Source organism: Chrysemys picta, chromosome 7 (assembly GCF_011386835.1).
Source record: "Chrysemys picta bellii isolate R12L10 chromosome 7, ASM1138683v2, whole genome shotgun sequence".
Classification (NCBI taxonomy): domain Eukaryota; kingdom Metazoa; phylum Chordata; order Testudines; family Emydidae; genus Chrysemys; species Chrysemys picta.
In genome coordinates this window covers 126636284-126691805 of record NC_088797.1, presented here as the reverse complement: position 1 = coordinate 126691805, position 55522 = coordinate 126636284, and the positions used below count along the sequence as shown (strand labels likewise).

Below are 55522 nucleotides of genomic sequence, written 5' to 3'. Positions count from 1 at the left end.
AACTGAAGAGACAACAATCGGCCATCCCCTGCTGGGAGAACCAGAGAGTGGTACCTTTAAGGGGGGAAGGGTCTGCCAGTGATGTGGGAGTGGGCAAAGTGCTGTATGGAGGAGTTGGCAGGTGTAGGTCTCGCAGGGCTGGACTCTGCAGGGGTGGGCCCTGGGACTTGCGGGAGAGGGAGGTTGTTTTCATAGACTCAAGAGGTCATCAGCTCCAGCCCCCTGTTCTGATGTAGGACCAAGTAAACCTAGATCTCCCCTGAGCGGTGCAGGGCTGACCTGGCTGGAGGAGGGAACTAGAAGGGTGGCCGTGGTGAGCCTGCTGTCATCTGGAGGGCACCAGGGCTGAGGTGAGGTGTGAGAAGTGAGCAGAGCTGTAGGTGGCGCTCTTCCCCAGGGGCCCAGCATGACTTCGGAGGAGTCGGGAAACTGCCTGTGAGCACTTATGGGCCCCTGGTGCTATGGGAAAGAGCAGGTTTATTGGCCCCACTGTGCCGACCAAATTGCACCTTGACTAACTACAGTCACTTCTCCCGGCAATGCCCCATACGCCATGTCCTGGCCTGCCCTGCTTACCCCACTTGCTGCTCCCTGGCTGCATTGCTCTGTGTTCGGAGGGACTTGCTGGGTGGTTCCTGGCACTGTCTGCAAAGGCGGTTAAGGCCCAAGATCATCTTCCGAAGTGCACAGCTCGAGGGAGCGGACACCAGCCCCTCACAGCCAGGGCAACGGGGATCAGCCAAAGATTCCCCGGAATGACGGGAGCTCCTCTGACACAACCAGGCAGGGGAGCCTCTGCAAAGCCTGCTCTTCCTGGCACAAACCCAACCCCCTGCCTGCTTTGGGTCAGCGCCGCTGGGAGCCATCTCCAAATAGCTCCGCAGCGTTCAGGGGGAGCTCGGAGCTTCTGCTCCTGGGGGAGGAGAAAGCATTATTTCCCTCACTCTCTGGCCTCCCATGCTGCCGGAGGGACTGCGTAGCTCAGTGCTAGTCGTCCGAGAGGACCTGAGTGCGGTGTGGCCGATTCTCGCAAACCAAGCAACCTCCCTGTGGAAATCATTTTACTAGAAAAAATCCAAATAAATAGTGCGCAGTTCTGCCAGGAGAACCCCAACCACCCCCCCCCCCACAGCCACTGCCTACTGGGTCTTGCACTCCCCGTCCCCATCGTTAGCCGCCTTGATCTTCTTCAGCTCCTTCTGCAGCTCTTCTTCCGCAGCCAGGATCTCCTGGGGCTTCCGGTACTGCAGGGAAGAGACACGGCCGCTCAGGGCTCCCATTCAGACCAGCACTGCATGGCCAGCAGCTTCCCTGCTGGCAGCATGGATCCAGGCAGAAAGCAGCGTGAAATGTGCCTCCTTTGCCGCCTGCCTGTATCCGACTGGTGCCCGCTGGGGCAGCACCCAGGCTAGGGACCATTGGCCACGATTTGGGATGGGTTTTAGAGTACAGGCAGAAGGTGTCAGGTTCACCTCGAGAGCCCTGCAGCTCCCCCTTCTCCCCCAAGCGGGTACCGCCCGGGCCATGGGGAAGGAACTTCCTTGAGCAGGAGAGCCCTGGGAAGTTTCAGTGCATGCTGAATTCTTGGCCGAGGCGTGTAATAGATTTTGTGTTGGGGAAGGAGGGCAGGGAGCTGGAGACCCCATCTCCCTGGGAGCTCCCTCGCCAAGTCCAGCCTAAGGAGCTGGATACAGGGATCAGCGGGGAAATGCCCTAGTCTGTGGCAGGCGGGTCAGACCAGAGCTACAGGATGGTCCGGCTGGCCTAGTTCTGGAGCAGCAGAGGGCCCTGAACGCTGCCTTGACCAGGATCCTTTCCCAGCAGACGTTGTGGTCGCTGGCCTTTTCCGTTTGGGACAGACAAGGAGCTGCAGCTCTGAGGTGACCATTTCGCCTCCGATGGCTGCAGGCAGCCACTCCCTCCCCCCCAGCTGGCGAGTACCTTGAGCCCACAGCTGTGTCTCACTGCAGAGCTGGCACATCCTCCCTGTGTGTGAGACTCATCCCAAGACTCCTGGGAGTAACACTGAGGGGCCCCCCAGGAAAAGGGAGCTGGGGCGGGGGGCCTGCCGAAGGAGAGGGGGTGAGTTTGCTGCCCCAGGAAGGGGCGTGTTCCAGGCCTCGGGGGCGGCACTGCAGAAGGCCCTTCTGTAACACCTTGCACTATTCACACTGAGCTAGGCAGAGAGCACATCCGTGCGCCCAAGGGCCGCCTGGCAGCGGGCGGACTGTCAGCACAAACACTGGCTCTCAAAGATACTGCACGAGTACCCAGCAGGCAGGTCACCTCTGGCACTACATCCCCTCTGGGACCTCGGGCAAATCTCCTCTCTCGGCCTCCCACACCCTAGCTGTGAAACGGAGGCTGGACAGCTCCCGCGCGGGCTGGAATCTCACCGTGATGATGAGGGTGGCATTGGCATAAGTGAAGCTCAGGGCAGCCGTGTCCAGGGGAAGCTGGAATCTGTCCATGTCAGGAATGGGGAACTTCTTGTAATACCTGCACAAGAACACAAGAGAGGGGAGAGACTGAAATTCTGTCCTGCACACCAGCGAGGTGACTCTGCTAGGCTAACGCCGCCCTTCGGCAGGCCAGTCTGCTCCCACCCCCCCTCAGCCAGAGCCCTGCCTGCACCTCCCTCGGGCCAAAGCTTTCCCAAGTGGCCACCGAGTTGTGGTGAGGAGCTGAGCGCTCCAGCCCCGCTGCAGGTGCTCCGCACTTCTGCAAATCCGACCCCAGGTGTCTGCTGTGGGGACCCCAGTAATGGAGGGATGCGAAAGGAGCGGCCGCTCGTAAAGGCAGCCCTGCCGTCAGGAGGGGCCCAGGCCAGACTCGCTCTAACTGCTTTTGCAAGTCCATGGTTTCGTAGCAGAGGCGAGCTGCTGCCACGGCTGCATCCTTTGAGCCAAGCGTGTCTCAGAAACTGGCTTCTCCAAATCTAGCCCGAGCTTCCGAGCAGACTGAGAACGAGGGGCGGACGTGGGCAGGGCCTTGGCCTTCCCACTGTCTTAGCACAAGGGCTCTGAGCTGGAGTGCTGCCGGCCTGGCAAGGGGCACATAGGACAGCCTCGCGCTTCCTCCGAGGTCTGCTGGGGACAGTGGCGCTCCCAAGGGAAGAGGCACCTGTTGTTCCTCAAGTGCAGCGTTACTAGCTGGTACGTGCCTCTGCTGCGCTCCCCAGGCCCAGGACCTGTAATCAGAAATCCAAACGAAAGCTCCTTGGGTCCCAGCTAGCCCATCACCTGGGGCTCAGTGCAGGCTTGTGCCTTCCAACACAGTCAAGTATTTGGTCACATCTGGCTTTAAATGTCCCCACGGCTGCAGCTCTCATCCCCTGGGGAACTATTCAAGGGTCAGCCCTGCTGGCTCAGCCGGGTCTCCTTGCTATGGAACCTCAAACTCGCCCCTTTATTCACCCGATCCCATCCCGCCTCGTTCTCCGAAATCTTCCGCTCTTCTTGAAATAGTTGTAGCCGCATCTCCACTGCTTGGCCGTCTCTGCCGGGAGCCATAAACGGTCAGTTGTTTGGGGGACTGGACAGCTTGATTCAATCATTTCTATTGTTCTTCTCGGAACTGCCCTGACTTTGTCAAGCTCTCCGGTGACGTGGCGCCGCTCTTGGGACACCGGATTCCAGGGGGATCACGCTGGCCCCCTACAAACAGGGACTGTCGGCAGCCTGCTTCTTGACGCCTCTCCGTGTAGTCCCACCTCACGCCGCCATCGCTGCTACCCTGCATTCCAGCTGAGGGCGTCTGGGCCAGCGTGGACTGTGGAGAAAGGGGCAGCACTCTCGGCTGGGCAGCCAGAACCAAGAACCGCTTCCCAGAGTAGTCTGGGGAGCTTTGTGCTGCATGCAGGAGCAGACTGATCCAGGCAGGGAAGGAGGTAGGTGCACGTGGCCCATTAACACACTAATAAGCCCTTGTAGCCTCATTTTCCTGCCTGAGGTAAGGCACAGAGAGCCCCATGGGTGATGGGATGGATCACCCAACGGTCGCCTGCTCTGTTCATTCCCTCTGGGGCACCTGGCATTGGCCACTGTGGGAAGACAGGAGACTGGGCTAGGCGGATCTTTGGTCTGGCCCAGTATGGCCGGGACTTTCACCACAAGCCCCCGCCCCTTGCGGCTTGCTGGCTGACGCTGAGCCATCCTCTCCCTCTGGGGGCTGATGAACCATCTCCATGGAGGGTATCCCCCCTCCAGCCCTTGTTGAGGTTTCAGGCTTTCATCCTCCATCAAGGCCTGCAGCCCCATTGGCCTGTGAAACTGACACGTTTCTGGCCCCAAGGTGCCCCGAACTGGCCGGAAAAGGGTTTATTTCCTACTGTCAGAGCATGAGCGATTCACCTCCATTAAGCTGCCTTTGCATGAAGCCCAGCGTCTCTCTACCTCTGCCCCAAGTGCAGCTAGTTTATTTTCCAAGTCCTGGTGAAAACAGATACAAAGGGCAAATGGCTCTCCCGCTCAGGAGGAATGCAAGCGGTTTGTTACCGCAGGGCTCAAACTATTCTGTGTTGTCGCTGCTGTCGGTATTTGGGAAAGGTGGCAGACATGGATAATAATGGAAGTGTCAAAGGTTAAACAGCAGAGATTAGATGAACACAAAGACATGGTAAGGAAGTGTTACCGCTTAGACAAAAACCGCAGTACACAGAAAAACCCACTGTTTGAAAGGGCTCGGGAGCCATCAATGGAAACACCAGCCTTCTGCTGCCCCAGGACTAAGGAGCAGGGGAGAAGAATGGCTTTGACTGGCCTCAAACTCAAATCTGTGACAAGATCAAAGGAAACCAGATCTGCCTGGCCATCCCCCTCCTCCTGGTAACATTACCGCTACCTCTGGCTTCAAGAATTGAATCAGGTTCGGCGGGCGGGGAGGAGGCGGCTTTGTGGTTTTGTTTTCAGAATTTACTTTAATGGATTTATTTTACAGCAAGAGGTTTTAGGCAAATCCCACTTGAGCAGCCTTCCCCGTGGCCAGAGGGAACGGGAGCGACTGGGCGGAAGCTACCAGCACCCCTTGCCTTGGGTGTGTGGCTCTTGCTCAGAGACCAGCAAATGGACTTGTTAGCCCTGCTCGGGCCACTGGCATTCTCTGCCCTTGGCTCTCCCCTTGTGGCAGAGGGCGGAACTGCACTCTCGGGCCGCTCCTTGACTAGATGCTGGCAGAGGTTATGTGTTGCTTAGGTGAATTCATTGCTCGTCTTGTCTGAAATGGGTTTACTTGGAGAGAGAATTCTATTTACGAAACCCTTGACTGCAATGTAGTAACTGAGGACTTAGAGCCAGAGTCCAGACATTCAGTTGCGACTGCTTTCCAACCAGAACCTCTCCCCTTTGAACTGCTGTGTTCCCCTGGGTAACGAGTTAACTGAAATGCGAAGTGCTGTGGGAACTCTGGGATGGTTAATTTCTCTCCTGTGATGGTGCATTAACCACCTGTGGATTCATTTCCTTTACCAGTGTCTGCTTATTACTAGTCAAGCAGGGTCTAGATCCAGGATCCAGAAGAATTCAACTATCAAAGGCATTGTGCCCAACGCACCTGTCATCTGTAGGGGGTGTGATCCTTCTCAATGAAGTCAGTGATGGAGCTCCCACTGGCTATGGTGGATAGAATCAGGCACCAGGACCTAGTGATCTATCCGAATTGTCCACAAGGGACGTTGGCCTGCTCCATAACTTGCTTCAGCTGCTGCTACTTCCAGAACTACTTCTCCTAGCTCCTCCCTGCACAAGCTTGCCGTAGTCAGCAGGAAACAAATGAAAACTAATTTAAAAACCAGAGCACAAAACAGACAGCTGTAAAGCTCCTAGCTAATCCCACTCAGGTTGGCTTGTGCTCACAGCTGCAGCGTGGCCAGTGGAGTTGACGGTCCTTTAAGGAGAGCAATTTTCAGATCCTTATAACGTTATTTCCATAGCAAGGTTCCTCAGACGTCGCCAAGGTACTTGTCATTGAAGTAACAGGGCAGTTTTAAACGTAAGCCCTTTCTGAGTGACCTGAAGCATCTGCAGGCTAACAACTTTCAGCTCCCTCCTTAACGCGCTGCCACAATAACCCGCACACTAAACACAAACAACAGTCCAGGCCCTGCCCCACGGATGTACTTGATCTGTACGGGCTTGGGGTGTGATTCTGATCTCTCACTAGCTTTACAGCTATGTAACCATACTGGCTTCAATAGAGTCTCTTCTGACTCTCACTGCTGCGGGAGGAGAAGTGGCCTTTTCAGAACATGTGCTGCCTGGAGCATAGCACATTATCTTTGCTAGTACACTGTCCTCCACAGGCTTGTGATCCTGACAGAGGATCTCCGAGTGCCATTGAAAACAGTGAGTACTAAAAGTGTTCAGCCTCTTGCGAAGTCAGGCCCTGAGATTGTCCAATGGAACCTCAGAGTTACAAACACCTTGGGAATGGAGGTTGTTCATAACTCTGAAACGTTCGTAACTCTGAACAAAAAGTTCTGGTGGTTCTTTCACAAGTTTACAACTGAACATTGACTTCATACAGCTTTGAAACTTTACAAAGCAGGAAAAACATTCTGCTTTCCCTTTATTTTTTTTAGTATTTTGTTTAGCACAGTACTGCACTGTATTTGCCTTTACTTTGGTTTTTTTTTTTGTCTCTGCTGCTGCCTGATCCAGTTCCAGACGAGCTGTGTGGTTGACTGGTCAGTTCGTAACTCTGGTGTCCTATTGTACAGCGCCGAGCACGCTGCCAGTGAAGGGAAGAACACCCATTGATTTGAAGGGGAGCCGTCTCAAACCCGAAATAAGAAGTCGTTGGATACGGCCGATTTCAGCTCCAAGGCTACTAGTTAAGTGACTGATGGGAGAGCTTCTAGGTGCTAGCAGCAGTCATCTAACGCTGCCCATTCAGTGAGTATTCTTCCCTTCAGCTTAATGAAATGGCCTGTCACTTCAGTACTCCTGTGCACAACCACTCACTCCCGAGCATTTGTGAATGTCCCTGTCCGCCCGCCCCCTCCCCACCTTCCAGCTGGTGAACGAGCTTCAAGGTGAAAATGGCAAATGTACACGCATGTGCAAAACTCTATGCACCAGCACAGGTTGGCCTGCAGCCGAAACGTTGCCATTCTCGTCACTCAACCAGCTCTCCAGAGGCAAAAGGCAGGGTGCCGCCTCGACATAGAAACCCTTCTACAAGCAAACACATTGAGGGCGCGGGAGGCAGCCGCCTGAACCCTGCTCCGAGCAGGTGGAACAAACCTGAGCTGTGTGACGTTGAGCCCTGGGACGTGGTTCTGTCTGAGTAACTGGCCACTCCTCCCCCTCGAGTCCCAGTTGTGTGGATTCAGCCTGCACCTCCCCAGGCTGAGAACCCCAAATGTTCAGCACTTCCTTGGGAGCACAGGCACCTCTACCCCCATCCTTCCGACCTTGTGGTTATTAGATGCTGAGGGGTGGCCATGTCCTGTTCCTAGTGCAGCCCCCCGTACCCCCCTCTCTGTGGCTGCAGGGGGAACTTGGCAGAGGAGGGTTACGGCTGCCACTTGTTCCCTTTGCTTTAGTGCAGGCCTTGTTAATTGTCACAGGAACAGTTATTTGGCAACAGCGCCACCTACAGCCAGTTCCGAGGAGCTGGCCTAGAGGGCTTGGGTGCTAAGCAGGGCAATTCCAGAGTGGGGTTCTCCCCAGTAACCTCATTGCTCTCTGGCTCCAGCGACACTGTTCGAAGATGGAGAAGAGCAGAACAAGGGGTAAGCAACCCCTGGAATGTCCCCACTTTGCAAGTAGGCCCTTTCGCACATGGAAGGCAAGGGAATTTTCATTCACATCCCTCCTTCCCCTGTCTGAACTCTCCTCCTCTGTCCCCATGACTGCAGGCCCGTGTCTGAACCCGGACTGTAAACGCTTTGGGGCAGAGCCAGTCTCCTTCGGTGCACAAAGCACCATGTCATTCTACAGCAGGGAATTCTATTTAACAAGCCAAGGGCTCCGCAGGTCTCAAGGGGTATGTCTACATGGAGGAGACTAGAAACAGCAGTGGGAACGCTGTGCTCCAGGGGATACCTGGGCTAGTCACCCCTGCTCAGAGCCCCAGCTGCAGCATCCACCCTGCAGGTGTCCGTGTGCGAGCTCAAGCCAAGGTCGTGTGAGTCTATGGACCCGGGCTGGGGGCTCACTCCCCACTGCTGTGTGGACAGACCTAAGCTTCCTTTTATTCTGACAGCTGCTCCCTACCCATGGCAGAGCCGGGCTGGCTTTGCCACTGGCTGCATTCTCTACTTCTAGATCAGAAAGTTGACTTGTTTTGGGGTAACTGAGGCACCTTTCTGCAGCTGGCTACATCCCCACCCCCAATCTGGGTAGTTACAATGGTCCTTTCTGTGGCTTCAGGTACCCTGACTTGCTGAATTTGATTAGCGTCTCCGTGTCAAGTTACGGGGATGTCTCCAGGAGGGTACCCCCCAGATCAGGGTAGGGCCGGTTTTACATCGGTGATCTAGGAGAGGGAGCAAGCCCCAGGTTACTGACGGCTGGAGAAGCTACTGAACTGAGGAGAACTGCAAGCAGCAGGGAGCTGGCTGGGAGGGGTCCTGGCTCTTCCCCAGCGCTAGTTCTATCGCCTGGTCACCAGAGGGTTTGTCAGAGGATGGAGGGTAGAGGAAGCCCTTCCTTGGGCAGCGCTCACCGTCAGTGTGAGGCAGTGGGATTGGTCAGTGGTCCTTGCAGTGCCCCCAGAGGGCCTTCCCACACGAAGAGAGCCGTGCTGGGGGAGGACGGACTCCATCCATTATAGACACACTCTGCAGTTTGCTCCACCATATTGGGGCACATGAGGCATTACACTTTCAAAGGTATAATGCCCCCTCCTCCCCATGCAGCCTGGCCTCAGAACAGCTAGCAGTGAACTGTCTGACTAGGTTATATCTGAGGTGCATTCATGGGGGACCCCAGTCTAGGGAAGAGGAAAGGAGGAACCACTGCCTATGGTATGTCAGGGGCCCCAGGCCTGAACCAGAGGGTGCTGCAGGACAGGATTGAGGTGCAGCAGAACTGTTTGGGGAGCCCAAGAGTTGACTAGTGGTGGGGATGAGGGGTCTGCAAAGCCATGTGTATAAATCACCCAAGAAATGGCTCAGGCCACCTAACTCTCCCCCAGAGGCTGGAGAGAACATCTCCCCGGTCTGATCACCTATTCCCCCCTCGAGCTCTATCCCGCTCCAATCAAAACAAGCAAGGAGAGTTCGGTGAAGGCAGTGCTGTGCTTACTGACTTCTTGTTGCTGGTACGGACAACACAACAGCGCTGCTCCTTCTCCACGGAGACGCTGTAGACCTCTTTGGGGTAGGGCAGGTTCCGGATCCGCCACTGGAAACTGTTCTGTGTGTCTCTCCTCATGAAGATGGGCTACAGCAAATACAGACATGGCCGATGGGAGAGCTGGGGTGGGCTCCCGCGGTTACATGCTAAGGTTACTGACTGGGGCCAGGAGTGTCAGACAGGCAATATGGAGCCTGGGACGAGGCACTCTCTCCCTGTTCCCATGGCAGCACCTGCACCTACCGTGAGGGTAGGTTTCCTCTCAATCACTCTCCCACTGCGTAGATGGGCCAGGGAGACTTATGCTGCCATTGGTACAAGGAAATCTGGCCTCAGGCTCTCCAGGAACTGCCCACTGCCTTTCCTCAGGGGCTACAAATCCACAACTGCTGGAGTCTAGTTCTGGCTTTGCCACTAACTTGTGCTGCCCTGGGCATGTCTGAGGGCCTCGATTTCCTCAGCTGTAGAATGGAGACAAAGACTGACTCCCCCCACCCGCCTCCCGGGAGGATTGACCAACCAGCATAAAGCACTGCATGTGGGACATATAAATAGCAGGCACTGGAGCGGTCACCCTCTCAGTGCTTTACACTCACTGGAATTTCCAGGTGCCCTTTCAAGCTGCTTCATGGAGGACAGACAACTGAGGCAGCCAGCAAGGCAATAAAGGAGATTCCTCCACGTAGGAAACCTACAAGTCCCTTGGAGACAGCAAGGCCTTCCCTTTTCTCCCCAGTCCCCCACTTTCTGGATGCCGAAGACCTGAGTCCTAACACAGCTGAGGGGTGGCCCTAGAGTTTAGTGTTCTACCTTGGCAGCAAGTCCAAGGAGATAAGCCATAACCTCAGCCTCCCAGCCACTTGCAGCTTGTGAGGCTGTAGGTCTAGTTACTGCTGTGAGCAGGACCACCTTACGTACATTGGAGCTGCTTTCCTTTATGAGCTCGGATTCCAGCGCTCCCGCAGTGTGTATGGTCGGCTCTCCCACCTCAACCTGCCACTTGCCAGAGCTCCCCAGAGCAGTCTTCTCTCGCCACTTTCTAGCTGTGGAGGAAAGAAGAAAGGTCACCCCTTTTCTTTAAGCTGCTCTTTGGTGAAAAATCCCAGCAAACACCTCAGGCAGAGCCGTGGCTGCGTCAGACTAGGGGTTTGATGGGGTCTCATTCCCATGACCACCAGAGCCCTTTCCCCCAAAGGGCAGATAACGGCCTGCTGCTCCCCATGCAGCTGAACTCAGCAAGTGGTGTCAGCGACTCAGCCGCGGGAGCTCTTCTTTCTGAGATGGTACTGAATCAAGACTCTACCGTCGCTGCAGAGGGAGGGAGACAAAACCAAAAGCTTGACCACCTGAGGCAACTGAAGCCCTTGTGGCACTTTTCACCAGGGTCCGTGTTCCTGCCCTGCACCCTCGGCCAATGCAGATGGCAATGCCATCCTGCCACGCTGAATTCCTTAGGGCAGCAGTGCTGCCGTTTGGGTGAGACGTTCCCCAGGGTGGCACGGAGCTCAGCGCTGCCTGCGCCCAGTCGCAGCCAGGCTGGCCCTGCTGAAGTCACTGGGCGTTGCAGGCGGGTCGCTACTGGCAGAACTGACTCTGCAGCATGCCGGGGGGAAGGCTGCGTTCTGGCCAACCGCCCGTCTGGCGACATATTCCTACAGCGCCAGGCTGGGGGGGAGTCGTTACTAAGGGCAACTCCGGGGCCAGCCCAGGGAACCTCTCACTTACCCAGCAGCTGGCTGGTCTTCAGGTCGTACTCCTCAGCCATCTCCAGCCCATCCTCAAACAGGTAATGGACCTTCCTCTTCCCTACGCACAACAGGGGCAAGGTGAGGCCAGAACCGGAGCCCAGCCCCTCCCCCTTCACCTCCCCTGGACCCCAGCCCCTCCCCCGTCATCCCCAGCCCCTCCCCTTTCACCTCCCCTGGGCCCCAGCCCCTCCCCCTTCACCTCCCCTGGCCCCAGCCCCTCCCCCATCATCCCCAGCCCCTCCCCCCTCACCTCCCCTGGGCCCCAGCCCCTCCCCCATCATCCCCAGCCCCTCCCCCCTCACCTCCCCTGGGCCCCAGCCCCAGCCCCTCCCCCATCGGCCCCAGCCCCTCCCCCCTCACCTCCCCCGGGCCCCCCTCACTCCCAGCCCCTCCCCCCTCACCTCCCCTGGGCCCCAGCCCCTCCCATCATCCCCAGCCCCTCCCCCCTCACCTCCCCTGGGCCCCAGCCCCTCCCCCATCGGCCCCAGCCCCTCCCCCCTCACCTCCCTCGGGCCCCCCTCACTCCCAGCCCCTCCCCCCTCACCTCCCCTGGGCCCCAGCCCCTCCCCCATCATCCCCAGCCCCTCCCCCCTCACCTCCCCTGGGCCCCAGCCCCTCCCCCCTCACTCCCAGCCCCTCCCCCCTCACCTCCCCCGGGCCCCCCTCACTCCCAGCCCCTCCCCCCTCACCTCCCCCGGGCCCCCCTCACTCCCAGCCCCTCCCCCCTCACCTCCCCTGGGCCCCAGCCCCTCCCCCATCATCCCCAGCCCCTCCCCCCTCACCTCCCCCTCCCCCCGGGCCCAGCCCCTCCCCCTTCACCTCCCCCTCCCCCCGGGCCCAGCCCCTCCCCCTGGGCCCAGCCCCTCCCCCTATGTGCCTGGCCCTGGCCCCCATGACCTCCCACCACGCCCTGAGCCCAGCGCCCCGAGTGCAGGGAGGGGCTGGCCGAGGGGCTGGGGGGGGGCCTGGGCCCTGCCCCCCACCGCCCCGCGTGTCCGTGGCTCCAGGTCCCGCCCGGCCCGAGCCCCCCGCTACCGTCTTGCAGCAGCGCGCTCTTGCGGGCCCCGCGCAGCCGCTCCAGCCAGCTCGGCCCCGCCATGGCGGCTAGGCCGCGTCCCCATGGCAACCGGCTCGCTTCCGCCGGACGCGGAAGCGCTGGGCGCGCGAGGCCCCGCCCCCTCCCCAGGCTGCTCCGCCGGGCCCGCCCGAGTAGTAAGTGGCGGGGGAGGGGCTGGTCCCTTCGCTGGGGGGTCCCCGAGTCCCGCCTCCCCCATGGCTGGGCCCTTCTCTCCCCGCCCCCCCAGTGTGGGGTACGGGGCCCCTCCCCTCCCCCATGGCTGGGGCCCTTCTCCCCCCGCCGCCCCAGTGTGGGGTACGGGGCCCCTCCCCTCCCCCATGGCTGGGGCCCTTCTCCTCCCGCCCCCCCAGGGTGGGGTACGGGGCCCCTCCCCTCCCCCATGGCTGGGGCCCTTCTCCCCCCGCCGCCCCAGTGTGGGGTACGGGGCCCCTCCCCTCCCCCATGGCTGGGCCCTCTCCCCCTTCCACTCCCCCGGTGTGGGGTACGGGGCCCCTCCCCTCCCTTCCCCCACGGCTGGGCCCTCTTCTCCCGCCCCCCCAGTGTGGGGTACGGGGCCTCTCCCCTCCCCCATGGTCCTTTCTCCCTTCCCCCATCCCTGGTGTGAGATCCCCTGAAGGGGTCTGGTCCACAGTAAGTGCTGAGCGCGGGTCTCAGGGTTGGTACCCGGAGATAGAGGCATCCAAATCACTGGTTCCCCGGGTGGATTTGATTTAAATCACTAGTCAGGAAGACTTGATTTAATCATGATTTTCTACATAAAAGTGCATTCTTGTTGGTTGTTATAACCTTAATACATATTCTTCATAACTCAGAGATAGATGTAGGTTTCATTTCTAGAAGGTACACAGTATACATTTTTAAACAGTGATTTATTTTGAAAACTTTTCAGATTAGTTTTGCAGCTATATCAGAAACTGAATGATTGTTTGGTTATTTCATTTACCAAAGGTAACTGAAGCAGATAGTTCACCTCCCAATGGCTTCATAAATATCTCCACTTCAACAGGTTAATCATTAATATTTGGAGGATTTTCTTGCCATGCTGTGTTAGGAGGAGAACATCACCAGACAGACATTTAAATTGTTTTATTTAACTAAAACAACAACGTTAAGTATTTTGGATTTTTTTCTTCAACAGCAAACATACAATATTGTAACAAAACAAGCATATGTCCCTTGCTTCTCACATTTATCTCCAGACTTCTCCTTGTCCAGATCTATTCCGCCCCCAACAATCTTCTATTCATTGAACTTTTTGAAACTTTGCACTTTTAGAGAGAGATAAGGGATTGACTCTGTGTACCCAAATATGCAGAGGGACAGTAGGGTTGAGGTCTGTTATTTCTCACCTCTACACATTATTTATTTATTTATTTTAAAACATTTTTGCTGTTAACAAGCATGTTACCTCTGGAGACACAAATCCACAGTTTGAGAACTGCAAAACTAAGCATCTCTGATGGTATCTCCTAAACTGAGCACTGAGTCCCATTGGGTAGAGAGAAAGATTAACCTAAATAATCTATACAGAAGCCCCTGGAACCCCATAAGATTGGGTCCCTAATCCATGAACTATTGGAACTCATTTACAAAACTTTTCTTAAACATGACATGAATATATTGTCTCAGACTATAGAATTAGAATTTTTAATCCCTATTCCATGATGATGCATCCGAAGAAGTGGGCTGTCGTCCACGAAAGCTTATGCTCTAATAAATTTGTTAGTCTCTAAGGTGCCACAAGTACTCCTGTTCTTTTTGCGGATACAGACTAACACGGCTGCTACTCTGAAATCTGATTCCATGATGAGATATCTTTGAGCTATAATGTATCTTAATTCAAACTATCTTTAGATAGTTTTTCCCTCAAAAAACATTTTATCAAAAAAATGTGATTTTTTTATTTTTTTAAATAATTGATTTTTATCCACCCTGCTGGTTGCTTTTGAAATGCCTGCAGTGAGCTCTGGCATTCCCCCCTCCCAACACAGCACCTTGCTCTTCGCCCTGAATTGCCTGGCTGGGGTGTGGTATGGTCCAATCTGGGATCAGTGCGGCAACTCCACGTCTAGTATTCTTGGCCCGTAATGATCTCCGGAGTGTCGGGTCTGTTTGCAACGTGGTGGAAATCTCTGAAGAGTTCAAGAGGATTTTACTTCAGCCCCCAGAATGCCATTTTTTAAAGGAAGCGTCTGACAAAACTTCATAGGAACAGAAATGTTTTCATGAAGTAGAATTTTCAAAATGTACAGGTTCTTTTTCTTTCTTAAGTTAAATCTTCCCCTCTAGTGTTGAAAACCAAATGCAGGGTTGTGTTGGCCTTGTATGGACACTTAGCTTGTGTTCCTGTTAGACCCAGACTGGCTGTGGGTTTATTATATCTTGCAAGCCACGCAGGGTCGGGCTGCCTCAGTACTTGGAGGGGCGATCTCTAAGCAAAACCCAGGTGCTGCAGGAATTGGACCCTCTCAGAGTCCATAGAGAATCAAAGCTCCAGCATAGTGCTAGTGGACTGTGGTGCCGGAGCGTTCTGGCTTTTGGATGGGATGAAAACGAAGGCCCTGATCACTCCTGGATGGTCATTAAAGATCACAGTCGCGTAGAAATGTAGGGCTGGAAGGGACCTGGAAAGGCCATGTAGTCCAGCCCCTGCCCTGAGGCAAGATCCAATGTTATTTTTGGGGTGTTAACTCTGGTGGTGTGACCAAATACGAATTCAGTTAGTTACTTTATACCTCGCTAATTTTCACTTGCAGCTGAAGCTGGAGACCGGGTTCTCCTCCTTTTGCTGTCCTAGGTAGTGATGGTGTCTGAGTGTTAAACGGCCGCCACATCCCACCCCAGAGGTCGCTGCATTTCAGTGCTGGAGGAATCTGTTCCTCTGTCTAAGCTGGGAAGTGGCTGCAAGGTGATTACTATATGCGGAGCTGGTAGCAATGCCTGCAGTTAGTTATCTGACATGTTCCACTAGAAGAACCTCTTTTCAGTTGCTTATAACTTTGCCAAACTGTAGCTGAAATTTTCCTTTACGGCTGTCTGTCTCAGGCTGAGTATTTCTGGAAAGTTTCAGTAAAAACTGAAGAACTCAGTCAGGGAAACACGTGTTTGCCCACATGGTGGCATTCTAAACAATTCTTGTCTTTATCTTTGGTATTCAGTGAGTGGAACGTTAACTGCTCGCCCAGGGAGGCGACACCCTGTAATGATCATCCATGGAGCCCAGGGGAATTGTCAAAGCCTTTCCAAAGAGGAAGAAGATGAGGGATGACTCAGAGAGGAAGGTCCCTCCAAAGGTGCTGAAAGAGGAGGAAACCGGGAGCATTGAAGGTACTACCCACACCCACTCCACACAGTCTGTCAGACTCATGTCCCTGTTTATTAACTGCAGATGTAGGGTGAGATCTTTCCTGAAATACTATCAGATCATTTGGTGCCAAGCAACCCTGATGTCCGGGGGAGGGGGCTGTGGCTAGGCAACTCTATGTGTCAAGCCAGGGCACCCCATGGTCTCTGTCATCCTGGGGCCAGACACTGCTGACAGTCCCAGTAAGGCCATGCAAGGTATGTAACCTGTTCCGTTTGGGAAGCTGTTCCCATGTCTCTCCCTTGTGCCTCCTCTTTGTAGAATGGCTGAAGCCGGTCACAGCCTACGTGCTGCCAGCGGGCATCGGGCGGGCCCGAGCAGAGATCTTTCACACGCAGATTGTCCAGAAGGGGGGCCGCGTCTGCAGCCAGCTCTCCTCGGAGGTGACGCACGTCATAGTGGCAGAAGACATGGACTGCGACCGGGCCTTTCGCCTCCTCAGACTGGCCAGGCTTCCCCCCGGGATCCAGCTGGTGAAGGCAGCCTGGCTGAGCTTGTGCATTAGAGAGGAGAAGCTGCTGGATACCACTGGGTACAGCATCTTCATCCCAGACAGGTATTCAGCCCCCCCTCCCCCCCCAGCAGCAGCTCTGTCCCTGCCCGAACTGGACTGAGATCGTGACCTTCCACCCAGAGACCTTTCATCCATGATGCCTCGTAACCCCCTTGCTGGTGGGGTCAATATCATTCTCATGTCACAGATGGGGAAACTGAGGCACAGAGTGCCAAGGTGACCCAATGAGTCCATAGCACAGCTGGGAATAGAACCCAAGAATCCTGGTTCTCAGTCACCTGCTCTAACTGCTGGACACATTCCCGATTCATTAGCGATAACAAGGGCATGTTTCTAATCCAACGATTAACAATTAAATACCATTTCCTGCCTATTGCAGATGGAAAGCAGAGAGCAGGTTGGCAGTTAAGCCCAGGAACGGACCGGGAATGGACTAGTGGGGGGCTGCAGGTCAGGCCTGAGGTGTATCCACAGAGCTGTGTAGGAGGAGCCCAGGGCTGGACTAGCAAGGGGATAGACGTGGCAGTCAGTGAGGTGTGAGGGAGCCAGGCATAGCCCGAGCAATGAATCTATAGCGTGGCTGAGCAAAGCGAACACTAGCTCTTTGCCCCATCCCCAAACCAGAGAGAGGATTTCCCAGCCTGGGTTTGGGCTGAGAAGTCTTTGTGTTCCTTGCGTTTGAATCTGCTCAGCTCCATGTTGGCCCCTGGCAGGTACCTGGAGGAGGGAGATCTGCCGAAGGGGGAACAGCAGCTCCTGGGCAGTGAGACTGTCCAACCCCAGCCAAGGAAGGAAGCCCTGGAGCTGAAGGCTGAAGCACAGACAGCAGCCATATTGCCTCAGGGCCCAGCCACCTCAGTACAGCAACACGTGGAGGAGCGAAGCCTTCAAACCCAGGTCAGTGTCATCCCAAACACACGCTGCGGGGTTGCTCTGTTGGCTCGTGCTAGCCGAGCAAGGCTAACAAGTGTCGGTTTCTACCCCAGCCAAAAGGCGGCGACAGTGTTTGGGGTTTTCAGCGATGTGGGCGTTGTTATTGCTTCTCTCTGCCTCTCCTGGATGTTAGAGGGGGGAAAACACCTTCTAGGTGTCTGTCCCTGCAGGACCATTCCCAGCCGAGCAAGTCCCAGGGCTTTGGCCAAGCTAAGCCGGAAAACTCCAGTGTTTCCCCTGCATCCTTGGGGAGACTTCACCAGCCTAAGACACCTCCCTACTAGGAAGCTTTCTCTGATACTTCACCCCAACCAGTTCCCCACAGTAGGGATAACAGCCCTGCCCTCATGGAGTGTTGAGGATAAATCCATTAAAAATTGCGAGGTGTCAGGTACTACAGTAATGGGGTTGGACAATACCTCGCAGAGGCAGCCTCTCCAGACCTTGCGTTATCTTTTCCCCCTTTTCTGAGTTCACTCCCGTTTGCTGACATCTTTTTGGTAAGATGCTCTCCTGCCAGGAATGTCCCAGGGCCACCTAGAGAGTGAGCTGCTCCTCTGCACTGTGGTTTTTCTGCCCCCAGTTGCCATGGCCGTGCGATGGCACAGAACACCAACCAGGACCTAACTTGCTGTCCACTGGTTCCCTCTTTGTTAAGGTTTCTCCCTCCTTGTCCCCTAGATATATTAGCTGGTATATTACAGGCACGATCTCCTGTGACCACGTTTCCAATCTCTCCAGGCCCCTTCCTAGCATTCCCCTCTCTTTGCTGATATTTGCATCACTTGCTAACGTCGTAATCATCACTATTAACGAACCCCACTATTAGGGGCAATTGTAATCGCCGTAGGGATTCCATTGCAGACCTCCTGCTTTGTGAGGAGTTTTATTATAGTGGTCGCTTGGCAGCATCTGCTGTGGTTGCGATTTGATTGCAGACTTGTAACTTTTTCATAGAGTTACCTTCTGTGATTAAATTTTCCAGGCCTGGTCTGTGGAGGAGAGCAGTCTTTTTAAGCATTTGAGCAACATTTCTTGAGTCATCTTTAGGATTAGGTGAGGGGGAAAAAACCCTTTAAAGAAAGTTTCAACCATTCTTTTAAGACACAAGTATAGCAGGAAAGGGTGAGGTTGGAATCTTAGCCTGGAAATAGCCTCATTTACCCATAGGCTCTTTTGTAGATTTGGAAAAAATGTTTTTGATTTAACACAACGATGAGCATTTGAAAATCACAGACTGACTAAGGCTACAAGTGTGCACTTGAGGGGATGTGTGCTGTGCATTCAGGTGTGGCTAGTTAAGTTTGCACAGGTTGCTCTAAAGAGCTTACAAGCCTTGTTGCCGACTCTGAGCTCCAGGCTTCATTCATTTTTTTTTCTAGGAAATAAAATGCAGAAATCGGTGTTAGTGCAATATTAGGGTTGCACAGTTTACGTTTTCTCACTCCCTGGCTTTTCTGTCACTTAATGTTCCAACAATGTCAACTCTACCCCGCTGCATGGCATGAAATAGCCAGGAAGTGCGACGCAGCTGGTGGATGATTTCTGAACGCTAACTTTTACATTGCCCGACTTTTTAACTGCGCAGCTTTAACGCTTCAGTAACACCGGTTTTTGCACGAATATCCACCATGTGCATCTGTGCAGTACCACTGCCCTCCACTGACTGGCGGGTCAGCTCCGATTAGGTGACAATGTCACCCTCTAGTGGCTGCAGCCTGTAGAGCATAAAAGCCGTTCCATAGCTGCTGGTTACACTAGTATCTCACATCCGTGGAACCCCTTGCATCCTAGTCACCTCAAAAGCCCAGATCTTTCCCCTGTGCCTTAGGTGTGAACTAGGTGTGATTGGGGGTGGGATTGGTGTATACACAGCCACGGATCATTAGCGAACACAGCCACTTCCCACTACTGTAACAGCACTTCAGCGCACACTGGAGATTACCCACCTCCCCTAGTGCTGTGATGACTTCCTGCCCCAGGGAATGCTGGGGCCAGTCCCAAGGAAGTGTTTGAGAGACAGGCATTATTTCATTGCTGCTTTTCTGTCTCTCCCTGAAGAGGGTCTCTGATGATGAAGGAAGCGAAGGGGAAGAGACCAGCGTCACCCAGGGAGACCTGGAAGCACTAATTTCAGGACGTTGCCCTGACACCTCTTCGGGGCTGTCCAGTGGCAGCTGTACCACAGTGCCCCCTGCTGCTGGCAAGTGGGTTTGTGCTCAGTCCTCTGACAGCAAGAAAGAGAATCACAACCGGCACATCACAGAGAAGCTGGAAGTGCTGGGAAAAGCCTACACCGTCCAAGGGGACAAGTGGAGGGCTCTGGGCTACTCCAAAGCCATCAATGCACTCAAGAGCTACCACAAACCAGTCACCTCTTACCAGGTAACCAGAAACCCACTATCCTGTGAGCAGGGTGAAATCGCAGGAGAGGTGGGAATAGGGACCAGTCCTAACTCTCAGAACTGGGCCTTAATTACAAGGCTGCCTGGTCCTCTCTCCAGACGTGCAGTTCCCCGGAGTTGGCCCCTGCCGTGGGAGGCTGTGGACATGACCAGTTCAGTCAGCCTGAATATGATTCATTGAGGATGAGTGGTATTTTCAAGTCTTCAAGCGGGAGTAAGATGATAGCAAGGGGAATGGAGCCTTGAGCTTCTGCAGGCTGGCGGGCCCAGCTTTGGAGTAATTTCCTTCCCGCATTACTGCCTCGTTCAGTTAGCAGCAGCGCAGGGAGGGGCCTTTCTCCTGCTGAAGCCTCAGCTACTGGCCAGTGGCAGAGCTGGATGCATGTCTGAGGTGCTGACACGCTACATTCGCGGCTGCCGATGTGTCCGATCAATGTTCTACGGTTACACTGTGTCCCACGACCTGTCCGCCTGCCATAAACTGGCCGAGAGGTACCGTGTGCAGAGCCCATGCCCTGCTGTTCCGGTGCTGTCATCCACTGCTTGAGTGCGAACCTGGCTCAGCGGTGTGAACCAGCCCCCTGGGCTTTCCCGTCTCTGAGCCCTGGGGCAGCTCAGTAGCTTGCCCGTTAGCCGGCCGCTCCTTTGTGTTTGCCTTTAGGAAGCCTGTAAGATTCCTGGGATCGGGAAGCGGATGGCGGAGAAGATCCTGGAGATCTTGGAGAGCGGCCACCTGCGTAAGCTGGACCACATCAGCGAGAGCGTGGCAGTGCTGGAGGTCTTCTCCAACATCTGGGGAGCAGGAGTCAAGACGGCCCAGATGTGGTACCAACAGGTCATTGTCTCCTCCTTTCCAATGGAGTGTGTGTGCTCTCAGACACCGTGAGCAGAGAAGGCCTGTCGGGCCATAGCGGACTCCCTCCTGCTATTCCTCTGCCGACAGTGCTCACTGGCAGCGTTTCAGCATTCCCCTCTTGGCTCTGTCACCCCAAGATCAGCCCCTCGTAACGCCCTAAGCACACGGCTGCTTCTTAAATCCTGTGCAAGCGGCACTGGGTGCAAAATGCAGCCGCCTGCGTGCTAAGCAGCGTCTCTGGCTGTGAGCACGTGACTTCAGGCTCTGTGAACTGCACTGGCTGGGTGTTTCCGGTGGGTTGAAGGTGTTGGGTTTGACCCTCAAGGGCTGCGTGTGTGTGAGACCCCTCTCCCTAGGCTGTACTGCCACAGCTGAGATCACAGGAGGTGCCCAAGCAGGAGCCGGGGCTGATGGCAGGACGTTCTCTGGGAAGGGCTTGTGGCCTTGGAATTCACCACTCCAGTCTGGTTTGCCAGAGCCCATATTTGTTGGCCTTTAGGGCATGTACCAAAGTCGGTGTGTGGGGAGGGGTGGGAGCGATAAAGTTTTATGGGACAGCTGTGGGGAGCCGTCAGTTCTGTGGCTTGGCTGCCCTGTGAATGTTTTGTCGAGTCGGGGGGGGGGGGGGTCTAGAACCTAGGCTAGGCCTGTGACAGGCCGCCTGGGGTGTTTCATGTTGGAATTGAATAGGCTTGTTCTGGGTGCTAGACTGGCACCCACATCACAGGCTGGCCTGCGGCGACGCTTTGCTGACGCGTGGTGAGGCAGCATTCGTCGTCGTGACGTCCAAGCTGCACGCCTAACGGTCCTGTGGGCACTGGAGTCCCCACGGGCAGGGGGAGCCGTACAAGTAGGGTCGCTTCCCTGGGTAAGGTCTGGGCCCAGCGGCTTTGGTCGCCTGAGCCGTGACACCCCCTAGACCCGTGGTGGGGGCATTGGAGGAGCGAAGTCATAGAATCCTAGAATATCAGAGTTGGAAGGGACCTCAGGAGGTCATCTAGTCCAACCCCCTGCTCAAAGCAGGACCAATCCCCAAAGTCCTTGCAGTGATCCCCCTGTCTCCATGTGCTCTGGGACAGGGCTTCCGGACCCTGGACGATATCCGCACCCAGGCTCGTCTGACCCGCCAGCAGGCCGTAGGGTTGAAGCACTACGAAGACTTCCTGGAGCGAATGCCGCGAGAGGAGGCTGCCGAAATAGAACAGACTGTAAGTAGCCCAGCCCCAGGGAATCACAGGCAGGGGGCTGACACCCAAAGGTTCCCACGCTCTTGGGTCTGCAGAGCTGGGCTCTCTCTGGGGGTTCCCAGCCTGTCCCCAAGCAGAGCTGGGACTCTGGGTCCCAAGCCGGGTGAAAGTGCAGGGGCAGCAATGAAAATAAAAAGACAAACAAAAAACGGGACCCAGACTCATTTTGAGTCTTCGAGAAGTTCATTTCCTGTGTCCAGCAAAGGCGTAGGACGTTTCCTGCAGCAGATGCCCTGCCCTGCTCGGAGGAGCTGCCAAGGACCGAGTTGTTAACTGAGTGCTTTGCCAGGGACTTCCATCTGAGGATCTCAAAGTGCCTGCTCCCCCCCTCCCCCTCCCTCCCGCACCCCTTCCTGGCTTAATGCAGATGCAGACCTGGGGCACGGAGCAGTTCAGTGTCATGTCCCAAGTTTTTCGATTTGCAGCGGTGCTGAGCACAGTCCAACCACTGCCAGGCCAGCTGGAGTCTGGTTTTCCTCCCTGACAATCTGCGCCGAGGAGCAATGGGAGCTGGGAACGTTCCCTGCCATGGCGGTTTAGACGGCCGCAGCCCTGGGCTATGGGTGCTGGGTTTGTGATTCAAAGGGATCTCTGTGGTTGAAATCCCTGGCGCTGGCAATCCAGGATGGCAGGAGGGTGAGAGCTAGTGGAGTGGCTCTTTACCAACAGAGCAGGGCTGGGTGTGTGTGTACAGGTCTGTCCCTGGCACTAATCCCTCCTGTAACTTACAAAGGGGGCAGTTTGCATGTTACCCTCCAGCGCCTGTTCTCTGTCGCTGATCTCCCACAGAACCAGCTGCCGTCACCCAGGTCCTCCTGAGCCACGCAAACCATTGTGCCCACTCCTTGGCACTTCTTCTGCAAAGGATTCTGGGAGTGCTTCATGGGGGGCAGCCATTGCTGGTCATCAGGCCGGGGTCAGCATCATTGGATGAAAAATCCCCATATGAGGGAAATGGGCTGTATCTGCCCCTCCCGCACCCCCCAAACGTTCCTCTGCATCAAGGCCTTACCTCGCCCTGGACGCTGGCTCAGCCCGGTGCGCCCTGAATTCCCAATCTGCCCCCGCGCTAGCAGAGAGCTGGGGGAGGGCTTGCTCTGTCATTGCTCCCTCCTGCTCTGTGATCACCATGGAAGCAGCGGCCAGTGCAACGCTGTCACTCGGCCACGGGGCCTGGCCGCGAAGAATATGCCCCCGCCGGCGTTGCCATCCCCACTGCGGGATTAGAGCTCTTTCAGGAGCCAGCCGCCTCGTTCCCAAGCCCGCTAGGGTGTAGCGTTGGCCCTTAGGGAGGAGGGGTGGGGCTGTTGTTGGTTTGAGGGGATTACGCGTCCCCCCCCCCCCCCCCCCCCGGGATCTGGGCCCCAGGAGACAGACAGGAGAATGACGGGATTAGCCACCGTCCGTGCTGCCTCTCACACCAAGATCTGAGGCGCTTTCAGACTCCAGCGGGGCTTGTAGTTCTCTAGAAATCTTCATTTGAGACAAGAAAGGGAGCAGGGGAGGGGTCGATCTGCATGAGAAAAGCTGCCTGGCTTCTCAGAGCACCTCTGGGGCGAAGGTTAATGGGTTTCTCTTTCCCTAATGAAGGATGATCCTGGAGACTGACTCGGGACAGTTGAGATTGACACCCCCCTTCGAGCCCCAGCCTGCTTCCCTGCCCCCGCCATTGTGTCCTGGACAGGCTGGGCTTGTCTGAGCCCGGGCAGAGGGAAGAGCTGGTGTTGGAATGATTTGTGGCTGTCAGTGTGATTGGCACCGGAATAGCCCTTCGCACCGCTCCAGCATTTCAGGAATGAAGCCATCAGAACTGGCTGGCTCGCATTGCCCATGCAGAATAGCTGCCGGGTTCCACCCCAGAGGTGGCTGCATTTCAGCGCACAGGCAAAGTAATCCCAACTTCTGTGGTTTGTAAGGCTCTTGGGGAGGGATAGCTCAGTGGTTTGAGCATTAAACCCAGGGTTGTGAGTTCAATCCTTGAGGGGGCCACCTAGGGATCTGGGGCAAAAATCAGTACTTGGTCCTGCTAGTGAAGGCAGGGGGCTGGACTCAATGACCCTTCGGGGTCCCTTCCAGTTCTAGGAGATTGATTGGTATCCCTTGGGATGGGAGGCCCCCTAGCTACCCGTGCGTGGCTGTAGATACGTGGCACTTTAATGGCAAACGTGTCTAATATCATTAGACTGCCCGTTTTTGCCAAGCCAGAGTTGAGTGTCTGTGCTGCATTGCGTAGGCAGAGCGGTGCTGAGCGGAAGGTGCTGGTGCCTTTTACAGGTTAGGTGCAGGCACCGGGCTTTGGCCAGCAGGTGGTGCTGTTTGTGTGGGGGCGCCGTGGAGACTGGGCCAGGGCATTAGGAGGCGAGTGCTGGTCTCCGGTTCCTGATCCCGACTCTTCCCCAAGGTGCGAGAAGCAGCCCGGTCCCTGAACCCTGGGCTGGTGTGCATGGCGTGCGGCTCGTACCGACGGGGGAAGGCCACCTGCGGCGATGTGGACGTCCTGGTTACCCACCCTGACGGGCAGTCTCACCGCGGCGTCTTCGACAAGCTGCTTGACAGCCTGCGGCGGAGCGGTACGTGGCTTGCAGCCGGGCGGCTGGCTGGCACTTTCCGCGATGGGAGGCGAAGGGGTTTGTGTCAGTGCGAGCAGCCGGCGCGGGGCCTTGCCCTGCCTGTGGATCAGACACTAAAGGGCTGAATCCAGGATGGTCTGTTGCCTTGGGGGTCAGGAGGACTTTCTCTGTGGGTGGGTGCCCCATAGTACCTGCCACAGGGGTCTTCCTCGGCAGCATCTGGTCCTGGACCCTGTCTGAGCCAGGATGCTGGGCTCGATGGACCCGAGCCGGTCCCAGGGGCGTTCTCACTTGGGGGGCCTGCGACAGAGCTCGGGAAGCTGGCTGGGTCGGTGCTGCAGCGGGGGCGGCTCCCAACAGGACCCTTGTTCGAAGGTGGCCAAGCGTTGGTGCTGCCGGCGCAGCGGGTGCGGCTTGGCGAGTGCTCCCGCTGCACCCAGAGCCAGTGCCCAGGAGCCCCCTTTAGGAGGAGCCCAGGGACCCGTACAGTGGATTATGGGATGCTTCCGCGGGAGCCAGGGAAGAGGGTGGGGTCACAGCCCGTCCCCTCCTCTCACGCTGCTCCTCTGGCAGGTTTCCTCACCGACGACCTGGTGAGCCAAGAAGACAGCGGCAACCAGAAGAAGTACCTGGGCGTGTGCCGGTTGCCCGGGCCAGGCCGGCGCCACCGGCGCCTCGACATCATCGTGGTGCCCCACGGCGAGTTCGCCTGCGCCCTCCTGTACTTCACCGGCTCAGCCCACTTCAACCGCTCCATGCGAGCGCTGGCCAAGACCAAGGGCATGAGCCTGTCAGAGCACGCGCTCCACACCGCCGTGGTGCGCGCCCCCGGCGGCCGCAAGGTGGGGCCCGGCCTCGTCCTGCCCACCCCCACCGAGAGGGACGTCTTCGTGCTGCTAGGGCTGCCCTACCGGGAGCCCACCGAGCGGGACTGGTGATGGGGCTGGGCCCAACCCTCTCCTTCCTGCCCTCCAGAGTGTCCTGGGGGGAGCTGCCTGATGAGTCCTGCAGGCACCAGTGCCCTAGTAGGGTGGGGGTTCCCTGTCAGACACTGAAGGGGGGCACTCCTTCCTCTCGTATCATCCGGGCTCGCTCTGAGCTGGCCCTGATGGACAGTGGCTGCTGTTGCTGCTAGTGGCACTTGGTGACTGTCCAGCCAGGCCTGGGAGTTGGGGTATCACCGGCTCTGGAATGTAGTTCAGTGGCCTGCTGGCCAGGGCCGGCTCCAGGCACCAGCACAGCAAGCTGGTGCTTGGGCGACACATCCGGATCTTCGGCGGCGGGTCCCTCAGTCCCTCTCGGAGGGAAGGACCAGCCGCCGAATTGCTGCCGACGGATGAAGCAGCGCTGTACAGCACCCGCGAAATACCGCTGGTTGTGGCTTTTTTATTGTTTTCTTTCTTTCTTCTTCTCTTCGCCGCTCGGGGTGGCAAAAAAGCTGGAGCCGGCCCTGCTGCTGGGATCCCTGGGGGAGGGGGTGCGTGTGATGGCACCTCTGATCCCAGGAGCGCAATAGTTACACATCGGCAGACATAGCTCCGCATCAGAGCCGCACAAACCCGCTCTCCATCCCCGTGCATCCCCAGGAGCTGCTATTTTGTGGTGCTCGTGGCAGGCACTCCGGTCCGACGCCGTACAGGTAACGCCGCTGGGGGGGCAGGAGTGTTCCCAGCTGTCAGGTGAATTCAGTTCTGCGGTCCCCTCGGGGTAACTAGCAGCGAGCTCACCAGACCTCACAGCCTGGGCATGGCGTGCCTTCCTCCCGTATAGCGGCTCTCTCCTCTCCCACTCCTGTTTTCTCCAGTGCCTCGTTCTGATGATGTAGACGGGTGCTGGTTTGTGAACCACACGCTGATTTCTCTCCAGCAGCGCCCGGAGAGTCGGCGTGGACGGGAAAGCCACTGAGCAACAATGCTGCTTTGCAGGCGCTGGGGCACTAACCCACATTCACACCTAGCTTCCCGCTGGGCTCTTTGGTCCGGCTGCTGTCTCCTACCCGTCAGCCGGGGGTCTGCTCCCACCCGCAGTGGGCTGGTGGAGGCTGAGCGGTGCCAGAATGGGGTAGCAAGAGGAATGCTGCTGTCATCGATTGCAAGGCCAGAAGGAACCACTGTGATCATCTAGTCTGACCTGCGTGGCCAGCCAGAAACCTGCCCCCAGATATCCCTAGCTCAGAGCTTTGGAGAACACAGCCCAGCTTGATTTAAAAACTTCGTGGGGGAGAATCTGCCACGACCCTGGGAAATTGGGTTCCTGGAAGGGAAGTACAATAAAATCCACCCACTCTCTTCCTTTGCTGATGTCCGTAAGTTCATTCTGGTCTGGTCGGTCCAGGTTCTTATCCCGCCCTCATCCCGGGAACAGCTCAGCCCCCTTGGCTGGTGTCGGCCACCTGTGCTTTCTCGGGCTGCTGTCTGGAGCCCTTTCTAGTACAGAACCCAGAGCCTCAGCTCTCGTCTGCTTCTGCTCGGTCAGCACCTGCCTCAGCCTGTCCCAGAGCAGGGGGCTCGGGCCCCGCTTGCCGCTGTAGGGGCGTGAGGCAAGGGGACCGGGGTCAGCGCCCTGTCACTTGTAGGTCGCTGATTCCAACCTGCCCCAGCGGGTCACCAGCGCCTTCCCTTGGCCAGGGCAGAGTGAGTCCTTGTGTCCTGGTTAACTGGTGCCCTGTGGCTGTGGTTTGGGGTGGGCTGAGCAGAGGTGTGGCGCGGAGCAGCCGGGGGGGCATCACAACTGCCCTGACTCTCTCCAGGCCAGGCCCCTCCGTCCTGCAGTTGCTGGAGCTGAGAATGGCAGTGAGAACGGGGGGCCTGCGAGGACGGGTGGAACCCCTGAGTGAGTCTGGCTTGGCCGAGCGATGGCAGAGGACAGAAGAGCATCCGTGTGTTTCAAAGGCGCAAGGATGGTGAGGACCGTTGAGGGGCTCCAGGGGTGTAGCCGGAGGTGGGAAAATGAAGGAGAAACAGGTTAACCAGCATGATCAGCTCCCCCGCCCCAGAGAGACCTGTTGGGCCATGGAGACCTGGCCTTTGGGGGGCATGAAATTAGCCAGGACAAGGCCCTGGGCAATGCCTCCGCCGCTCTCTGTCCCGTCTCTAACGGCACCTCCCGACTGGGCCAGGCACTGCCTGACCGGGCTGCTCGCTGCGAGAATGCCCCTCTGCAGCGCCGGGGAGACCCGTGGGCAGTGGGGGCGGGGTAAGATCCCACTCTGCACCTGCCCTGGATTTTGCACCCGTGAGGTATTTGCTGGCTGGGAATGTGAGATGGGGCTGGGGGACCCCCCCCCCATTCTCTCCCTTTGTCAGTCCCTCTGCAGCGGGGGTCAGAGCCACGATTCACACCCAGGCGCCAACCAGAGCCTGCGGCTCATCAAAGAGCCTGGCCTCGGAGTTACAAGGGCTTTTACGAGCGGCTGACAAAAGGCCGAGAAGCCCAGGTGTGGGCCGGAGCCGGGGTGATGCTGCTGCTCTTACAGCAGCCAGAGCTTGATGGGGGCCACTTCTCCCAGCCCCCCGAAGGAAAGCTGAGGCTCCTGCCCCCCGCAGCCCAGCCCCTTTTGTCATGGATTCTGTCCTGGGGAGGGGCGGCCAGGCCCTGCACATCCAGCCCATGAGAAAATTCGCACGGCGGGGTCGCACGTCGTTGCCGAAGTCGTAATGTCATCTGTGCATGGGCCTGCCCCTCCCCGGCCTGCCAGCGCCCCCACCCCCGGCTTAGACAGTAACTGGCACGGAAAGCAAGCAAGCCTTTGTCTGTGCAAGGGCACCTCCGGGGCAGACCCACAAGGAGGGCAAGGCGAGGGGGTCACCGGCAGATCAGCCTGGCCAAAGATGGGCCCGATCTGCAGGGGTGTGTGTGTGGCCCGGCCAGCCCCTTCTCCTGGGGCAGATAGCCCGCGGTGACAGCCATCTCTGGGGAGTGCAGTGTGGGGGACACAGCCGGCTTTATTCTGTGCTCGTCTGGCTCTGTGTGGCGCTGCTGAGCGGATACTTACCCGGCCCTGGACGGCCCCGGCCCGGCAGAGGGAAGGAGGCGTGAGTCCCATCCCTCGAGTCTGTGGCTTAGGAGCCAGGTCCCTCGCCCTGTGTTAGCCTGGCAGCTCTTTGGGGCGGGGGCTGCGGCTGTCTGCTGCCTACAGGACCCTAGTGATGGGGGCTGAGAGCGGGCGACATGGGCAGACCCCTCGCCAAAGCGCAGAGTGCGTCCCACGGGTCCCAGCCAGCTCCCGGCAGGCCTCACGCACGCGCTCCAGCGACGCCTCAGCCCGCGAGTGCAGGGCTGGTCGGGGTGTTGGGCTGCGTCCCCTGGAGGGGTCCAGGGGCGTTGTTCCCCCGCACCCGGAACGGTCAGCGTCAGGCTACGTCTGTGAGCGAGGGGTGTGCTCCCCGCTCACGGACCGGGCCTGGGTGAAGAGCAGTGTGGCCGTGGCAGCCCGGCCGAACCGTGTCAAGGGACATGCCCACGGCTCAGCCGAGCCTCCGCCGCTGCTGCCCCGGCTACGCTGCCCTTGGTACCCGCAGAGCTCAGTGCGGTATGCTGGGGACCAGCTCCTTGTGTGGACGTAGCCGCCGAACCCCCCCAGAGCTCCAGGTGTTAGCTGTAGAGCCCCCCCCCCCGTCTGTAATTGGGGGGTGGGCGGGGACCTGGGTAATGGGCGCATTTATCTGCTGCTCAGACCGGCATCGGCCCAGGGAAGGGCTGCGGGTCGGGATTGGGGGGCACCGGCAGAGCTGCCCCATCAGTTCTTGACGCTCCCAGGTGTTAATTCACACCCATCCGGAAGGCCCAGCCTCTCCCACGACTCCCCTCCAGGAGCTGAGGTGGGTCTGGGACGGAGCCAGAAGCCCCCGCGGTGCCTGCGCTCGCCCGTTAGCCCTTCCCTTCCCTGCGTGGGGCTTCTCGGCTCTCCGCCAGGCTGCGAGTTGCGACGTGTAGGCCGAGCGCAGGCTGGCTCGTCAGCTCCAGCTCGGCTGGTGTTTGTGAGCGGCCGCGGGGGTGGGAGCAGGAAGCCAGGGCGGCGATGGCTGGCTGGGAGTGGGTAAGCTGCGCGGCTGCGCCCTCTTCCCATTGCTGGTGGGGGAGGCCCGGGGCCCCCTGGCCCAGCGCAGGGACCTGCCAGACCTTTGGGTGGGTGGATCTGAGCCCCCCGGCTCCCGGCGCCCAGGAAGGGCGTGACTGGGGCCCGGAGCCAGCTGGCTCCGCGGCCCTCGTTCAGGGCGGTTCTGCTGCCAAGGAGGGAGCCCTCGGTGGCAGGGTCCCCCAGGCCGGGAGGGCTGAGCCAAGCTGCCCCTCCTTGGGCTTTGCAAATCTCCCTGCCGTTCCCCCTGCCCCGGTTCGGTCTTGTCTCCGCTGAATGTTTCCCGGAAGGCGGGAGCCCCTGGGGCTAGCTCGAGGGGGCCGAACGCCCAGCGTAGCGACTGCAGCAGTTTTGTCTGTCTTCGTTCCGCTCCTTTCTCACCGAGCGGCAGGATCTGATCCAAGCCTCCAAGCCCGGCCGTCTGCCTGGGGCTGCGATCGGGTGAGGGGCGCTGGCCCGGCAGGTCCTCCCGGTTCCCCCAGGTGTTGGGGTGACTCTGGACACGGAGCACGAGGACAGCCGGTGCTATGTGCCCAGCGCTTCTCACCACTCCATGCGATGCTGGCACTGGGCCCTGTTCCGAGTTTGCTGTAACCTCACGAATGAGCCCGTCCCTCCCTGGGCCAATCTCACCCCTCGCTCCCTGTCAGCTCCCCGCTTCACCCCCTGGGCGGCTGGGCACGTGCAGGGAGCGGGATTTCAGCCCGTCCACCCCCTGGGACCTGAAGAGCCAGGCAACGAGGCCTGAGTTCCTGTTCTGGGCCGGGCCCCTCTGGGAGAAGACGCCATCCTGCTAGAGAGGCGATGCCCGTGGCCTTTCTGGGCCCCCGTCGTGCCACGGGGACGGTCTGGGCAGAAACAGGCCTGGGCCCCCTACCCTGCTGTGGCGTCTGTCTAGGCGTTGCTAAAGGGCCCATCACCTTCCTGTCTGGGCTGCTGCCGCAGAAGCTGAGCTCAAAGCTCATCTGTGTCGTTGCTTCACAGAGGTCACGGGGTCTCCATCCCCCTTTCCCGCCCGCCCCCAGACAATGACCCTGCGGTTCGGGGTGTTCTGAACCCAGCCCCGGTTCGGTGACTGGTCCCAGGGGGACACTAACCCACGAGGACCCCCATCGCACTACCGAGGGAGCGATCGGCAAACCGACCCTGTCCACCTAACGCTGCCCATGCAGCCGCCCGGGGACCTTAACCAGCCGTGGGCCAGTTCTGGGCACGCAGCCAGGGCACGCAGCCAGGGCAGCTGGCAAAGCCCAGCCTCCGGAGTTGGCTGCACATGCGCACGGGCGGGAGCTGCTTTCGCTTTCCATCCGACTGGGGCTTGCTCTGGCTGGACTTGGTTGGCACCGATGTCCCACAGCTGCTTAGCTCCCCTGGGACGGGCGGCTTCCCCAGCCCGGAGTTTGTCGGGGGCTGGACAGGCCGCGGCGGGCCAGGCTCCGTGGGGCGGCGTCCAGCCAGGGCTGCTTGTCTAGGGTCTGGCAGCGGTACTTCCTCCCCTCTCGGTCTCGCTGTTGCTTTTCCCCGGCAGGGTGGAGAGGAAGGAAGTTGGGTGCCTGCCGCAGAGTCGGTGCGCTCGGGCCTGGGCTACGGCACGTAGGCCGGAGGATCTCAGGGCGAGGTAACGGGTCTTGCTGCCTGGGGGTTTCGTGCAGGCCCTTGGCCAAGGGCAGCTGGGCGGTGATGCGGCAGAGAAGGCCCTTGGATCTGTGCGGCAGACTCCGGCACCAGCGTTTGGGGGTGGGGAGTGGGGTAGGGGGGTTGGATCTGGGGCTGTGCGCTTGGGTTGGAAAACTGTCAAGTGCTGTCCCTAGGTAGGGGGAGAATGTGGCAATAAGCCACCCAGGGTGCTGTGCCACCGCCGCCCTCTGCTGGATGGCGCTGGAGCTGCTGTGCTGTGTGTCATTGGCCCTGTACTGCCAACAGCGGATGGGGATTCTCTTTGGGGTCAGGGCCTGTGCAGGAGGGGATTGGCGTTTTGTCCCCATGGGGCTCTGCTCAACAGCCTGGGGTACGGGGGTAGGCACATTGGCACTGATGGGGTTTTCAGGGACTGAGAGTGATCCTGGGTAACTGTGCAGGGGAAGGGGCAGCGAGGCTCTGGTGCAGGCAGTCTGGGGCGTGCGACTCGGATTCGGGCGCTTCCCTGAACACTTGGGTGTGAGGATAGGCCCCGTGTGTGTGTGGAGGGGGGTTGGGGGGGGATTCTCGGGCACTTCCCATCAGGCTGGAACCAGATGAGCCTTAGCCAGGGCCCCACCTAGGCCTCCCGGAAAAGGGGCCTGAGCTGGGGAGTGCTGGGGCATTGGTGGGGCACTGCTGCCAGGGAGCTCGCATCGGGTGGCTGGATCTGGCTTGGGCCTTGCTCTGATGGGCAGGATTGAGGCCTTGCTCATGCCAGGCCCAGAGCTGAGGGAGGGCACAGGCCGCAGTGCCCCCGCCCCTCAGGAGCCGTCTCCCCCACTGACACTCCCCTTTCTCTGCAGCTGACCCCCGGATCGGCACCAAGGCCATGAGCGAGTGAGCGGGTGTCCTCGTGGGGCGGATCCTGGGCGCCAGTGAAGTCAGGGAGAATCCAGTAAGTTCCTGAGTGGGGAAAACTCTGAGAACAGAGCGAGCGATGGAGGGGTGGGGACGGGGACAGGTCACAGGTAACGGAGACTCAGTTCCCGGAAGGGGACTGACCCTACTACTGACAGGGCACGGTGGGGAGGAAGCTCGCAGCCGGAGTGGCAGCAGGGCCCTGCGGCGCAGCAGCTCACCCGTTCTTGCTCTCAAAGCATTAGGACGGAGCTGAGGCAGGCAGCGGGGGGTCCCCAGGCCCTGCCTGGCCCCTCGGGCTCCCAGCCGTGGCTACGGTGCTGTCCCGTTGACTCCCCCGGCCCGTGAGCATCGGTGTGAGAATGGCACCCCCTTGTGGCCGCTCTGCCGAGTCCGTGTGCGGACAAGGCTTGTGGAATTCCCTCATTTGCAGCCCGTCCTTGGGGCCTGGTCGCCCGCCAGCTCCCCGCAGATCAGACCCCTTCAGCCGCCAGGGCAGCCGGGAGGGAGCAGCAGGTGGCCGGACCACCACTGGTGACCTGTGCCAAGCGGGTCGCGCACTGCCCGGTTCCCGGGGAGTGGGTGTCCACGTACAAACAGCCCCCACGCTGGGCACTAGCCAGGCCCCTTGCTGGCGACCCCAAGAGGGGGCCGAGGACTGAAAGGGACTGGGAGACCAAACCCCCCTCGCCCTAGAGGGGTCGCTGCAGGGCTGGCTGGGGTAGGTGGGGGGTACCCAGGGAGCAGTGAGAATGCACCGCGTCCCCAGAAGGGCTGGGGACCTGCCCAGGGTGGGAACAGACCCTGAGCTTCCCCTCGGCCCCAGGCTGGGGAGATCTGCTGAGGGGACGGGTCAGTGACGGGCCCTGGGGCTGCACCCGAGCCGGGGAGCGGGCTGCACCCGCAGGCCCAGCGCCTAGCTAGCCCCGAGGCCAGCGCCTGTCACCCCTGTCCCTTGTGTCTCCTCCCAGGGCTGTTCCTGCCGGGGAGCCACCATCTGTGCGGGGTCACCATGCAGCGCACCGGGTCCCCCATCACCACGGAGACCGACATCGACCTCACCGCCGCGCTGCTGCCTTCGGGGGGGACGCGGAGCCATCAGCACGCCATCAAGACGGCCGTCAGCGAGACGGGGGCGCTGCCCGTGCCGGGCTACGAGGGGCCCCCCTCTCCCGCCGGCTGCCGCTGCTGCAGCCTCGCTAAGCTGCAGACGGGACCCCAGCCTGGCGCCGGCTGCCGACTCTGGAACGCCCCCTACCCCAAGCTGCCCCCGGGGTCCTGCCCGGGGAAGGGCTTTGGCCAGTCCACACTGCCGTTCAGCTTCGGGACCAGCTCTGCGCCCCCGCACCGAGACCCCCGCCTCACACTGCAGCCCAGCGAGCTGCCCACCGGGCCGGCCAGGCTGAGCAGCGGGCCTTGGGGAGAGCCAGGGAGGTGCGGGGGCCTCAAAGGCCTGGATCTAGAGCTCTGGGAGCCCCCAGAGACCAAGCCAGGGCTGGAGGATGGGACGGCTCCCCCCTCGGCCTTGGAGAAGCCCCCCATCCGAGAAGGCTGCTCCCCCTGGGCTGAGGCGCGGCTCTGCCCCATGCAGCCGGGACGGGATGTCTCTCCACCAGAGAGTCGCTGTGGGGTCCGGGAAGAGCAGGACTGTGCGGGCGTCCCTCCCAGCGCAGCTCTTGGCCTCTCGGCGGGCAGGGCGGGCACACGCCGGGCTGAGGGCGCAGGCCGTGGGCGTGACCCCTTGACATCAGAAACAGCAGCCAAGCCGCGGCGGGACGGCAGCATCGCGCTGAGCGAGGGCACGAGGGAGCTGGTGATCGGCCGGGAAGGGACACGGGACATCCCCCATCCAGTGGGGAGCGGGCTGGCCCCGTGTGCCCCCCCTCAGCCAGAGCCCCCCTCAGCAGACCCACGGGAAGAGGAGCTGCCGCCGGAAGGTCCCGGCAGGACAGAGGAGGAGGCAGTTACAAGTCGGCCCCGGGGCACTGAGCTGGGGAAGCGGCCGGGGACCAGGAGCTCTGTTGGCTCAGCCGGCCCAGGCCGTGAAAGCAGCCAGCCCGTCTCCCAGGAGCCGGCCAGCCAGGCCCAGCAAATCAGGGACCTGGGGCCCGCGGGTGCCAGCGCTCCCACTAAGACGTCCGTGGAGGACGCCTACGGGAGGCTCACCAAGGCGTGCGGCCTGTCCCTCCTGGAGGAGCTGAGACGGACGTTCCTGGACGCCGAGGGCGGCTGCTTCTCGCTCCTGGATTCGGGCCTGGTCTTGGGACGAGTGGAGGAGCATGCGGCGCTGGGGCTGGCCATCCTGCCCATGGTGAGTGCCGACAGCTCGCCCGGCGGGTGCCCGGCAGGGAGCTGAACGGGCGAGGAACCTGGCTCGGGCTTAACCCCTCTCCCGTGTGCCCACGGCCGGCTGCTGCCCTGCGTCCCTGAGCCTGCTAGTAGCTGTGACCCCCAGCAGGGGTTCTCTGCTATGGGTCGTGACTAGATGGGGGGGGGGGTCCTGGTATGGAAAAGGTGGAGAACCCCAGGATTACAGGAGTGCCCCAAATGTGCCAGGTGTGGTACGCAGCTAGGAAAGGACAGTCCTTGATCCAATGAGCTCATTGGTTTGACCCCCATACCCCGCCACACAGCTTTTCCAGCCCTATACTCCCCTCCCCCCCTCCCCTGCCTCAGCTCTGCGATCTTTGATCCTGACCCACAGCCTCCCCCTCCCCACCGGTGCCCCCATCCCAACCCACAGCCCCCGGCCACTTAGTCCCGCACTTTTTTAAATGCAGCCTGCTGCTGGCGCCAAGCCTCTTGCTGGTTTCCCTGTTGGACCCAAACAGCGGCGAGCCGGCTCCCTCCACTCCATACCTGCCCTGTTCTCTTCCTTCCCTCTGCAGCAGCCGGCGCTGGCCGCTGGCAAGATACTGAGGACAGGACACTGGGCTAGATGGACCCTTGGTCTGACCCAGCCTGGCAGCTCCTATGTTCTTACCCGCTTCGTTCCCCCTTGTGACTTGAGCCAGCGTTTGCACCTAGTACTCTGGGTGTGGACAGGCAGGGCGGTAACCCAGCCTCCGAGACACTCTCCAGCCCCGGAGCTCCTGCGCTCTGCGCAGCTCTTCGCTCGGGTTAATGCCCCTCTCCTGTACGGCGATTCGCAGTCACAGACACAACACGGCTGCTGAGCAAGCGAATACCTGTGTTAGCAGGTGAGCCGGACTCCGGCTGTGTATTTGCCAGTGCCCAGGCGAGCTGGTGCCTGGTCTGCAAGCATCCCACCTATGACCCACAGTCAGGCCAAATCCCCATAATGCACCTGGTTAATTGTACAGCTGCTGTCAAAATTCCTTCCTGACCCTGCAGGTTTATGCCCTGAAGCTTGATTTCTCCATGAGGTTCACGTACCACTAGGCGGTTTGACGCAAGGCCCTCCCTGGTGGTTCCCAGCCGGCTTGTAGACCCTTGTGTTTCCTTTCACCCCCAAAGGCCATGTCAGGCGCTTGACTTGGTACCACATGATATTTTGCCTAAAAAACTAGCACGATATCAAACTAACACGGCCACGGGACATGGATTAAAAACTGGCTGATGGGTCTCAAAATGTAACTGGGGAATCGTCATGGAGCGGGGGGGTTTCTGGAGGAATCTCGCCAGGGTTGGTTCTTGGGCCTACACAACTTACCATTCTGATCAGTGACCGGGAAGGAAACCGAAAATCCTCCCTGGTAACGTTTGCAGGTGACACACCCACTGGGGGAGTGGGAAGTAACAGAGAGGTCAGATCCTCGGTGCAGGGCGAGCTGGGGATACGCATTCAAATGTGGCTAAATGTCATAAGGAGGGGGGAGAAAACTTGTTCACCTTAGCCTCTAAGGATAGAACCAGAAACAATGGGTTTAAACTGCAGCAAGGGAGGTCTAGGTTGGACATTAGGAAAAAGTTCCTAACTGTCAGGGTGGTTAAACACTGGAATAAACTGCCTAGGGAGGTTGTGGAATCTCCATCTCTGGAGATATTTAAGAGTAGGTTAGATAAATGTCTATCAGGGATGGTCTAGACAGTATTTGGTCCTGCCATGAAGGCAGGGGACTGGACTCCATGACCTCTCGAGGTCCCTTCCAGTCCTTGAATCTATGAATGTTGCATGGAGGAACGGAGAATGCAGACAGCCCTACGGGGGGGTCGCTATCCTGGGACGCAGCGACTCTGACAAAGATTTGGGGGTCGTGGTGGACAATCAGCTAAACGTGGGCTCCCAGTGCAACGCTGCGGCCCAAAGGGTGAATGGGACCCAGTCTGTACAGTGTGCTTGGCCTTTCAGAAAGCTTTTAACAAGGCTCTTACGCAAAGTAAACTGTCCTGGGATGAGAGGGAAGGTCCTCTCGTGGATTGGTAACTGGTTAAAAGATAGGAAACAAAGGGGAGGAATAAATGGTCAGTTTTCAGAATGGAGAGAGGTAAATAGTGGTGTCCCCCAGGGGTCTGTACAGGGCCCAGTCCTATTCAACATATTCATAAATGATCTGGAAAAAGGGGTAAACAGTGAGGTGGCAAAATTTGCAGATGATACAAAACTACTCCAGATATTTAAGTCCCAGGCAGACTGCAAAGAGCTACAAAAGGGTCTCACCAAACTGGGTGACTGGGCAACAAAATGGCAGATGAAATTTAATGTTGATAAATGCAAAGTAATGCGCATTGGGAAACATAATCCCAACTATACATATAAAATGATGGGGTCTAAATTAGCTGTTACCACTCAAGAGAGATATCTTGGAGTCACTGTGGATAGTTCTCTGCCACTCAATGTGCAGCGACAGTCAAAAAAGCGAACAGAATGTTGGGAATCATTAAAAAAGGGGTAGATCATAAGACAGAAAATATCAGATTGCCTCTATATAAATCCATGGTAAGCCCACATCTTGAATACTGCGTGCGGATGTGGCCGCCCCATCTCAAAAAAGATATATTGGAATTGGAAAAGGTTCAGAAAAGGGCAACAAAAATGATTAGGGGAATGGAACGGCTTCCGTATGAGGAGAGATTAATAAGTCTGGGACTTTTCAGCTTGGAAAAGAGACGACTAAGGGGGGATAGGATAGAGATCTATAAAATCATGACTGGTGTGGAGACAGTAAATCAGGAAGTGTTATTTACTCCTTCTCATAACACAAGAACTAGGGGGTCACCCGATGAAATTAATAGGCAGCAGGTTTAAAACAAACAAAAGGAAGTCCTACTTCACACAACACAGTCAACCTGTTGCCAGAGGATGTTGTGAGGCCAAGACTATAACAGGGTTCAAAAAAGAACGAGTTAAGTTCATGGAGGACAGGTCCATCAATGGCTATTAGCCAGGATGGGCAGGGATGGTGTCCCTAACCTCTGTTTGCCAGAAGCTGGGAATGGGCGACAGGGGATGGATCACTGGATGATTCCCTGTTCTGTTCATTCCCTCTGGGGCACCTGGCATTGGCCACTGTCGGTGGACAGGACACTGGGCTGGATGGACCTTTGGTCTGACCCAGTCTGGCCGTTGGTATGTTCATTAAAATGCCTTCTCCTTTCCAGCGGGATGGGCGGAAGCTGGCCACGACCCTGCCCAACTGCAGCCTCTTCCTGTACTACGCTCTGGGCCGGCAGTTCTACGTCACGGAGAAGCTGGCGGATCGCTGGTTCCGAGCGCGGGACCGGGTCACCGGGGAGAGCATGCTGATGAAAAAGGTACGTGGCCAAGGACCTGCCCTGTCCGGAGCCCCAGAGAGCCCTGGAGAGGGGGCCTGGGCTGGGCCCACTCCAGCCAGCAGGGGACAGTCCCGCGTCGGTGTCTGAGGGGCCGCGTGGTGGGAGGGGGACCGAGAGCGGCCCATGGTGAGCGATGAGGACATTACACGGCTCTAATGCGCTGTCATTCCACAGCTTCCTGGCTTCTGCTTCCCGGGAAGGGGCTGCCCCCCCCCCTCCCCACTGGCTGTGAATCTGATGATCCTGAAAATTAAAAATAAACCAAATGTTGCAGCAGCTGAAAATGGAGTGGGAGGTCCTGGAGCTGGGAATGGCCCCCTGCTGCTACGGTGCTGCCCCCCACAGCTCTGCCGGTGCCCCTCACTCCCGACCCGCAGCCCCCTGCTAGCCCAGCCCTGGGCTCTCCCTCACCCACAGCTCTGCCGGTGCCCCTCACTCCCGACCCGCAGCCCCCTGCTAGCCCAGCCCTGGGCTCTCCCCCACCCACAGCTCTGCCGGTGCCCCTCACTCCCGACCCGCAGCCCCCTGATAGCCCAGCCCTGGGCTTCCCACTCCACCCCCACTCTGCCGGTGCCCCTCACTCCCAACCCGCAGCCCCCTGATAGCGCAGCCCTGGGCTCTCCCCCACCCACAGCTCTGCCGGTGCCCCTCACTCCCGACCCGCAGCCCCCTGATAGCCCAGCCCTGGGCTCCCTCCAGCTCTGCCAGTGCCCCTCACTCCCGACCCGCAGCCCCCTGCTAGCCCAGCCCTGGGCTCCCTCCAGCTCTGCCAGTGCCCCTCACTCCCGACCCGCAGCCCCCTGCTAGCCCAGCCCTGGGCTCCCTCCAGCTCTGCTGGTGCCCCTTACTCCCTACCCGCAGCCCCCTGATAGCGCAGCCCTGCCCCCCCCAGCTCTGCCGGGGCCCCTCACTCCCGACTCGCAGCCCTCTGCTAGCCCAGCCCTGGGCTCCCTCCAGCTCTGCCGGTGCCCCTCACTCCCGACCCGCTGCCCCTGGGCTGTGAGAGGGAGCTGGGGCAGGAATAGCAGTGGGGCCCACCCAGCCCAGCACTAACCATTAGGCCATTGGGCTGGCGGGGGGTGAGGGCGATGCAGAATCTCTGAGCCTCTCCTCAGCACCTCCCAGGATCTGATCCACACGGAGCCCCTGCGCCCTCTCTGCTCCCCATCCCCGGGGAGCGGCGAGCTTTAATCACCGGCTCCTCCAAGCATCTCAATGTTTAATCACACCTGCCTGGCGCCCGCTGCAGCGCGGGAGACCTGGAAGGACACCGGGAGCTGGGGTGGCGGGGGGTGGGGGGCCTCAGTGGGTTTTGCATGTTAATGCAGAGCTTAATATTCATGAGTAAATATTTGCAGGAGCTAATGGCGTGGCGGCCGGGCGGGCAGGCGTAACGAGCGCGCTCCCCCCGCCGGCGCAGGCGGGGAAATGAATATGAATTTATCATGATTAGGTCAATCCAGCAGGGAGCGCGGGGGCTGGCGGAGGGAGGGGGAAGATGGATCTGTGCAATCAAATTAAATAAGGACGCCAAATGGAGCCACTTCTCTTCTCTGCCGCGCGCAGCGGTTCCTCTCGCTCCTTTCCCTCCTCCTGCTTTGCTGATTTCTCTCTTTCCTCAAATTTATGAGGCCAATTATGAAGATGAGGTTGGAAGTTCTCGGAACTTCACTAAATGCAAAGTGTGGTCCCTGCTGTTCCCATCAAATTAATTAACCGAGCGCTATTGATGGCCGTCGACGGCGGCCTCTGGAAACCGGCGCCCGATTTAGCTCCGGGGAAGAGCGTGGCCCGGCAGCTGACCCCAGGGCCTGGCCCGGACGAGGGGGTTGGAGTGGGGTGTCCTCGGCCCAGAGCCGAGGCGCATTTGGGGAGGGAGGGACCAGGAATGGGCATTTGCACCCCTGTTCTCAGGGCTGTAGGGAGTGCAGACTGAGACGGGCTCCCTGCCCCGAGGAGCCTGCAAACAGCAGACCTCTGCGTATCCTGGAGGTCGGGATTCAGGGGTTGTGGTGGGGGGAGCCCAGGGCTGCGGGTCGGGAGTGAGGGGCACCGGCAGAGCTGGGGTGGGGGAGCCCAGGGCTGGGCTGGCAGGGGGCTGCAGGTGGGGAGTGAGGGGCCCTGGCAGAGCTGGGGGTGGGGGAGCCCAGGGCTGGGCTGGCAGGGGGCTGCGGGTCGGGAGTGAGGGGCACCGGCAGAGCTGGAGGGAGCCCAGGGCTGGGCTAGCAGGGGGCTGCGGGTTGGGAGTGAGGGGCCCTGGCAGAGCTGGGGTGGGGGTGCCCAGGGCTGGGCTGGCAGGGGGCTGCGGGTCGGGACTGAGGGGCCCCAGTTGATGCTGGTTGGGGCCCAGGACGCAGTCTCAGCCTCTCCTCTGTTTGCCAGGTGCCCGTGGTCTCCGACTGGAGGAAGATGTTACACAATTTCCTGTTCCTGCCCCCTCACCCCACGCTGCTGGTACCCTACGCCGTCCTGTACGACCGCAACGGCTCCATCCTCTACCTCATGGAGGACAGGGACGTGCACGGTGAGCGCCCGGCAGGGCATGGGGGGGCAGCCGGGGCAGCACGTGGGCACCCGCGGGGCACCAGGCTGCAGTAGAGAGGTTCCCGCCAGTGTCCCACCAGCACCCCGTTAATGGGGGGGGCGGGCGAGCGCCGAGATCCCCAGCACCCCACCCAGGTCGGGCTGGAATAGCCGTGGGGAGGCCCTGGCCCGTCTGCCCCCCGGCAGGGCCAGGCTCTGGTTCTGGGAACGGCTGAGACGCTGGAGAGGCAAGCGAGGGGCTGGGTGCCTAGTGGCTCTCAAAGGCGGGATATGGGCTAGTGGGGCCACCGGCTCCCAGGAGTGTGGGGCAGGATCCCAGCCGAGTGGCGGTTCTCTGGGCAGCCCCTTTCCTCCGGCAGGTTCCCTAGAGGGCCCTGGGGCTGGGAGCTGGGGCTGGTTGGCCCTGCTGGGACGCGGCGGTCCCCGAGTCTAAGCCGTGGGCGCTGGCAGCTCCCTGGTCCCCGTTCTCTGGGACGGTCGCCCTGGCTGGAGTGACCGGGCAGCCTGGGCCTGCAGGGTCCCGGTCGCTGATCTGTCTCCTCTGCCCTCCCCAGCGGTGGGGCGGCCGCCCGAGGGGCCCGGCCTGGAGGGAGCTCGAGCCCTGCGGGAGGTGCTGAACTTCCTGCGGTTCTGCAAACGCCACCACTTCCACCCTGGGGACGTCGGCGCGGCCTCCATCTACACGGCCCAGGTGGGGCTCGCTGCTCTCCCACGCCCGCTGGTCTCTGCACAAGGGGCTTTCCACAGCCCGTCCCCCCGCTCCTGCCCCTGCAGCAGGGGGCGCTGCTGTGCTGCAGGGAGGCTCTCTAGGGGGCGCTGGGCTGCAGGTGGGGGGGTTTCCTAGGGGGCGCTGGGCTGTGGGGGCGGGCGGGGGCTCCCTAGGGGGCGCTGGGTCGCTTGCGGGGGGTCTCTAGGGGGCGCTGGGTCGCGGGTGGAGGGTCTCTAGGAGGCACTGAGCTGCGGGGGACTCCCTAGGGGGCGCTGGGCCATGGGTGGGGGATCTCTAGGGGGCGCCGGGCTGCAGGGGGGGCAGATGGGGGGCTCCCTAGGGGGCGCTGGGCCACGGGTGGGGGATCTCTAGGGGGCGCTGGGCCGTGGGCGGGGAGTCTCTAGGGGGCGCTGTGCTGCGGGGGACGGGCAGGGGGCTCCCTAGGGGGCGCTGGGCCACGGGTGGGGGATCTCTAGGGGGCGCTGGGCCGTGGGCGGGGGGTCTCTAGGGGGCGCTGTGCTGTGGGAGGCAGGCAGGGGGCTCCCTAGGGGGCGCTGGGCCACGGGTGGGGGATCTCTAGGGGGCGCCGGGCATGCGGGGGGGGGGGCAGGTGGGGGGCTCCCTAGGGGGTGCTGGGCTGTGGGGAATCGCGCGGGGGGCTCAGATCTATGATCTGTTGCCCAGGGTCCTGGCGGTGGGGCCGGGGTGACTGGGAGAGGGGGGCAGGTTCGCCGGTGGGGTTTCACCTCCTCCCCACACTCCTCTCTTGCCTCCAGGGCGTCTGCTTTGACCCCAGCAGCCTGTCCAGCAGCGAGGACCCCTACGCCTTCCGGAAGAGCATGAGAACCTGCGTGCGCCCGCTGCTGGCCCAGCACCAGGTGAGCCGGGCCCGCGGGGTGGGGACCGGTGCGATGGCTCAGGCTGGGGGACGGTCTCCCGAAGGGCCTGGGGGGGCCTCGGGCAGGGCAGGGGACAGGAGCAGGCGTTGGGGGTGGGCTGAGCTCAGTGACCCCCCCCAGCAGGGCAGAGCGGGGCCCTCCCATGCTGGTAACTCACCCCCCGTCTGGGTCTCCGCAGGGGCTCGCGGGCCTGGACTCCCTGGTGGACAGCATGTGCCAGTACCTGGAGGAAGAGGAGAACCCGGAGCCCGGCGACACGCCGAGCAGGGGCAGCCCCAAGTGAGCGGAGCCCAGGCCCCACGGCTGCCCCCCACCGGAGACGGGCTGCAGAGATGGGCGCGCATCCCTGGGGTGCCTGGAGGCAGAGCGCTGGGATCCAGCCGTGGACGTTGCTGGCAGGGGCGCCACGGGGTGGGTGGGTGCCCAGGTGTGGGGTACCCGGGGGGTTCTTGCAGCAGGCGGGTTCCGCTGTCTTGCTCCCTGGAGAAACAGGCTCATTTGCCAGCCGAGCTCGTTCTGAACAGCCGGGGGGGGGGGGGGGGTTGGTGGGGTGGGGTATGTGGCCAAGATCGCCCTGCTCTGGGTTGGGCCGTCGATGAATTCAGCGAGGTGGGAGGAATGACGCTGACGGTGCTGGCCCCTTGCCTGCAGGGGTCCCACAAACCCTGCAGATAGGTCCCGGCTCATCGGCAAGGCCCCCCAGCCCTGGCCAAGGACCCGCGGAACATTCCAGCACCCGTGTTCCCAAAGAAGGCAGGCCTGGGACCCGAGAGTGCTTGGCTCCACCTTTGGCCTTCACCTCCTCTCGTCACCGAGTTGTGCCTCAGTTTCCCCATCCCCGCCCTTGGGGAGGATGCTGCTTTCCTACCTGCGAGGAGCCGAAGGGTTGTGAGGGGGGCTCAGATCCCCCCTGCCAAGTGCCTTCCAGATGCACAGCCCCGCAGGTGGTCCCTGATAATTAGCACGAGGTAACGAGGATCAGGGGAAATGGATGGGCTTGCAGGCCGGCCAGCCGGGGACTTCAGGTGCTTCAAGGACTCACTTTTATAACTATGCATCGCAACCTTTGTAATAAGTGTATCCTTCCGCAGCAAAAACTAGTCCTTTGACATATATATATTTTGGCTGAACCCTCTGATACCTTCCCTTTGTGTGGAGTGGCCCACCCCGTGAACGGGAACGTCACCGTTCTTCCCGGGGGCGCGTTGCACGGTGGTGCCCGCTGCGCTGGGGTTGGTGCCGCCGCGGCGGGGGTTCTCCGGGACATGCGTTTTGCTGGCACTTGTTATTTAAAGGGAGGTGGCTGCGGCTACACTAGGGGGCAGTGGGCGGGGCGTGGGCGAGGTTATCTCCGCCCAGAGCTCCTGGGTTAAATTCACCCCAGTGCCAGGCCCTAGCACAAGCCTGGAACGCCGGCGAAGACCCACGTCAGCCTCTCGCTTTCAGCGGCGCTACATGGAGGGCAGCAGAATCTGGTCCGGTGACACAGGGCCTGAACCGGCCTGCAGGAAACGTCGGTTCTGTCATGACGCCGCTCTGTGCCTCAGTTTCCCTTCCCCACCCTTTGTCTTGTCTGTTTAGATTGCGAGGGCCAGGACCTGTATCTCTGTAGGGGGCTGGGCAGTGCCTGTCACAATGGGGCCTCGAGCCCTCTGGGAGCCTCTCACGAATACAAAAGAACTCTCCCTAGCTCAGGGTGAGCGGGGCAAGTGGGCGGGGGGGCCTGGTCTTGGGACCTGATCTAGAGCGGGGTCCTGCCCCCAGGCCTCTCCAGTCCACTGGGCTGTTTCTGGGCAGCACGTGGTGTTGGTTTCCAGCGTCGCCCCAGCGAGTGGGGCTTGACCAGTCCCCTCTGCGCGAGAGGCAAGCCGATGCTGAGTGCAAATCCGAACCCCCGAAGGGCTCTCTGATCTCGCAGACACGGGCAGAGCAAGAACCGGGAGCCGAAGCCAGACCCTTCAAAGGGGAAAGAAGACCCACGTTTCTAATGGGGCCGCTCCACCCCTGAACAAACCGCCATGGGACGGGCTGGGTTCAGAGCCTGCTTGCTGCCTTCCTGGCAGACGCTTCAGGCAAACATTGGCCATGTACGGGGGAGCTGGGGGAATGTAATGCCCCATGCTGGCCAGGGGCTCAGACTGGATTGTCTAACGGTCCCTTAAACCGTGTGGATCTCTGACTGCTAATGCCCGGCTCGCGGCCAGTGGGAGGGTGTCAGGCACAGGGCCTCCCTCTCGACGGCAGTGCCCTGCCTCTGGGATGTTGTGCAGGCCAGGAGTGTCACGGGGCTCAAAGAAGGATCAGCCAAGTTCCTGGAGGATGGCTCCATGGACGGCTATTAGCCAGAATGGGCAGGGACACAACCCCATGTTCCGGCTGTCCCTGGCCTCTGGCTGCCAGGAGCTGGGAGGGGACGGGGGGGATCTCTCTCAAGCTGCATCACCAGTCGCTGTCGGAGGCCGGTTACCGGACGAGATGGTCTGACCCAGTCCGGCAGCCCTTGGGTTTTTAGTACCGGGCCATTAGCCTCACCCCTCTACCCGCTGAGCCCACCCACAGCGGCACGCTGACCGGACGAGAGCTCGTGGGCTCAGGCAGTTCTCCCGGTGGCTAGCACGTGCCCATGGCTTCCCTCCGGGCTCGGGGCACGGCGCACAGGCCCTGGGTGAAGGGGAACTGCTGTTCTCTGGCTGCCTGTTTCTAGCCACCTGATTCAAAGCCCAGTGACGAGAGAGACCCCCACTCTGGTACAGTGAGCAGGGCATTGGGCACTGGCTGGGGCTTGCAAAGCTGCCCGTCTTCCCATGGGTTTTGGCACCTAATTCTCCAAGTCCGGTTAGCCGCCGGGGGAGGTGTCCCGGCCCATCGATCAGTGTCTGTCTCTCGCGGCATTTCCCAATTTTGCTTTTCTTTCCCGGCTCAAACTCGGCCCCGGTGATCAATGTTTTCTCATTTCGCTGGCAAGCGGCACAAACAGAAGCATTTACAAACCCGCTGTCTTTCCAGCAGGGCCATAACTCAGACCTCAGCCAGTCCGGGAAATGGAGGCCGGCTGCTCCAGCAGCAATATTTCCGGCTCATGGTAAATGTGTTACTTGGGGATAATTTACCTGCCCACGCCAAGTTTGGAAAAGAAATAGTCCAGCTTCTAGAAATTGCCCGTGTGTGCATGGCTGAGTGTCTGGCGTCTGTGTCTGTAGGCGCATGGAGCCACCCCACTAAAAATCCAGGACCAGACCCCAATGGCTGGGCCCGGTTGCTAGAGGAAGGAGGAAGAACACCACAGCAACAGCTGTGAGCGATTCTGTCCCCGTCTGGCTCTCGTCCTGGTCTCTGCTCGTAACCCCGCAAGCAGGAGGTTAACCTGTTTCTTTCCAATGCCTGGATTTTGTGGCTGGGACTGGCCGGTTATTGAAACATATTTAGAGCAACTGCTGCAAATCCCATGGCACCGCCTGGCTTCCTACCAGGAACAGCCATGCGCTCCCACTCAGTGTGTGTATTAAAACCGAAAGCGAGGAGAGTCCGGCCCCTCGTCTGCCCCAACCACCATGTTAATAAAGGGTTAATGGGTCCCACGGGGGCCGTCGCTGAGCCGCAAAGAGACGGAGCCGTTGTGTTTTTCTCGGCACTGGGCTGGCGCTCGGCCGTGGCCGAGTTCACGCCGTGCACTGGGTCTCCAGTGCATGTGCCCCAACCCACTTCCACACCTGGCCCTCTGAGCCTCGATACGCGGCCACCTCACTGAGCCCCGCTGCCCACCGGTGCAGTGGGACTGTCTAGCACCCCGAGCAGGGAGAACGGGGGAGGCCGGGCAGCCGTGCCCGTCGGGCAAGGTGCTGGCCTAGCGCCGTTGCCATGAGATCTGGGCTGGAAACAAGGCACCAGTTTTGAACAGTGAGTGTGAGGGCAATTAACCACGCGATGATCTACCACGGGCATGGTGGAATCGCCAGCATGGGCACATTTTAAATCTGGATTGGCTGTTTTCTAAGATCTGCTCTAGGGATTTGGGGAGCAGGCCCATGGCCAGTGTTGTGCCGGGCTCCCTGATGGCAAAGGGCCCATCTTTGGTGCCTGTGCGTCTAGCACCATTCCTGCCAGCTCCGGGGTCGCTCCGTAGAAAGGACGCAGCGTGGGGCTTCAGCCACCCACTTGTCGCGATGGTGGTTCCCGTGTTTCCCTTGGGAGCTGAGGCCACAGCCTATCAGGCCTCACCAGGTGTTTTCCAAGAGCAGATCGCCTGTTAATCCCACCCCCATGACCCCCGGAGCACCTTGGGGTGCACACCCGGCACTGCCCTCACGCTGGGGCACCAGCCATGCTAGAAAACCAGCTTGGGCTGCGATCTGGTTCAAGGCTGGTCCTTGGTGGAGCTCTGGCTGGGCGCCAGGCAGCTGCCTCTACGAGGCTCGGGGCTGTAGATTTCACTCTGTCCCCTCTTGCCCCTTCCTTGTGTTCGGTTGCTCTTTTCTGGCTCCATCACGGAGGTGCTTGGAGCTGTACGACGTGCTCCCAGCGTGGGCAGAGCAGTGCTGCCTCTTCATCCGCTGCCCGGAATTACTGACCTTTCTTGTTTACTGCTTTATTAGCTTGTGGTTTTAACGCCACCGCTGGGCACGGTGCCTTCCAGCCCCCATACGCAGGCCCTGCCCCGAGGCATTTACCAGGGGCGTGAGAGAGGAGGCTTGTAAAATACTCACAGGAGGGAAAGAAGCAACTCCCCGTCACCCAGCCCCAGCATATGCATCCAAGGGGGAGCAGCCCATGAAATGGAAAGGCAGCATTGGAAAGGAAATGCTTTCTCAGCTCTATAATGGGTATTAACCTGTGGAACTCATGGCTCTTGTCCTTGCTGAGAGCTGGTGGCAAAGTGGGATTCAGATCAGAACCGGGCACTTGGCTGGGTACGAAGAGATGACACGAAAGAGGATCAAAACGTAGCTGAGTGGTGATTAACCCTCCCCACTCGGCCACGCGCACCGTGCCTGGGTTCAGGCCGTTATTCTTAGACGGGCTGGTTATTTCAGGTCTGTCCATTCTGGAGGTTCTTGCACCTTTGTCTGAAGCATCCGGTGCCAGCCGCCGTTGGAGCCAGGAGACCTGACAGGAGCGGTGGCAGGTCTGATGCTTTCCGGTGAGTCCTCTGTCCCTAAAACAAAACGTGCGTTTTTCAGCCGCAGAATTCAGCCCCTCAGCTTTCTGCGGGCATTGAGTTCCACAGGGCCAGGGCCAGGGCCAGGGCCAGATACCGGAACATTTCCATGGCTCTGATGCTCAATTTCCTGCCTTTTACTTTCAAATACCCCTTTGATCTGCTCTTCTGAGGTAGGGCCGAAGAAGGGGACGGCTCAGTTTTCCTTCAATTGTCCTCATTGAGTTTGATGAATAAAATATGTTTTTAAAAGCCCCTGCCCTGCCTCATGCTCTGGGGTCATTCATTGTCACCCGTGGCGTGCTCGTTAGCTGCTGTGAACGTCGGGCTCACCTGGGAGGTACCTGGGACTGCGTTGTGCAGGGGAGTCGCTGGGCATGGAGCGCTGGACCTTCTCCCACCCTCTCCCTGTAGCGTAATGGTCTGGCATGGGCCGGTTAACACACACACACACACACACACAGAGCCTGGCCCGAGGACTTGGTGAGAAACAAGTGTGCAAAAGCTCAGGGCCCGATTCGCCATCGTCCTGCACTTTGCGGAGTCACTCGTGCGAAGGGACTGTGAGTTGCAGCCGTTCTGGCTAGCTGTCATGTCCTGCCCGCTTTCTCCTGGCATCAGTGAGCGCCCACGGTACAGGGCAGCAGAGAACGAGGGTCCCCATGCCAGCTGCACGGCACCTCCCCGCCCTGGGCAGCTCATCGGGTGACACCCTAGGCTGGTCTCCACCCACAGGCTGAGGAGACAATTGGGTCACTGGACGCACCCAGCCAGGGTGGTGCCCGAGGGGGTCAGCGTTCTAGACAGCACCTCATTACCCACGAGGGACCCCACGGCAGGGACGGCTGGTATAGCCGGGTCCAGGGCCCTGCTGTAGGACTTGGGCAGCAGCGGCTGGTTGCTGGCAGCAGAGGGAGCTGGAGGACCAGACAATGGAGAAGCCCATGAGCCTACAGCGCGCTGGGCACGGGGTGCTGGGGCCCGCAGCAGCCTCTGGGTCCGGGCCCTCGTGACACCCCGGGGCTCTGCCTTTGACTGGGCGCAGGGCTGTGCGTGTGGGATGCTGTGGTTCCTTCTCTCATCCCGCAGCCCCCGACGTGTGTACGCACACGCCGGCACCCACCCAACAGCTGTACACACCCCTCCCTTAGCCACCCCCCCTCCCTCAGGGGCTGGGCTCCCCTTGCGGGTCAGATCCTCAGGACGGGGGTCTGGCTCTCTGGCCCCAGCCCCGCCGGTCCTGCCCTGCGGGCGCAAGTGCCTTCCCCTTGGCTGGCTGTCGCAGACCCTCCGAGGCTGGAGCCCCCAGGAGTCACTGAGCGTGGTGGGAGCGAGTGGATATCCTCAGAGCCGCCCCCCCCCCGACCAGTGCTGCTCCCGGCTCTGGGGGGGTCGTGCGGCAGGAACTGGCGAGCCGTAGAAATGCCCGCGGGGAACTTGGTTAAATGAATGACCCATTGAAAAGCTGCCCATCCCACTTCCTGCAGCCTACGGCCAAGCTGGGGCCCGGGCTGGCTCCGGAGGGCAGAAAGCCGAGCGCTGGGGCTGTTTGGAACTGGCCGGAGAGTTTTCTGTTCGTTGCGGTCGTGCCAGCGGAGATGAGGAGAGGCTCAGCTTAGCAGCGCTGGGGTTGCCCGGGTGCTCGGCGGCAGGGGACGGAGCACACCCACCTGCGACTCATCAATTGAATAATGAAGTAATGAAGGACACAGAGTTGTGTGGGGAGCCCAGGGTTGGGCTAGCAGGGGCTGCGGGTCGGGAGTGAGGGGCACCGGCAGAGCTGGAGGGGGGAGCCCAGGGCTGGGCTAGCAGGGGCTGTGGGTCAGGATTGAGGGCCACCGGCAGAGCTGGAGGGAGCCCAGGGTTGGGCTAGCAGGGGGCTGCGGGTCGGGATTGAGGGGCACCGGCAGAGCTGGAGGGAGCCCAGGGTTGGGCTAGCAGGGGGCTGTGGGTCGGGAGTGAGGGGCACCGGCAGAGCTGGAGGGGGGAGCACAGGGCTGGGCTAGCAGGGGCTGTGGGTCGGGAGTGAGGGGCACCGGCAGAGCTGGAGGGGGGAGCCCAGGGCTGGGCTAGCAGGGGGCTGCGGGTCGGGAGTGAGGGGCACTGGCAGAGCTGGAGGGAGCCCAGAGTTGGGCTAGCAGGGGGCTGCGGGTCGGGAGTGAGGGGCACCGGCAGAGCTGGGGGGAGCCCAGGGTTGGGCTAGCAGGGGGCTGCGGGTCGGGAGTGAGGGGCGCCGGCAGAGGGGGGAGCCCAGGGTTGGGCTAGCAGGGGGCTGCGGGTCGGGAGTGAGGGCCACCGGCAGAGCTGGAGGGAGCCCAGGGCTGGGCTAGCAGGGGGCTGCGGGTCGGGAGTGAGGGCCACCGGCAGAGCTGGAGGGAGCCCAGGGCTGGGCTAGCAGGGGGCTGCGGGTCGGGAGTGAGGGCCACCGGCAGAGCTGGAGGGAGCCCAGGGCTGGGCTAGCAGGGGGCTGCGGGTCGGGAGTGAGGGGCACCGGCAGAGCTGGGGGGAGCCCAGGGTTGGGCTAGCAGGGGGCTGCGGGTCGGGATTGAGGGGCACCGGCAGTACGCGTCAAGGGGGCAGATGGAGCAGCCAGAGAGAGCAAAGCAGGGGACCCCTTTCCCTGCCCTCGCACTTCAGGGTGGGGCTGGTCAGCGAGCAGCACGTCCCATGGGACTGCAGCCTCCCCATGCCAATGTGAAGCCAACAGGGTCACCACTGGGAGGGATGACGGGGGGAGAACAGGCCCCTGCCCTGCGGAGCGTCCCAGGGCCCTGATCCCAGGGCATTCGCTGAGCCGCCCACTAGGGTCTGCAGCAGAGACTTCCCAGCAGCTGCATGTGTCACGCAGGCTCCTGCCAGCCCCCTCCGCTGCCCTCCCACACCAGGCTGGAGCTGGCTCGTGGCCCTTGGACTTGGGCTCAGGCGTTGTAACTAATGGCAGGTCACTAGTGCTCCAGGGAACGTGAACTGGCTGGGGAGGGGAGGGGGCACGGCCCTCCCTGCTCACGTGCCCGGCTCTGGGGCCTGGCAGGTCTCGGAGACGCTGGATCAGGCGCCCTCGGGCTAGGAGACAAAAGCGTCTCTGGGCAGTTGTTCCTGGGGCTCCAGTGCTGGGTTCCAGGGGTCCCCCCACTTCCGTTCCCTCCACGGTGCTGTCAGTGTCACATGCCCTGTTGGGGAGCTGGGTCAGTATCAGCCCCCTTAGGAGGGGGAAACTGAGTCACGGGGTGAGTTAGTGATTTGTGCAGGTCACAAAAGAAGTCTGGAATGGGACCCAGGAGTCCTGCCCCTCCCCCCCCCCCGCCCGGGCACCTAGTGTGTGATTTGATTTATTGTTCTGCAGTATTCATAGCTGGGCGAGCCGGGTACCCGGTGGGCGCCCCAGCCAGCTCCTGCCCCAAAGAGCTCACAGGCTGTCTAGACACGGGAGACGACGGGCGCAAAGCAGGACCATCCACCCCTGTTTACAGCTGGGCGGTTGGGGGGGGTTAAAGTGACTGGCCCAAGGGCCCGCGGCGGGAGTGGCAGGGCAGGGGAATGAGCCCAGGAACTCTACCCGCGGGCGCCTGGTGGGCACGCGGACGGGAACCGCTGGGAGGCCGTTCAGTCTGGCCAGGCCAAGCACCTGCTGCTGTCCGTGCTGGGCCTGACGGCACCTCAGCCTGCGTGCTGGCAGTCTTGCTTCCAGTGCCCCGAGAGGGAGGCTGCTTCCCCGGGTCCTGCCCTCACTCTCACCATCCGGGGGTCTCCCCTGGTGTTCAGGCTGCAGCTCCCCTCCCTTAACTCCAGGCCGTTCCTCCAGGTCCCACGCCCGAGACCCGCAGGAGGCCGTCAGCCCAGCCACCTTGCACCGTGACTCCCTCGGGCTCTTCTGACCATGCCCGGGAGTTCAAGGGGCGGCCACCTCAATGACTGGTGGATGTGAGACCCAACCCCCCAGCTCTGCCGCGCGTCCTGCCCCCCCCGGCTAGTCCAGCCCTGCCCTGCCCCCCAGGCTTGTCCCTCTGTGATTTCCGGTGGAGAACTCACTGTCTGGACAGAACACTACGGGCTAATTCCAATGGGGACCAGGCCTGCGTGGCCCGGATACGGCCTGCGTGAGCCTCATTTGGCCTTTCCCTCCCCTAACTTCCAAGCTTCCCTCTGCCCCATGTCTGGGGGGATCTGACCAAGTGGGAATTAAAGTCCAGCCCATGAGTTCTTCAGGAGCCCAAAGCCCTAGCCAGGAATTGCTTTGCTGAAATGCACCCAGCTCTGGGGTGGTACAGAGCAGCTCTCCTCCCAAAGCTCCGTTCAGGAGACGTGGTTACACGCAGCCAGGTCAGGAAATGAGCCGATGGGAACGACTATGGACTCTGATAATGCCCGTGTTACGCCTCTGAGCGCGTTCTGTGCAACTTACCTGCTTCCCGGCGCCCGAGGGCACTCAGGCGGAGCCGCGCACCCGAATACTGGAAAGTCCTTTGCCATCTCTCTAATGCGCCAGCCCCCCGAGCGCTGACGAACCATTCGGAGGTGCGAGACATTCTATTCATCCAAAGATGGCATAGTTACCCCCCAGGAGGTCTGCTAGATTTGCAAGGGGAGCCCGTGGGAAATAAGTCGCTGCTTGCCCCCCGATTCCGCGATCCGGCCCTGGGGTACCCGCCTGACGTTAAGCAGCTGCTTAGCTCTCCCTGAGGTTGCTGTAAAGGGCGGCAGGGGGTGCCGTGCTTTGCTGGAGGGCTGGATATAAGCATGCACGTAACGGCTTGCTGGGATGGAGGCTGGAGGAACAGTTCGAGTATTGGCATTGCACGACGGGCTGCAGCGAAACCACTTCGCCAGGCAGCTGGCCCAGCACCACTGCACCCGTAAGAGCCTTTGACGTGGGAACTGGGCGACGAGGATTCGGCCCAGGGTGTGGATCCATCCGAGAGGGGCTGTTACCCCAGACAAAGCTGTTATTTATAAGAGACGTCGGCACTGCCAGACTGGATCGGCCCGGATCCATCGACTTGGTACCAACAGGTGCAGAGAAGGGGACGTGACACCCTCTGTGATGAGCTAATCTGCACCTATGGGTAAGTTTCCTCCTGACCCCACGAGCCAGTGGTTGGTTCATGCCCTGAAGCAGGAGGTTTTCTAGGCCTTCCAGTTTTGAGGGAGGGCTATTTGTGGCCGGTTGATCACACTGTTTCCCAAGCCTGTCCCTCTAGAGCCCCTTGAGGACAGATCGGAAACGACACCCCGTACACAACAGAGCAGGCGTCCGATGGGGAGCGGAATGTGCTGCGGTAGAAGATTCTGACGCTTGTGTTGGAAGCCAGAGCTGGAATCGCTTCCCCGGCTAACCATCAGTGGCAGGGAGCGAGGAGCTGATGTGGCGTCTCTTGTCCCGTTTCTTCCGACAAGCCGTTGAAACTTCCGATGGGAGCTGAGTCCCGTTGTCGCTTGCAATCTGCTCAGGAACCGCTGGCCTTGAAAACAGTCGTTTTGACACTTCAGCTTGTGTCTTTATCAGCTTCTTAATGAACCAATTGTAGGGAGGCTGTAACCGTCTCGGGGTTGTCACCTGGAAAGGGATGAATCTGAAATTCTCCGGTATTGCCCTTGTGGGCAGGGAGCCATTGTGCATTTTCTTGCCGTTTCTACAGGGTTTGTCCTTGAACCAACGCTCATTTGCATTGAGAGGCAGTTTCCCACCACGGAAGCTCCCAGGCTTGGAGCGCTGGCCTGTCCGCATGACCCCGGGTTAGTCGTTGCACAGATGCCAGGATTCTGTTGCCCTTCCCTGGTCTCTTTTCTAGCTGTCTACGTTGATACAGCAATTTACACGCCACATTCGAGGGCAAACTCCAGCTCGGGCGATAGCTGGTTTCCGGATTGCTTCGTTGCACCTACCACGTGCGAACCGGTCCCTTCATGCACCCATTAAGTGCGATCTTTCCGAATTGGCAACTCGCTGTTCATTGCCACAATCCAGCCACGTATTTGGAAACGGTTTCCTTTGGATTCCGGTTATGAAAGCGGACGCTGTCGGCACGCCCCAGTCTACAGTCTATAGTTTTTGTAGACATTCCACACTCGCCGCAAAGATTTAGTTTAATAAGCAGCGTCAGGTTGGAAGCACGCAGCAGGTTGGAAGTTTTAGCCCCTATTACCGTGAGCAAAACCGCCACCTTTTTCTCATCAGTGATGCCAATAGCTATTCCGTAGCTTCCAGTCTTGCATCAGAGGTGGGCCAGTCCTCTACTGAGCTATCAAACAAGTCCATTTTCCCCCAAACTGCCAGACATTTAAAGCCCTTCCCCCACCCCTGTGATGAGGTGTCCACCTCACCCAGGAGTGGAAGGGCTGGACCAATTAACCTAGCAGCTTGAAGGCTGGGAGGAAAGCCCTGACTAGGGAATGGGCTCACCTGCGCCGGAACGGGGGGGCTGTATAAAGCCAGCTAGCTGGCTCCAGAGAGCGGGGCTGCTTAAGTCACTCCCTGAGTGGGGGGAGTTGGGGGCTGGCAAACCCAGACAGCAGGGAAGTCAGATAGGTAGGGAGAAGCCCAGGGATAGAACAGCCAGGGTAGGACCTTGCAGAGACTTTGGCTGCTTGTTATAGGGTCCCTAGGCTGGAACCCCGTGTAGAGGGCAGGCCTGCATTCCCCTGCCAGCCGCTGGGGAGTGGCACAAGGCGCTGGAGATGTCAGTGGGTCTGGAAACGCTGTGAATTCCCCGGAAGAGGAGGATCTTAGCGACCCTGGCCGGAGGGCCAAGCCACGAAGAGGAGGCTGCAGATCTGGGAGTGAGCGGGGCCACGGAGGGAGAGCGCTAGCTGGCAGAGCTGATTCCCAAGATGGCCAGCAGGAGGTGCCGCGAGCAGTGAGCGAACCCAGGAACACCCCCTGAAATGAGCCGGTCACTCGGTCTCGACGGCTGCAGGGTCATTTTGAGGCCTCCGTGGTCCCTCTCCCTGGATTAGGATCCCACCCGTGTCACCGATTGCCACGTCTTCGGATCTTTACAGAATAATATCTAATGCACAGCGGGATCCAAAGGCCTACAGTTATTATGTGCCAGGCCCAGTGACAGATACACACCGCTCCCCTGGCAGGGTTCTGGTGGCCTCTGACACATAGAGGCCAGCGAGAACATGAGAGGTCTCCAAAACTGTTTAAAGGGCTGTAATCTATTTCTGCTACGCTATATGCCCTTAACCTAAGCCATAGATAGTTGTTAGAGGTCATATGGGTTCTAGAATCTCATTCTGCACTTACTCGATGTTGTATCACGTCAGCGACATAGAGCTAGAAAAGAAGGGCGTCACAACTGGAACAACAGGGTTGCTGATAGGCAAAAACTCCTCTGCACTCAGGGTGGGAGAGACCTCCCAAGTCAGGACATTGCCTTGATTTGGTCCAAAATGCCACTTATGGAAGTGAGAAAAAATGTTTTTGTCACAGGTCCACTGCACAATGTTCTTGGGAGTGGGGAAAGCAGTCACGCCGACTGCTTAGGTAGGTACAGAGAGTGCAAATCAACGTGCCCCATTTGGACAAATAGAGCTAAGCGATAGTGGCAGAGTCGTAGCCTTTAAACTGGATATGGGAGCACAACTCAGTGTTTTTCCCAGGCAAATCTACACTACGGGCAGTAGGCAGCCCGTGGAGAAATCAAACGCAAAGCTCGCGTCATGTTCAGGATGTAAACTAGCAGTGAGCTGGCTCGGAGGAAGGCTGGTTCAGTGGTTGGGGCCCTTGTGTAGGATGTGGGAGACCTGGGCTGAATTCCCAGAGTGACAGTCTATACCTTGGGGGAGCGTGCTGTACTCCCCGCATGCCTCATTTTCATATCGTCGTGATCTTACGTATAAAGGGTGCCTTGTAAGGTATCCGGGGAAAGGTTCTGATCTGCTGAAAGTCATTTCTCTCTCCATAGATGTGTATCGTTCATGCATACGACGTTATGAGAATTGTGTGGTATGGTTGTCACTAAAACATGCTGTGAGCTGGGGAATCGGCCAGATATTCGCTCCCCAGAGGCAACAGCAAGGAAAGTAACTAACGCCCGGGCGGGGAGTCGAACAACCCATCAGCAGCCATTGTCCAGCAAGGGAGCTACAATGCGATGAGTCCCCTGCACGAGGCCACCCCAGGGGAATTGCTCAGCCTCGCTTGGAGAGACTCGGCAATGCCCCCAGACGTGCCTGGACTTGTGCTCCCCAAGCACATGGACTGAGGGTATAAAACAGGCAGTGTGGACACACACTGGGCCCTGCTCCTGCCCCTACCTCTGCTGCAAGCGACCAGGACACTGAGAAGAAGACAAGACTCCAACACAGGAGACTGGCCCAGGTTCAGGGGACAAACCTGTGTACTAAGGACTGCAACATCCAGTGGGGTGAGAAACTGCTACATCTACACCTCTACTCTGATCTAACGCTGTCCTCAGGAGCCAAAAAATCTTACCGCATTATAGGTGAAACTGTGTTCTATCGAACTTGCTTTGATCCGCCGGAGTGCGCAGCCCCACCCCCCCGGAGCGCTGCTTTACCGCGTTATATCCGAATTCGTGTTATATCGGGTCGTATTATATCGGGGTAGAGGTGTACTTGCTGCCCAGTCTAATAGGATTGAGAGTTTAGGCTGCGTACTTATGTTTTATTTTCTTTTAGTACCACTCTGACTTGTTGTGTTTTGACTCGTAATCACTTAAAATCTATCTTTACAGTTAATAAATCTGTTGGTTTATTCTACTGAAGCAGTGCGTTTGGTTTGAAGCGTGTCAGACTCCCCTTGGGAGAACAAGCCCGGTACATATCAGTTTCTTTGTTAAATTGACGAATTCATACAAGCTTGCAGCATCCAGTGGGCATAAC

The 55522-nt window shown here is 59.5% G+C and overlaps 3 protein-coding genes across 6 annotated transcripts; 2 read left to right on the top strand and 1 right to left on the bottom strand.

The window, feature by feature from the left end:
* Window positions 1-1044: 1044 nt before the first annotated feature.
* DPCD (deleted in primary ciliary dyskinesia homolog (mouse)) lies at window positions 1045-12212 on the bottom strand. Its single transcript, XM_065552677.1, has 6 exons — window positions 12083-12212; window positions 11025-11105; window positions 10218-10342; window positions 9253-9386; window positions 2397-2499; window positions 1045-1244 (listed from the first exon to the last, which is right to left on the bottom strand). The coding sequence occupies exons 1-6, from the start codon at window positions 12144-12146 to the stop codon at window positions 1140-1142; spliced, it is 612 nt and encodes a 203-aa protein (XP_065408749.1). The 5' UTR covers window positions 12147-12212; the 3' UTR covers window positions 1045-1139.
* On the top strand, window positions 2499-26306 carry POLL (DNA polymerase lambda). Of its 2 annotated transcripts, none has more exons than XM_005289395.5 (9): window positions 2499-6890; window positions 15284-15452; window positions 15751-16045; window positions 16717-16900; window positions 18998-19321; window positions 20003-20176; window positions 21277-21405; window positions 23846-24014; window positions 24588-26306. In XM_005289395.5, exons 2-9 carry the CDS (start codon window positions 15338-15340, stop codon window positions 24950-24952), a joined length of 1755 nt encoding a protein of 584 aa, XP_005289452.2. In that variant the 5' UTR covers window positions 2499-6890; window positions 15284-15337; the 3' UTR covers window positions 24953-26306. The 2 variants fall into 2 exon arrangements, with proteins under 2 accessions (XP_005289452.2, XP_065408747.1); XM_065552675.1 differs by lacking the exon at window positions 2499-6890 and adding an exon at window positions 12113-12259.
* A 155-nt stretch (window positions 26307-26461) lies between these two features.
* LOC112058813 (uncharacterized) lies at window positions 26462-42050 on the top strand. Of its 3 annotated transcripts, XM_065552673.1 has the most exons (8): window positions 26462-30709; window positions 31575-31666; window positions 32601-33940; window positions 37192-37344; window positions 39748-39889; window positions 40464-40600; window positions 41395-41496; window positions 41696-42050. In XM_065552673.1, exons 3-8 carry the CDS (start codon window positions 32642-32644, stop codon window positions 41798-41800), a joined length of 1938 nt encoding a protein of 645 aa, XP_065408745.1. In that variant the 5' UTR covers window positions 26462-30709; window positions 31575-31666; window positions 32601-32641; the 3' UTR covers window positions 41801-42050. The 3 variants fall into 3 exon arrangements, 2 of the variants coding, with proteins under 2 accessions (XP_065408745.1, XP_065408746.1); XR_010589355.1 differs by lacking the exon at window positions 40464-40600; XM_065552674.1 differs by having other exon boundaries at window positions 26462-31666.
* The last annotated feature ends 13472 nt before the right edge of the window (window positions 42051-55522 follow it).

Excerpts from the sequence above, each read along its gene's own strand:
- DPCD (XM_065552677.1), bottom strand. The coding sequence starts at position 12,146 with ATGGCGGGGCCGAGCTGGCTGGAGCGGCTGCGCGGGGCCCGCAAGAGC. Across the intron at positions 10,343-11,024 it reads GAAGACCAGCCAGCTGCTGG|CTAGAAAGTGGCGAGAGAAG; the intron begins GTAAGTGAGAGG and ends TTTCCTCCACAG. Across the intron at positions 2,500-9,252 it reads GTCCGTACCAGCAACAAGAA|GTATTACAAGAAGTTCCCCA; the intron begins GTCAGTAAGCAC and ends GTTCTTGTGCAG.
- POLL (XM_005289395.5), top strand. The coding sequence starts at position 15,338 with ATGGAGCCCAGGGGAATTGTCAAAGCCTTTCCAAAGAGGAAGAAGATG. Across the intron at positions 16,901-18,997 it reads AGCGAAGCCTTCAAACCCAG|AGGGTCTCTGATGATGAAGG; the intron begins GTCAGTGTCATC and ends CTCTCCCTGAAG. Across the intron at positions 24,015-24,587 it reads TGACAGCCTGCGGCGGAGCG|GTTTCCTCACCGACGACCTG; the intron begins GTACGTGGCTTG and ends CTCCTCTGGCAG.
- LOC112058813 (XM_065552673.1), top strand. The coding sequence starts at position 32,642 with ATGCAGCGCACCGGGTCCCCCATCACCACGGAGACCGACATCGACCTC. Across the intron at positions 33,941-37,191 it reads GGCTGGCCATCCTGCCCATG|CGGGATGGGCGGAAGCTGGC; the intron begins GTGAGTGCCGAC and ends TCTCCTTTCCAG. Across the intron at positions 39,890-40,463 it reads GGAGGACAGGGACGTGCACG|CGGTGGGGCGGCCGCCCGAG; the intron begins GTGAGCGCCCGG and ends TGCCCTCCCCAG.